The following is a 63,286-nucleotide window of genomic DNA, read 5'->3' on the forward strand; positions in this document are numbered from 1 at the left end:
GACGAAATTCTGGTTTTGGTGCGCTGGTGAAAGCCGATGCACCACACATCATTGTAACGCACTGTGTTCTGCACAGGCACGCGTTGGCAACAAAAACCTTGCCTTCAAAACTGGCAGAAGTATTAAAAATTGTAGTGGAATGTGTGAACTTTGTGCGAAATAGTTCCCTGAAGCACCGCATCTTCAAAGAGTTGTGTAATAAAATGGACCCTGAATTCGAGGCACTTCTGTACCATTCTAACGTTCGGTGGTTATCCCGGGGAAAGGTGCTGAATCGTGTTTTTGCCATGCGTTTGGAATTAGCCCTCTTTTTGCGAGAGCACCAACATTGTCATACAGATTGCTTAGAAAAATCTGAGTTTATTCTCAATTTGGCGTACATGGCCGATATATTCAATGCTCTCAATCAACAGATGCAGAGCAGTGGAGTCAACATCATTAAAGCGGAAGAAAACCTGAAGGCTTTTCAAAAAAAGCTACCGTTACGGAAACGACGAACAGAGAATGATAACTTTGCAAACTTTTCCCTGCTCGACGACTGTGTAAGTAAGATCGAAGATGTGTCTGAAATCGGAGACATTTCTGTACCCGGAGAACTGAAGCAAGCAATTGCCATGCACTTACATGAGCTCGGAAAGTCTCTCAACGGATACTTCCCCACCAATGAGTCATATCCAGCATGGGTGAGATGGCCGTTCACGTTTAGTGTTGTGACAGCAGATGTCAATGATGAATACCTCGACGAAATCATTGAACTTCAGCAGAGACAGGTTCAACAGCAATTTTTCAGAACAACAATGCTCTCAAAGTTTTGATGTCACCAAATCGCAGCGTACCCTCCTATTGCCAAGAAAGCCCTTGAGATACTCATACCATTTGTTACAACGTATCTTTGCGAGCAATCCTTTTCGTGGATGATAGACATAAAAACGAAGAAAAGGAACAGACTTTGTTGCGAAAATGATATGAGAGTGGCACTTGGCAAGGTGAAGCCGTGCATTTCTGAACTTGTCTCTGAAAGGCAACAGCAAAAGTCACATTGATTTGCAGTAAATATTCATTGAGTTATGTTTTTGTTTTTGTGTGAAATTCATGTTTTGTTGGTTCAGTGAATGCAAGTACGAAACATCCGGGGTTCAGTACCTCCAAGAAGGTTAAGAACTACTGGGCTGGTCATCATCATCCATCTCTTTGGCTACTCTTTTATTAACAAGCAGTGGGATTGACCATCTCATTATAAAGCTACCACGGCTAAAAGGGTGAGTATGCTGGCGTGACGGTGATTCGACCCTCAGATTACGAATCGAGCGTCATGCTGGGCCTAAATTATGTTGTATGACAATCAGTAACCAGCGCAAAAAACAACAATGAAACAAATACACTTACCTCAGCTATAAACAGAAAATGTGGATTTGATGGTATATAGTTTGCAAATTGTAGACAACAAATGACTGAAAACACGTGGATGGTTTGATGAGTTTTTGTCTGATTGGAGAGCAAAAGTACAGACAAGGCATAATGACCTCATACTGCTTGTTTTATTCATTTTTGTGCAATAAAAGGAATAGGGTGTAACAATGTGGGGAACATTTTCTTACAAAGAACGAACTGTTTTGACTTCTTTTGGCTCGTTTGTTTATTAAGTATTGTACAAAGCTACAAAATGAATCTGCCTACACATGCATCGAAGCCCAATTCGTAGGCCTACGAACTTGCTGCTTAGCCACTAGAAGGCAATTTCTTTTGTAAAGCAAACAATATCGGAGTGAATTTGGACGTTATTATCGAACATGTTTATCCCATAACGCTGTATTCTTTCAGATGACAAGGGCTCTTTTAAAACTGCAATGTCAACAATCCACTCTTTTTCTATTACCCTATTGTCCAGACTTGATTTTAAAACATTGGCAGTAACTTCTATCATCTTACGTGGCAAATATTTCGTAAAATGCCAGGTGTCTTGTTCGATCGTATCATTGCACCTTAACGTATATGATTAATTCATAGTATGTTGTCACCACGATGGTGAATGCAATGTTCCAGTTCATCCAAAATGCCTAATCGAATCATTAAGCAGATAGTGCTTAATTTGTTTGAATAGGCCAGGATTATAATAGCCAACGTATATTATATATTACTCGTTATAACCTCAAATCTCTCTTATAAGAATCTAAAATATATTTATAAACAGCTAGGTTTTCAAAAGCTGTTAAGACCTTTAGCCAAAACAAAAAACACAACAAAACATTTCTAAAGTAAAGAAACCACAAGTAACGTAACAGTCAATTGTTCAGCAAATTATTTCGCGCAAAGCTACTCGAGGGCTATCTGCGCTAGCCGTCCATAATCTAACAGTGTAAGACTAGATGGAAGGCAGCTAGTCATCACCACCCATCGCCAACTCTTGGACTTCTCTTTTACCAATGAATAGTAGGATTGACCATGATATTATAACGCCCCCACGGTTGAAAGGACAAGCATGTTTGGTGTGACGGGAATTCGAACCCGTGACCCGAAGATTATGAGTCGATCGTCTTAACCACCTGGCTGTGCCGGGCCTGTGATTTTCGATACCCTTCGTGGGCAGAGCCCAGATATCCTGCTGTGTAGTTTTATGATTAACTTAAAACAAACAGTTTACACAAAGTTGAATTAATATTAATATTTTGAAGTTATCACCTGTTAATTAGTGAAGAATACAAACTGATTTTTATTAACTTTTTATTTTTATGTTATCATAAAATATCAACTGATGAATATTTCAGTGAATTGTTATTAGTATTTTATTCACAGAGGAAAATATTGCGTGTCTTAATCTCGAAATTATTTACGAAGTTGTTTAATTTTTTCATTATCTGTTCCCATCCTACCACTTTTATTTAGTAGTGTTTTTCAAGTAAATAATGTTTCTAAATATTGTGTTTTACAAGGTGTATCCACATTTCATCTACCCGAATGCAATCATGTATCAAAATAAATGTTTTTTATCTTTTTCTGCAAACTTGGTATGCCACTTTATTGTAAATAAAAAAGCTTTAAAACAGTATTACAAATTACTGAAAACAAGCTAGTTTTTATATATGAATATTTTAAAAGTCTATTGCATCTTATTGTAAACAATATAAGTGCAAAAAAGTTGTTTGTTTCTAAAACTACGGCAAAGTGATTTTTGTATAAATTCTATTTTATATTTGACAACTAATGATTATATTATTCTTTTAGGTTTATTTCATTTCGGCTACTTTCATTTATTCTATTGCCAATGGCAGTAGATAACACTGATTGATGCCTTTTGCAAACGGAAGTGAAAGTTTCAAGTTAATTGATTATGTCATTATCAACTTGCAGAAGTGAAACCAATAACTAATACGACTGCTTTTTTTGAAAATAAGTACATATTGATATGTATTCCTTTCCATTTTATGTTCTTAATAGTTTATTTCATGAATTAAAGTATTTCATGTACTTATCAACTCTTTTTTTTATAATAGAGAATTTCCTACCCGAACCTTATGTAAGACAAACATGTATATTTCACCACATAACTAGGTCAATCCAGTAGTACAAGTACAATCTTATATGATAATTCTTGATGACGAGAAACCCACTTGAAATAAAAATGTATCTCAGAACAGCTGGTATAGGTATTAACACTTTTGCTGATAAGGAGAGAACAACGTTTCGACCTTTCTAGGTCATCTTCAGGTTAAAGGCCAGTTTTGATGTAATCTCCCTCTTCACAGAAGTCCCAACAACCGAAGCCTGCAAGCTAGCTTTAGAACTTTACATTCAAGACCCCAACCAATTGATACACATCCCCAACAACCAATTAGCAACCCTTATAGAATTAATTATCATCTAAACTAACTTTATGTTCAAAAACCAAAGCTACTTTCAAATAAATGGCCTAAGTATGGGTAATCCTGTGTCACCAGTTTAGGCAACATTTTTATGACACAGATTGAATCACAAGCTATCAATTCAGCCTTACACCCACCACTATACTGGTACAGGTATGTTGATGATACAATTGTTGGATTCACATCTACAGAACACACACTCAGTTTTTTCATTCACTTTAACTCGATACACCCCAACATTAAGTTCACCTGTGAACAGGAAAAAACTAACCAAATAGCATTTTTTAACCTCAAAACCACAGAATAATCATCTATACTGGATTATACATTCCCTGGGACTCAGCACACGAAACAAAACAAAAACTCAATTTATTTAGAAACCAAATAAACACAACCACAAAACTATGCTCACCCGAAAAATTAACGATGAAATCGTTTTGTTTGTTTGTTTGTTTTGGAATTTCGCGCAAAGCTACACGAGGGCTATCTGCTCTAGCCGTTCATAATTTAGCAGTGTAAGACTAGAGGGAAGGCAGCTAGTCATCACCACCCACCGCCAACTCTTGGGCTACTCTTTTACCAACGAATAGTGGGATTGACCTTCACATTATAACGCCCCCACGGCTAGGAGGGCGAGCATGTTTGGCGCGACGCGGATGCGAACCCGCGACCCTCAGATTACGAGTCGCACGCCTTAACGCGCTTGGCCATGCCGGGCCACATGAAATCAACAAAATAAAACAAATTTCATCAAAATCAAAAAATTTCCTAAAAAAAAAAAACGTAGAAAAAATTATACGCACACACCTAGACCAAACAAACAAACAATAATAAATCCCAAGATACAACAAACTACAAACCTTTATATTGTTGCATACCATATGTTTCCGACATCAGCAAAGAAATTACCAAGATTTGGAAAAACCTTATAACAAACCACAACATTCCAGTGAACAATACATATGTAAAAACGGCTCGTTTTTACATATATATATTTCTATACCAGTGTGTTTTCTCGACATCACTGATTATTCCAGTGAACATCAAATTCATTCAAAAACCAGGTACAAAACTAAGTCCATATTACGTAAAAACTACACTGAGAAACACAACACCAACGTAATTTCTAAAATACAATGTGACGACTGCCACGACTTCTATATTGGAGAAACAAGCAGAAAAATTGAAACGAGATACAGATAACACAGAAAAAACACCTTCACACGTTTTGAACATTACAAATCAAATAAACAAACATAACCATAAAAAAACACTGAGATACTGAGTGGGGAAACAAATATAAACAAAGTCAAAGAAGCTTTATTAATACACTAACTAACACCAAAATTAAACCAATATAAAGGAAAACTTTTATACCTATACTAATTAATAACCTGACATCCACTTACAGCGCTCCCTACAATCCCGTACCTGTACACTCATTCCTAAGACAAGTGTCTATCAACGGTTACATTCAAACTCTTGTTTTTTTGTAACTTTAAAATAAATTAAGAAGGTTGATACGTTGTTCTCTCCTTTTCAGTAATAGTGTTAATAACCTTACATCCGTTCTGAGATATAATCTTTTTTGATAAGTCCACTGTTAAAGTTTAAGTTACATATTAATAGCGACAGAACACGACCATATTACATCGTAACATATATGAAAACTAAGTAGTATGAAAGAAAAGTTAAACTTCCATCAAAGCTTTTTAATAGAACTTGCGAAACTCGTTACTAATTATTTTTCAGGTAACTTTATGTTATATTTATATTTTATATGGGGTTTATTTCAGTAAATATAAAAAATACAGATCTTGCCTATTATGTTCAGCTATGAGCCTATTATACCATTTTTGTACACATGTGAGTGCCTGAGTGCACGTGGTTTGACCGCGTGGCGTATTGCTGTCGCCATTTTGGTTATAAAGAGTGTTGGGGTTAGAGGGAACATTATTATATCCCTCTGGAAAGATAAAATGAGCGATGAAGAGAAGGACGTTGATGTTGAAAGTGATGTGAGTTCATTCTGTTGTTAATAACAACTATTTTGAAATATTTGTTACTCCCTTCTCACGAGAACTCTTTGTTTGGATGTAATTTTGATTGGCTATCGTTTAAACTCTTGTACCACTCTACCAATTTTCATGCTGTGTTGTTCACAGTAGAACAGAAACATCATACATTCTGCTGATGGTCCTAAAAATTAATGTTCTATTCGGTGGTTGCGTTCTTACAACTTGCAGAGCCTTCAAGACTCGTTGTGAATTTGAACAATGTCACACAACCAAATATTCATGTGTACCTGTTTAGTAGTATTACTACAGCTACTGGGTTAGAGTGCGTGATTGAATTTCGAAGGCAATTTAGAATTTAGCCTGAGCCGCCTGTTGGGCGTGTTATCTGCAGGTTGCAATGCTGTTCAAAACATAAATTTATTTCAATTTAATATTATTAATAATGTGAACTTTATAAAAAATTTGAATTACAGCATGCATTTGTTTCTATATATTGTATATTAATTTTCCATACAAATGTTCAAAAAGTAAATTATTGAAGACATTAATGGATTTGAATTTTTCTTTTAGATTTAATTTTTAACTTAAATTTTAAACTGTTACTATGCTTAGTGTTATTTTCATGTGAGCTGATTGTTTTTGAAAAATTGTAAAATAGCTCTGTTTATTGTTGAAGTAAAACACCTTACAATATGTGGTTTCTTAAATTTTATATCAGGAAGGTTTCAAATTCAATTTGTATTCTTTCACTGATACTACTAATGATAATACTATAATTACAGTATTATTATTAGTGTTCATTTACTACAGACAAAATCACCCACTTAACTATTATGCAGGTTCAATTTAGCTAGTCAACTTGTCTACCATTTGTTCTTTTGTAGTTTTTAAATTTGTGTTCTGGATTTTAATGGTATTTGATATTAGATTTTTGTCTTGATATGCAGATTTCTGTACCAGGACATAAACTTGTCAAAGTTCTTTCTCTCTCAAAAATAATTTAAGGTTTGTGATAGATGTATATATGAAGAAGAAATTGTTATATTCATTTGCCACAGGTGATTTAAATGTTTTTGTATGGACAAGACTAAAAGTTGGCATTTGTCTATATAAAGTATTTGCATTTTCTTTGATAGCAAGAGAGAGAACAAGATTGATCAGGAAAGATGCTGTTGCTGCTATAAATATTGTTCTTGGAAGCAGAGAAGATAAGCTATAAATGTTTAAAAGGAGCATTTATGTACTAATGGATGTGATACAATTAATTAGGATAAAATGACTGTGGGTAGAATGAGTAAATTGCTAAATTAGAAGAAATATATTTATGCAATTTTATGCTTGGTGAAAATACTGGTAGCTCTATTAACATGGATGTAAAGGAGTGTATTTGTATTAAATTTTTACATTCCATTGAAATGGAAGTTCTCAATTTGTGGTCCATGGACTGTCTATAGATAGAACTTGAAAATTAGTGGTGTCTTTTGGTGGATTATTTGCTGAAGTTATTAATCAGTTACACTCAACTAATTTATTAGTCCAGTGCTTCTCAAACTATAGTACTTGCAGTAACAAAAACAAACAAACAAACAAACATCTCTTGTTTAGGCAGAAGTTCAGCAAGAAAAAAAAAAAAAAAAAGACAGTTACCTTCCAACACAGTTCAACAATTCAAAATTTCTGACAGTTGCAAATAATTTCAGTAGCTTTTCCATAACAAAGACAGGGTGAGTGAGATTTGTTACAATATTTAGATAATGTTGGTGTTGATGACATAAACTTGATGAAACATTGTACATTTGTGATAAGTTCGTTCACTACCTGTTCATATTATCTCCAAATAAATTCTAATTGTAATTTGTTTTTCCTTCTCATTCCAAAGAACTCAGCATACTTGATGAATGAGTTCCCCTCTATGTAAATCTCTATCTTATTTCTCATTGTAAGTAGCCAAAAGTTCACCTGTGTGAGACTAGCAATTTAATACAAATCTTAGGAACTTGGGATAGTAAATAAGAATTTTTAACAGTATATCAGCTACACATACCCAATTAAGTTAGCGTATGACACAGCAATGGTTGAAATTGTTAGTGTGAATTAAATAACTTGGTGATGTGTATGTGTAAATTTTTATCAATGTTATTAGTCAACTACAAATCAGATTTAGGGTAATAATTACCAGCACTATTTATTTTGACACTTTTTCTAAAATTTTTACCTGCATTCACTGAACTTTCAGAGAATGGTCAAGTGACAATGGGAGAGCACTATTAGTACTTCCAAGAACTTATCAATGAAAGTAATGAATTTATAACAATGTATCAACCACACTGATTGCTACATCGAACCCCTCGGTGTGGATTCCTGTATGTGGTGAGGGGACCTCCCAGGAAAGGTTCTGTTCTATCTGGTTACCTTCTCTGGGATCTAAACATCCACCCACGTGTTTGCCGTGCGTGGCAACCCGTGAAGGGGAGGAGAGGATCCTGGTAGTTGAGGGGTCCAACCCTAACACACCACTTTGGCCTCGAATTCCTGTAGACGGACGGCCTTTGGGTGGCCCCTCTTGGGTCAGTCGGCTGGTCCACTTGGGCTAGAGTCAACCAAGTACCAGTGTTTGGAAGTTCTCAACGGGTGTTGTGGACATTGTGCCTGATGCTGGTGTTTGGGTATAGTGCTCATGAAACCCTGGCGTTGCTGCATTGTCCTTGCGTGACTTTGTAGTGCGTCCCCTTGTAGGGCTCCATGGTGGGTGGGGTCAGTGGGAACCAAAATTTTTTCTTTTTCCTATGGTTCCTCTAAAAAATTTAAATAAAATTGTAAAAAAACAGTCAAAGGTAAGCGACCACGTCTTGAATACTCAGAACAGCAATCTTCAATATCAGTAACACACGTACCTCATTTTCTTATATTACATTCTCTTCCGGAAAAACCTTTAGGGCAAATGTCCCCTTTTTTTATTCAAAAGGGACTAGAGGGACTTGCTGGCTCTCCAAAGTCAGTAAAGAAGCTTCGATTTGGTGACATATTGGTTGAAACATCCACATTCCAACACAGTGAACTCCTCTTGAATTCAAAGGCAATTGGGGATATACCTATTGAGGTTACACTCCATGCTACCTTGAATTCTTCACAAGGAGTTATTGCTGAAAGGGATTTGAAGAACGCTCCCGTCAGAGATTCTCGCTGGTCTCTCCACTGGTTTCTGCAGTGAGGCGATCTCCACTCGCAAAGATGGAGTTACACTGCCAACAAATACCCTCGTTTTAACATTTACTTCACCGCGTGCACCTGCCACCATCAAGGCAGGTTATCTCATTTGCAGGGTTCGGCCATACATACCAAACCCTCTTCGATGTTTCCAATGTCAGAGATTCGGCCACTCAAAGACATCTTGTCGTGGTTCCCTGACATGTGCTCGTTGTGGAGGCAAGGACCATGGTGCCTATGACTGTGACATGAACCCACATTGCGTAAACTGCAATGGTTCTCACCCCTCTTACTTTCATTCTTGCCCAAAATGGTTGGAGGAAAAAGAGGTGCAGCATTTGAAAACGACACATAACATTAGTTATCCTGAGGCTCGAAATTGCTGTCCACAACTCCATCTCGACATATGCTGCTGCACTTCATTCCACAACTACAGTGGGAGTGCAGACAGATCTCTCTGTGCCTCTAAGAGAATCATTTTCAAAACAAATGAAAAGCCTTTTGACCTCCATGGTTAAAAAGGTTGATGAATTGACTTCCACACCCATCTCTGTTTATCCCATACCTTCCAACAAACCTCAAGATCCACGTCCTTCAGTTTCAAATACAGGCATTTCTTCTGATACATCTTTTTCTCCCACCACAAGAGACAAAACAATTATTCGTTCGCATCCTCAGTCACTGGATTCCCCTTCCAATAACAAAAACCTGCCCACCCGACCCAGAGCAGGATCCATGGATGTTGATAGACCTACACCGACTAAAGACAGTAAAGAAAAAAGACGTGGTTGTAAACCGAAGGGTTCTCCAGCCACTTCACCTACCCGTTTTAAAAATGGCCACCTTGATACAATTGAACTGTCAAGGTTTACGTTCTAATCTGGATGATATCAAAACGCTGATTGCTTCCTACCATCCTGTTTGTCTTTCTTTACAAGAAACATTTCTCAAAACTGCTGATACTGTCTCCATTCGGCAGTTTTCTCTGTACAGAAATGACAGGTTGTGTGATGGTCGAGTACATGGAGGGTGGCACTGTTGGTTGATCAACACGCGCCCACCCTGTCTTTGTCACTCAACACACCCTTGGAGGCTGTAGCCATCCGTGTTTCCTTGGGTCATACCATCACTGTTTGTTCTCTGTACCTGTCTCCTGGAGAGACATATGATCAATCAGATCTTGATGCTCTCGTTGAACAATTGCCATCTCCATTTCTAATCCTAGGGGATTTTAATGGACATCATCCCCTCTGGGGAAGTGCTATTATTGGTGGGAGGGGCCGATCTATAGAGCGGATGCTCTCTGATCACAATCTTTCTCTTTTCAATACTGGTTCTTCCACTTACTTTCATGCACCTAGTCAGTCCTTTACTGCTATTGATCTCTCAGTTTGCTCCCCTTCATTATTCTCCCATTTTTCATGTAGGGTTGACAGTAATCCACCAGGCAGTGATCATTTTCCGATCCTTTGAGAGAGACTGGCCGTGGTCGATGCCACCCTACCCACGTGCCCCGGTGGAAGCTGGATCAGGCAGACTGGTCCACTTTCACTGCTCTCGCAGAACTTGATCCTGCCATCAATAGACGACTGTGTAGCAGCGGTAACTGACTGTATTACACATGCAGCTGCTCAGTGTATTCCTAAAACCTCGACACGTTTTCCACGATATCCTCGTTCGTGGTGGAATCCTGCTTGCTACTTAGCACGGAAGGCTCAAAAGCAGGCCTGGGATACTTTTCGTAGATATCCCACACTTTCAAACCGGGTTGCTTTCCAACGGGCCCGTGCACATGCTAGGTGGGTAAGACGTCAAAGCCAGAAGGAATCTTGGATTAAGTTCACAACCAGCATATCTTCTACCACCAGTTCCAAGATCATATGGGACAGGATTTGAAAGGTTAATGGGCACGACAATTCTGTCCCCCTCTCGATCTTACTCTCTGATAGTCAGGAGGTGACTGATGTTCGGAACATCGCTAACACTCTAGGTGAAAGCTTTTGCCGGGTATCTAGCACTTCTGCTTGTTCCTCCACCTTCCTGGCCATCAAGACTCGGGCAGAGCGATCACCTCTTTCCTTTCGAACTGACTGTTTCTTTGACTATAATTGTCCGTTTACCCTGGTGGAACTAAAAATGGCCCTTCATCGGTCTGCCAGTATGTCTGTTGGACCTGATGATATTCATTATGACATGCTGCACCATCTATCTCCTGCTTCTCTTGATGTCCTTTGGTTTGTTTTCAACCGGATCTGGCAGGAGAATGTTTTTCCTGATGCCTGGTGCCAGGCTATTATTTTACCTTTTTCTAAGCCAGGGATAGATCCCAAGATACCTTCAAACTACCGTCCAATTGCTGTAAGACCTTAGAAAGGATAGTTAATGCTCGTCTTGTTTGGTTTCTCGATTCAAACAACCTCCTCTCGCCCACCCAGTGTGGGTTCCGTTGACAGCACTCCACCACAGACCACCTAATTCATCTTGAAACATCTATCAGAGAAGCCTTTCTCAACCGCCAACATCTTGTATCAATATTCTTTGACATAGAGAAGGCTTACGACACAACATGGAGGTATGGCGTTTTGCGAGACCTCCATACATATGGGTTACGTGGCCATCTACCCATGTTTATTAAAAATTCTTTAATGGACAGGAGATTCCAAGTTCGTGTGGGTTCGACACTTTCCCGTTCTTTTGTACAGGAACTTGGAGTCCCTCAAGGCTGTGTATTGAGTGTTACACTCTTCAGTATAAAGATAAATGCCATCACTGAACAACTCCCTCTCACTGTTGCGAATGGGCTGTATGTCGACGACTTTCACATCTCATGTCAGTCGTCAAACATGAGATATATTGAGCGGCAACTACAAACTGCTCTCAATTGTGTACGGAAGTGGACTCTGGCGAACGGCTTTAATTTCTCTCTCTCCAAAACTGTATGCATGCACTTTTGCCGTCGACGGGGTATTCACCCTGATCCTGAACTTCATATCAGTGAAGTTTTGCTGCCAGTGGTCCCGGAGACCAAGTTCTTGGGGCTTATCTTTGATCGTAAACTGACCTTTATACCACACTTAAAGCAGCTTCGGGTCAAATGCACAAGAGCACTGAACATCCTCCGTGTTCTCTCTTCTACCAGTTGGGGAGCAGATCGCTGTTCAATGTTAAAGATATATCGTGCTCTTATTAGACCGAAACTCCATTATGGATCAATGGTCCATGGTTCTGCCAGACCCTCGGCCTTAAAGATGCTGGACCCCATTCATCACCAAGGACTTCGACTCTACACTAGGGCTTTCCGTACCTCTCCAGTTCAAAGTATATACATTGAATCTCATGAACCTTCTCTACACCTTCGCTGTTTGCAACTATCTTTACAATATACTTCGAAACTTCATTCCTTACCAAAGCATCCCACCTGGAAATGTGTTTTCCTTTCTCAGTGGGCAGTACTTTTTCAGAACAGACGATCTGTCATTGCTCCGTTTGGCCTTCGCATCCAGGCGCAATTGGATGAATTGGGTCTGTCCTTGGATAACATTGCAGATTCCACAGGTCGGCCCATCCCACCATGGCTTATTACAGCCCCCAGATGTGACCTTTCTTTCAGTCACCTAAAAAAGGCAGATACTCCAGATTGGAAGTACTGTCTTTTATTCAATGAATATCTTTCAAACAATCATTCAGTTCCCATTTATACAGATGGTTCCAAATCAGGTAATTCAGTGGGCTCTGCTATGGTTTGCTATGGGTCAGTAGTTGCACGCAGAATCCCTTCTACAGCTGCTGAACTGTATGCCATATCTCTTGCCCTGGATCATATTGCAGCTGAGCAGTACTCCAACTGCACTATTTATACTGATTCGCTTAGTTCTATACTTGCCTTGGAATCGCTACACGTTAGCTCACATCCTATTCGCTGATATTCAAACCAACTGGCCCATTTCTCATTAGCAGCTACTTGAATCCAGTTTTTCTGGATACCAGGCCATGTTGGTATTAGCGGGAACAAGCTTGCAGACATGGCAGCTAAATATGTCTGCTTCAGCACCATCACTCCTATGCCTATTCCATACATGGACTATGGTGTTGTCTTCAAGGCTTGGCTCCGTGCCAGCTGGCAGTCCACTTGGAGTGAGCAACGCGACAACAAACTTTTTCAAATCAAACCCAAAATTGAACTTTGGCCATCTAGCTTCCGTAAAGTTCGGAAGGAGGAAGTTGTTCTCACTAGGCTACGATTGGTCACAGTTTTTAACTCATCATTTTCTTTTATCTGGAACTGATGCACCAATGTGTAGTTTGTGTAACACTCAAATCACTATCAGCCACGTTTTACTTTCTTGCCATCGTTACAATTCTCAAAGACGGCAATATTTTAAACATATTTTTTCCCAGGGTCAGTCTGTAACATTGGACAGAGTTATTGGTGATGGTGACTCTGTCCATTGATAATGTTTTTAATTTTTTAATGGCCATTAATCTTTTAATCTCATTTAAGTGTTGCATATTTATTCATTACACCTTTTAATTGTGGTTCCTTTTACAGTTTTAATCTCTCTCCTTCAATTTGACATTGGACAATGGCCAGAACATTAAATAACTCGACACCAGGACTGGAAAGGCCAACTTCAGGTGACTAACGCTACTGTTTGAACTATCCGCTTGAACTACTGTTAGTCATCCTGGCGAAGTTGTTATTATACTTTTGCTGCATATCATTTCACACTTTCACTACTTAACTTTTTAGTACTGGCCATATTGACTGATAACCCAGAACCAGGACTGGAAAGACCAACTTCAGGTGATTGACGGTGGTTCTTGAACTTATCTGTTAGTCTTCCTGGCAGGTTATGATCATTACCATTTTGCTAGAGTAAATATTTTACAACTTTGAAGACTGGATGTCACCATTGGTTTTTACATCATTTTCTGTTTTAATTGCTGTTTTGTTTTTACCTTCATTTACTTTTACAAATTTTACTCCATTTACTTGACTTTATCTTTTTACTGGACATTTGGCTACTCATTGTTACAATTTTGCTATGTATCTTTTAAAACTTCTATTCTTTTACATTTTGATACTGGTTGCTATGACACATAACCCGGATCCAGGACTGGAAAGACCAACTTCAGGTGACTGACGGTAGTTCTTGAACTTACCTGTTAGTCTTCCTGGCGGGTTATGATCATTACCTTTTTGCTAGAGTAAATACCTTACAACTTCTTATACTCTGCCTTCTATCTTAACATTGTAGACTAGGTGTCAACATTGGTTTTATACTTTTTTGTTTTACCTTCATTTCCATTTATGTCTATTACTACATTTATTTATTTATTTATTTTTACATTTTTACAGAATGTCTGGCGTAGATAGCCTCGCTGCTTTGTGCCATAAAACACTAAATCAATCAATGAATCAATGCTACAACTAGAGCTAATGAGATTTTTCATTTTGTAACAGGGCTCAACTGGCTAGCTAGGATATGAGAGACAAAGTTGTAGTTGGTCCTATTTGTAAATTAACTGTATGTAATTTCAGTAGAAGAATTGTTAAGTGAATGGGGAGTCAGACTGACTTTGTTCCCCCTTTTGCTACAGACATGTGGATTATTTGAGTATTATCTGAGTGACTTGTCAACCATTTTTTTACCTTTCTTTGTAATTTTAGATATTTCTTTTTTACCCATTACTACCAGTTTATGTTTGTCTGAGGTGCTACAAGATCTTTACTCCCAACAGGCCATCAAAGCTGTTAATCATCTTTTTCCATATTTGTTTTCTAATTTGTGTGTGGTACCCAAGGACACTGGGAAATTGTGGTCTGTGATCAATTTGTCTAACCTCAATTAATTTTTGGTTCTACCCTGATTTTCAGTGTTTAATGGTAAGTCTTTCTCTCTGAGTATATAGATGACTAAAGCTGTGAATGGTTACCTGCATATCCCAATATCTCATTAGTTAAGACACTATCTTTGGTATGTTTGACATGGTAGAGCAGGATGCAAGATTAATAAACTTTTTTTTTTTTTGTAGGATTGTCAAGACTTTTGCCTGGCATTTGCATGCTTGAGCATTGTACTTCTATCATGAACTGGACAGTTGGCTTCTGTTAGCTTTTTCCAAACAGAAGTTCACCCATCACACTCATCTGCTGCTTCTAGAAGTAGTTTATGAGGGTTGGCTAATGAAATTGGAAAACTCATACTTTTTCTACCCAATATTTTGTCCATTTGGGTGTTTTTTTCAATACTCGTTTCAGTTGGGTCCAACATTCTCCTCTTTGACTTTTTTGATGGAGCTTTCAATTCTCGATGCTCTTACTGCTCCTCTCTTACAGTTTCCAAGATTCTGTTGCTTTTTAGGATGTGGTCTTCTATGAAAGCCCTTATCCCCTTGGTTAGAGAATACATATGAGGTCTCTTCAGTGGACTATGCATGACCAAAGTAATTTTGCACAGGATCCATTGGAGGCTCCTATTTCATTTCCTTCTTATCCTGTAGTTGACCTGCAGCAGTTGATGGAAAAGGGTTGCACATCAGAGGGTTTTATGCTTTGCCCTCCTCCCCATGGTCCAGTTTTGCATACATTCGTGGAACCTTTTTCTTTCAGAGCTACAAGGACATTGGTCAGTCAGGAAGCTTGAGATTGGTGGTTGCTAGCTGAAAGACCATACCATATCAACATCCTGGAGCTTTTGGCCATATGTCAGGTCTTGGTTTTTTTTTTTTCTAAGAATTGTTTGGTCATGATTCATTCTACAGTGATAGTCCTTGTTGTTTTTATGATATGACCTGGATTTCCATTTCTGAACCAGCACGCTTGGCTTTCATATTATGTTCTGGGTGCATTAAAAATTTTTACAGGTTGTCTCTCCTGTCTCCACAAAGCTTTTTATAATGAGCTGTTCTCTTGATACTTCACCTACATGCCTGGTTAATTCCAGTCACTGGTGAAGAGATTCAGTTTGTCCAGACAGATTGCTTCTTCTTTTTTTTTTAGCTTGTTTTATTCACCCTTCTTTTATGGATATTTAATAATGTCAGTGGAATGTTTTTTTGCTATTGGTATTTGCTTCAGGAGTTTTCCCCCACTCAAACAACTGTTCTTCATCCTAGATATTTCCTCTGATCAGCTGGACTTGAGGCTAAGATAGTGTGATTTTCATTGTACCCCTGCATGCATGTTGATTCTCAGCAGTCTGGGATTTGGATGCAGTTGACTTTCCATGTACTGTGTATCTTATCCTGACCAGCTAGGGTGCATTTTTTTTTTTTACTTTAATGTACATTCCAGTACTCTATGGGATTGAGAATTGTTACATGGTGGTTTGAATTCCTATCTATTATTATTCTCTCCTGTAGGGACGTGCTCCTTCCATTTTTTTCACCCATGTCAGTGACACCTGATTCTACATTGGGATCGGAGTATACCCAGTGTGCATGTGTATACATATTACACACACGTTGTGTTGTCTTTCTACATGTTTGATTCTCTACCGTGAGGATATGTTTTTATAGCAAGTTTTTTTGAATGCTTTCAAGGATGTTGCACTGTTTTTTCCTTCATATAGGCTCCTCCACCTAATCAATGTGGATTCCTGTTTGTGGTGAGGGGACTCCCAGGGTAGGTTCTGTTCTTTCAGTTTACTTCCTTTGGGATCTAAACATCTACCCACATGTTTGCCATGCATGATGACCAGTGAAGGGAAAAGAGGTTCTTGGTGGTTCAGGGGTCCAACCCTAACAAACCACTTTAGCCTTGAATTCCTGTAGATGGGCAGTCTTGGGGTAGTTCCCCTTGTCAGTTGGTTGGTCCACTTGGGCTAGGCTCAACCAAGTACCAGTATTGGATGTTCTGAATAGGTGTTGTGGGCATTGTATCTGATGTTGGTGTTTGAGTATAGTGCTCATGAAACCCTGGCATTGCTGCAGTATCCTTGTTTGACATTGTAGTGCATCCCTGCATAAGGCTGCATGGTGGGTGGGGTCAGTGGGCACCAAAATATTCTTTTTTTCATCATGGATCCTCCAAATAAAAACTTAAATGATATAGTAAAAAATATGGGTAAACTATTATGTCTTGAAGATTCTGAGCAGCAGTCTTCAACGTCTGTAACACCTGTTGTACTTAATTTTCTTATATTACATTCTCTTTCAGACAAACCTTTAGGGCAAATGTCTCCCTTTTTCATTCAGAAGGGACTAGAGGGACTTGCTGGATCTTCAAAGTCAGTCAAAAATCTTTGCTCTGGTGAAATTGGTGGAAAATCTACATCTCAACACAGTGAACTCTTGTATTCAAAGGCAATTGGGGTTTTACCTATTGAGATTACACATCATGCTACTTTGAATTAATCACGAGGAGTTATTATTGAGAGGGATTTGAAGAACATTCCTGAGTCATAAATTCTTGCTGGTTTTTCAACTCAAGGAGTTTCTGCAGTGAGGTGTATTTCCACTTACAAAGATGGAATTACGATGCTGACAAACATCCTTGTTCTGACATTTACATCAACATTCACCTGCCACCATACAAAGAAACCAAATAAACACAGCCATAAAACTATGCTCACCAGATAAAATTAATGATGAATTAGACAAAATAAAACAATACTCCATCAACATCAATAAGTTTCCTCCACAAACTGTAGAAAACATTATACGCACACACCTAGACAGAAAGCAAAATCAACTAACAAAAGTAAATTTTTCTCACGAATCAAAAAATCACGAAACCATATACTGCTGCATACCATATATTCCTGACATCAGCAGACAAATAACCAACATTTGGCAAAAACTAGTAACGATATATGACATTCCAGTTAACACCAAGTTTATTCAAAAACCAGGCACAAAACTGAGGTCTATACTATGTAAAAACTACACTGACAAACACCACACCAACATGATTTATAAAATACAATGTGATAACTGCCACGACTTCTATATTGGAGAAACAAGTAGAAAAATGGAAACCAGATTCAAAGAACATAAAAAGTCACCTTCACACATTTTCGAACACTGCAAGTCAAATAAACACAACATAACCATAGAAAACACTCAAATACTAAATAAAGAAACAAACATAAACAAATGCAAAATTAAAGAAGCCTTTCTTATACAACAACTTAAGCCCAAAATAAACCAATATAAAGGAACGCCTTTATACCTATATTAATATAATAAAATAAATAAAATTATATATTCAAACATCTAACACTGCCCTCTACATTCCGACACTCAGTTACACAACCCCTTTCAAACATGTGATCAGCTTCCGGTCAGTTACCTCTTCCTTTGTGAACCTGACGATGACCGAAGAAGGTCGAAACGTTGTTTGTTCTTCTGTGTAATATATTTTCTATATATAAGACTTTGGCTGTCTTCTGTAAGGATTGGAAAGAGGAAGTTGTTTTAACCAGACAACGCATTAGTCACAATTCTTTAACTCATCATTTTCTTTTATCTGGAACTGATGCACAAATGTTTGGTCTGTGTAACACTCATGTCACAACAAGCCACATTTTACTTTTTTGCTGTTCATTATGACTGAAAGATGGCACCATTTTAAACATGTTCTGTCTAGATGTTTGTCCATAACGTTAGACAATGTTATTGATGATGGAGATGGTGTCTGCTATGAAAATGTTTTTAGTTTTTTAATGGTCATTAATCTTTTTAATACTATAAGTTTTTTTTATTTATACATTAAACCTTTTTTAATGGCTCCCTTTTAAGAATCACAATCCATCTTGTTCAATTTGAAATTAGAAAATGGCCATAACGTCAAATGACTCGACCAGGAGTGGAAAGGCCAACTTTAGGTGACTAATGCTGGTGTTTTAACTACACGTTAGTTGTCCTGGCATTATTATTCCACTTTTGCTACAAGTCTTTTAAATCTTTTATTACTTTTTGAAAATGGCCATAACATCAAATAACTTGGAACCAGTAGTGGAAATACCAACTTTAGGTGACTGATGATAGTTTTTGTACTTACCTGTTAGACTTCCTGGCGAGTTATGATTATTACAGTTATGCTACATAAAGCCCTTTACAACTTGTATTACTGTAGTTTTTCTCTTAACATTGTAGACTAGATGTAAAAATTGGTTTTTATGCTATTTGTTTTTTTTAAACTTTGTTTTGTTGTACTTTAATTTCCTTTTATGAATTTTACTAAATTTCCTTTAATTTTAACTTTTTACTGGATGTTTGGTGCAAATAGCTTAGCTGCTTTGTGTCATAAAACTCCAAGTCAACCAACCAACTTTCACACTGAGAACTGATACTTTCATTTTCTGGTAAAATTTGAAGTGATAGTGTGGTAGAACCAAGTAGAGGAATTCACATGCATCACGAGTGTGTTATACTTATTTGTGGAAGGTTGTCACATGATGATTCAACATGCAAGATACATTTGAACTAGTTGAGTGTAGATATGTGGGAGTTCAAAGCTTGTGGTATGTAATATTTTTTTTTTAATTGCTGAATAGAGAGAAATAAACTTAACTGACAGCATCTGCTGTCAACCTTCTTGTTTATACTTTGAATTGAGGAACATTTTACTTGGCAGTTAGTAAAATGTAGTTGATTAATCAGTTGGCAAATACCATAAGTAGTTTTGCTCAATCTCTTGCTAGTAATAAAACTAATAGAATTTTAGGATATATGTAGACAGTCATTACAAGTTAAGAGATGGTAACTACTCTGTATGTCACTAGTTAGGTTATAGTTGAACACATTGTAGTTTTATATTAGTGGTATGAAGTGTGTGCATTTATGGTTAAGTAAAAATATGTTACTGAAATGGAAGTTCATTTTATTTATCATATAGTTATATTTGGTAAACAGAGATCTGTTATGAACTAAGCAGATACAATCTACTGTGTTCGTTACCCTTTTTGCAGTAGATTTCATTTTGCCAAATCACAGTTGCCATTGACTATGGTTGCTATAAAGGCATGGTGAGTTTTTGTAAGCAGTACAGTGCATACAACATTTGCATTTTCATTTAATTGCTGGTAGCAGACTGCATCCTGTAGGGTGAATCAGCAGGTAATGTGTTAAGTACCACTTTTGGGAGCAAAACAAAGAAATACAGTAGGCCTTCATGCAGTGGTGGAATATAAACAGTTTGTTGGATTTGATATGAAGGTCTTGCAGCAAATCCTACAAGTAAGTGTACAACTTGTTAGCTTACATTGAAAGTGACTTCACATGTTTTCTGTTTGATTTATTTTAATTCAAGGTTACATTTTTTAGATACTGTCACTGGAAATAAGCTGCGAGTTAGGGTGTTGAATTTTTACAAGGTTTTGGTGAATGATATATATAGTTAGAAATCATAAGAAACAGCAGAACTCAAAATGTTTAAAAAAAACTTTACTTGCTGAAATTTATTTTCCACATCTGACAAAAGTTTATGAAGATTCACTTGATTTTATATAGGATATCTTACCTTTACTCACACAATAGTTTTTACAGGCTTGTAATACCCTCTATATGTGGAAGTTTTTGCTTGCCACTAACCTTGATACTCTGACCTTCCCTAATATGTGGTGATAGCATGTAAATGAGCATGCAACAACCCGCACCAGAGGACTATAACTCTATGCAGTTTTGCTCAGATCACTTCTTGATTAGTTACTTGTGGTTTTCAGACATGTTTTGTGCTTTTGCTTTCCTTCATGGAATTTTCAGTCAATTCCTTATTTTTTATGGGAACTTTGTTTTTCTTTACATTTAATACATTTGGGTTCTGAATTTTTAGTTCGTTCACATTAGCATTACTTGTTTTTTATTAAAATACATGATTTTTTGGAGCTTTATGTTTGGACTTTTCTACTTTTCCTCTTTGTTGAAATGAATTTTGGTAAGAGCTGTTATAGCCTTCATTTGCTAGGAGTTGGCTATCTTCATGCAGGCTCCTGATTTGTCTGCTAATTCTTTTTGTACCTTGTTCAAAAGTACCTGAACATAAGGATGTGTATTTTGACTTCCTGTTTCCTGCCCTTACCTGTGCCACATAGTCGTGTTTAGTTCCACTGGAACAGCACTTGGCCTCCTCTTTTTCTGGAGTAAATTAACCAGATATGTTACATTTGATCTTTATTCTCACCTTTCAAGTTGGAAACCTTTTGGCCAATATCTTCTTCCTCACTTCATTGATTAAAGGGGTTTATGCTATTTGATTGGTAGACCAATTGGACTCCCAGCAGTTGGATTCACTTCCACCTTTGTGGGATTCTGATCCAACTACTTCAGTCATGTTTCCACAACCTCACTTTTCCTGCATCAACCTCCCATTCTTCTACCTTTATTTGTTCCCTTTCTTTGAATCATGTTTTGTTGCAGGCTCTTCGTCGTTCTTCAGGGGGGTTTTTGGTGGTGACTCATTTGCCTTTATCCATGTTTACATGATTATTTTTCTCTTTCACCTGCCCATATGGCTGCTTTGTTAAGGCAAAATGTCTTTGGAGGTTTTCCTGACTCATTGGAGACCAGAGATGAGCCTGCATATTTCTACACCTCCCTTTCCTTGTTCATTTCCTTTCTCTCCTTTAACTATTGGTTACTCCATGGGCCTCAGTAGGCTCATCACTGATTCATTTGTCAATGGCTTGAGTGTCCCCAGTGATTACAAGGGGTTAGAGGTCTGGTGGGGTCAGTTATGTTGAAACAAAAGAGGGCCTTCCCTAAAATGTTGTCTCAAAGTTGGAAGTGCACAATTCTCTCGAATGTCATTTTATGCTGTAGCATTAAGATTTCCCTTTACTGGAAGTAACGATCCAAGCCCAAACCATGAAAAACAGCCCCAAAGCATTATTCCTCCTCCACAAAACTTTACTGTTGGCACTATGCATTTAGGCAGGTAGCGTTCTCCTGGCATCCGCCAAACCTGGATTTGTCCGTCAGACTGCCAGATAGTGAAGCATGATTCATCTTTTCAGAGAGTGTTTCCACTGCTCCATAGTCCATTGGTGGCGTATCTTACACCACTTCAGCCAACACTTGGCATTGCACATGGTGATCTTAGTTTTGTGTGCAGCTGCTCGGCCATGGAGACCCATTTCATGAAGCTCGTGACAAAAAGTTATTGTGCTGACATTGCTTTCAGAGGCAGTTTGGAACTTGGTAGTGAATGTTGCAGCTGTGAACAGATGATTTCTATGTGCTTCAGCACTCAGTGGTCCTGTTCTTTAACTTGTGTGGTTTACCACTTCATGGCTGAACTGTTTTTGCTCCTAGATGTTTCTGTTTCACAATAACAGCACTTACAGTTGACATGGGGCAGCTCTAGCAGGGCAGAAATTTGAAAAGGTAGCATCCTATGACAGTGCCACGTTGAAAGTCACTGAGCTCTTCAGTACGACCCATTCTACTGCCAATGCTTGTTTATGGAGATTGCATGGCTGTATGCTTGATTTTATGCACCTGTTAGCAACAGGTATGGCTGAAAAAGCTGAACCCACTAATTAGAAGGGATGTCCTCAACCCTTTGGTCATAGAGTGTATCTATATATTTTTATTGTCTTTTGACTTGCATCTAACTAATAATGTTGTTACACAAGTTGTTTTTGATGAATACGTATCTTAAGCTACCATACAGAATTATGTAATGCATGAGCTGGTTGCAAACATATGCAATAATGAAAAAAAAATCTTTATTATATCTAACCAAATAAGTTTCTAATTTCTATGCCTTAGTTAGTTTTATGATAACAAAGAATACATATGACAAACAAGAAATATAGTAACTACCTTATTTGTTTTCTCTTTCAGCTGTCAAACTTAACCATGCTTTTTTATACTAATAGTATTACCCTGTTAAATAATTCTTTTTACTCAATTATAATGCAGAATAGTAACATAAGAAAAACGTTCTATAACTAAGTTTTGTCTGTGGTAAGAACCATTAAATATTTGGCTGAGCTCATTAATGTGTTTCCCTTGGGAATAAGTTATGAAAGGGAAGCAAAGTACAGTTTTTCTTGTACAGAAAATAATGTGTATCATATGATTGATTAAAACTTTTAACTTTCTATTAGGTACAAATAATAGTGTAAAACAGAGTGAACTATTGACAGTTTGTGGAAGAGAGGTGACTGTGGCAAATGGGTCTGATCTTCTAGTTTATGGCTTATAAAACAAATAATTGAGAGCAATAAAATTTATGCTTTGTCTGTGTAACAACAATATAAGTAATTTATGTTAGGCTGTACTTTTCATAGGGGTGGTAACTAAATAAGAGGGAAGGCCTGGAGAGCAAATGTCATATTTCTCATACTATAGGGGGTTCTTTGAGGACTTTTTTCTTGAAATACTGTATAAAATTAAGAATATAAAACTTGTATAACATTAAAAGTTTGTTTTTATTAACTACATTTTGATACCAAGGTTATTTGTATATCATGGTAATAAAGTGGCTTGATTAAATTTTGAATGCAACTCTCTTAGTCATGACCTTTTGCTTACTTACAGTGATATGGTTATTGGGTAGTTATATTATGTATGATAGTTTAGATAAGTTTGTTTTTGAAGTTAAGTTGATTTTAATAAAGGCTTAAAAATTGAATTAATCTGACTTAATTGTTGAGTAAAATGGAATTTCTGGCATATTTCTTCCTCTTCATAAGGTATTATTTTAATTATTTCTGAGATATTTAGATAATATTAACAAATTTTAATTTAATTTACTGTGCAGCTTAATTCACATGTATATAAATTTTATTTTACACTTGGACACCAGCTTTTTCAATTTTTCTTATTGTATTTGGAGATTAGCTTTAAACATTTATTTTGAGATTCTTTATTGAAAGCAAAGGCCATTCCTCATCTTTTAATAAAAAAATATAATGCTGTATATGTGTGTGTGTTTAATAGCATATTTTTTAAGTAATAAAGTAGATCATTAAATGTTTTAATCATTATGTGTGAAAATTGGTGAAGTATGCTGTTTTGTAACTTATGCACTTCTAGAAAAAGGGAATTTTTCATGACTGACTAATAAAGTGGTAGGCAGTTGTTTATATGAGAACTTTTTTTTGCAAATAATAGTGTGTGTGTTTGTATATATTCCATAAGTATAATATTTTCATAAATTCTGCTTGCTTCTTGGTATTACTTGTGATTGTAATTATGTCTAGTTGTGCCTATTTCATGAATTAAAAGATGTGATTTTATGAGCAATTTTTGTTTACTGTTTTTTTTTAAATTTAATGACTGTAATGTATTTAATTATCGATATTGTTTTATCCTACTATTTTAACACATTAATGTTTTCCCATTCTTGTTGCATTGCTATTTTCTCTGGCAGTACATCAGTGAGTTTGATAAATACTTTGCAGTTTTCTTCTTAGTAAAGACAAAATGTTCATTGTAGATTAAGAAAATATTTGTTAATGACATATTCAACAATACACTTATAAATTTAATGTAAAAAAAGTAAGATATATTTTGGATATATAATGTTGTAAAATGTTTTTAAAAAAAGTTTGAAGGAATTTCATTGTGTCTATAAGGTTTGGTGGGATTTATTAACCTGAGAAAGTTGCCTGCTGCTAACTATATGAAGTTGGTGATAGATGTATAACTACATCAAGTTGTCTTTATACAAAAGCAAGGCTTAGATTCCAAATATTACTACCAAACAAAAAACTTTTTTGAGTGCTCTAAAGAAAGACTGCCATACCAGTCTTCTTCCTGATAAAGGGAATTTTATTATGTTTTATCTCATTGCTAAGAAAAAGTAAAAATCTGGCTTTTTGATAATTTCTCCAGAAAAAATTATTCTGTAGAAGAAAAGAGATTTGCAGAGCTCTTAACAGGTTGCTAAACCTTCCTCTGTTCAATTCGTGTATTAGCTTGGGTTATAATATGAATTCCAGACTAGCTATGTTTAACCCTGCCACAGTCTAGCTTCTCACTGTGGTTACATTTTTAGTTTTATAAGTTGCATGATGGTGATCAAGTGCTAGTTTCTTTGAAAAGTTAAAACAAGTATAGTAGCCACTCTGTAGATCATCTTATCCATCTTATCAATACAAGCCAATTTAGTACTGTTATTTTGTCTAACAATTTGAATTGGAAAACCAACCTTTTTCCAAACATCATCTTCCTTTAACTTATCACATTGTTTATTACTCTAACATTTTTGTAGTTGGAAATTACTTCAAAACAAAGTGGACATGGAAATATCACATTACTACTTGTATGTTTTGATACAACTGTAAATTATTTGAATAGAAAAATGTGATGTTTAATAAGTGATATCACATTTTTAATTGCTTGGATACACAACTTTAACCAGCTGTCCTATATGCCTGCATGTCATTTTAAAATTGTATATAGTGTAGAAGATGCATCTTAGCAATTAGAAATGTATAGAAGAGCTCTCACCTAAATTCTCCAGAGTAAGCTCACTTGCTTGTAACAGATACAACTACAGGACCAAATTTATCAAATAATGTGTAAAATATACCTGCTTTGGATCACTTGGTTTATGTTTCCAATATCATTTACTGTCTATGTAATATATTTTCCATGTTCAATTGTTATATCTTCTTTGATTCAAGTTCAAAGTTAAGTCAGTCCTGACAGTTTCATATCATTTGGGAATCATTGTAAGAGGATGTGTGTGTGTGTGTGTGTGTAAAAAAAACATCTGTATCAGTGAAAATACACTGAATAAAGTAATATTTACTGATGAATACAAAAATTATCCTTTTCTTAGAAAATGTATCAGCAAAATGCAGCAGAACATTGGTGTCAATAACTAATAATACAAGAATTGGCAAACTAAAAAAAATTCATTTATTTTTTTAATTACTGTATTTACCAGTATGTAAGACAATAAATTTTAGTTGTAAAACAATGTTTTGATTTTATCCATCATTTTGTACACAAGTTCAAAGAAAAAGTTCCAGTAAGAACTCTTGTTAACAGCATATTCAACCAAAACTTGTTGATCTTTCTCTTTTTTCTTTTCTTTTTTTGAGTAAGTGCATTGACATCATACCACTTGCAACATTACAATAATGTATTTACGACTGTATCATTTTTTTCAATTCTTTATAACTAAAAGTTATTTATCTTGCATGCTAGTGATAATCTATCCAGACATTTTTTTATTTTAAATGTATTGATTCATTTATTATAGTAAAATATTGCTAATATTATATAGACAAAGTTGGCTTTTCTAACATGCACTAGTGTTGTAAATGTGTTTTTATAGTAGATCACTATAAGGTTTAGTTTTTTTGTAATAGATAATGTCAACTGTGATAAACTTTGTAAAGTTATTTATTACATATTTGTGACTTAGCTTATGCTGCAGTGAACTGTATTATCAAGACAGCTGGTATGGGTATTAAAACTTTAATTAGAATAAAGTACAGAACAATGGTTACTTTTTTTAGTGAGTTTGAAAACTCTCTTTGTTAACCTGGAGATGTCCAAAGAAAATCAACATTGTTCTGTACTTTATTGTAATTAAAGTTTTAATACCCCTACCAGCCATCTTGAGAATACATTTTTATTTTGAGTGGGTTTTTCGTCATCATTAATTGCTGCAATGAATACGCTACAGCACTTGAAGAGCATTAAAAAAAAATTGTGGTTATATTGATTACCCCAAAGTACAAGTTAGGACAGTTTAAAAATAACTGATAAAAATTGTTTTATCTTAGACTTTCTTGACAATAAGTCATCCTAAGCACTAAATTTTAAAAAAATGCGCTAAATTTACTAAAAAAAATAAATCTAGGGTTGTTTTATACACCAGCAAATATGGTAATAAAACTGTTTTTTTCGTAACTAGAAAAACCTTGTGAGTAATAAATGAAGTATATATATATATATATATATATATGGAAAAAGTTTGAATGTCACAAATTTTAGATTTCAATTTTAAGGTGTTTTTTTAGAATTCCTCCCTCCCCCTGGAATTTTTGTTCTAGGATGAAGACATAGAGGGAGGATATCCATTCTCTAATGAGAGTGATAGAGGACCTCTGAAGAATGGAAGCAAGCAGTTTCCTAGCCAGGTTGGGTTTTTGTTGTGAAACCTGCTCTGGAAATGTGCTGACTCTTGCTTAATTTTTGACTCATTCTAAAAAAAAAGTGTGTGTGTGTGTACATTGTCCTCTTTTGAAAGCGTGCTGATAGTTTATGGTTGAATAATTTCTAATACATGTAGTTATAATAGTTTTGTAAGAATTGTTGATGCCTGTTCTTGATGACAGCTCTTCTGAGATACATGTTGATGCCTGTGTTTGAAAGTCATTCTAACAAAAAAAATGCATTTAAATAAATAAATAATTATATATATTCTTGGTTTGGAAGTTTTCTTACATTTATATTTAATATTTGTAGTTAATATAATATACTTTGAAATTTTGTAGTAGTTTAAATATATTCTGAAAAAAATATATTTCTCAAAATATTATGGAATTTATTGTAATAAATCTCACTCTGTCTGCATTGATCAAGTTTGATATGAGTCTTAACAAACATGTTGTGCATATGTATTGCTTATTAGGAAAGAATGTTAACACTTTCTTGACTTACAATAGCTTCCAAAAAATTCATGTAGCCACATATTCTGCTCTGGAAGTTTGTGAACATTTGAGGAGGTGTGAACTTGATTGAAAACTGTGTTTATATGTGCATTCCTTTGGGCTTGAACTAGTTAAAATGGATATGCACAATTCTGTAGGATTATGGACATCATTTATAGGATCATTGCATGCAAATATCCTTCCCCCCCCAAACAAAAAAAAATTAAACACTCCAACTAGTGCTGCAATAAATACCAAACTCATATAGAGGTTGTGCAGTTTAACCAAGTGGCTAATTTGTAGTTATGTAATTTCATACATTAATTTGTATATTTTTAACAAAAGTTAAATATATTTGTATACCTTTTTGCTGTGAAATTGGTATTCTTACCAATTGTTTAAGCATGTTTTGCAATTTCTTAACATGTAGTTTCTTTATGATTGAAAAAAAAAATGAAAAAGGTGAATGTATGTGGGATCACTGAAGAATGGTTCCAGGATTCTTGGCTTAATCTAAGCAAATGCTTTAAAATGATCTAGAAAGGCTTCAAGCTCCTGTCAGTCAATTCTTCCTCCAGATAATTACATGTTAAATACATGTTTAGCAATTATTCTTAGCTTGGTGTTTATGCATGAAGAATTTAGTGGTGGACATTTAGTAATGAAGATTTGTTTTTATAATAAACTAGTAACACATTTAACTTGAAAGAAAACATTTCCATTGAACATTTTCTACAAATTTTTCTGTTGAAAAAAACAGATATACAGAACAGTGTGAGAAGTGGCACTGATGATATAAATGTTTGTTACTTTTTAAATGGTTCTTTATTAATGAAACTTTGTAGAATGGATGGCAACTACCTGTTGTGGAGACACAAGTGTGTAGAGAATGACATTTTGAAAGTCTTCTGCCTTTTAGCCTTCGTTAACCTGAAGACGAAAGGTGGAAGATTTTTGAAACATTCTCTAAAGTTGTTTCCACAACAGGCAGTTGCCGTGCATTCTACAAAGTTTCATCATGAATACTCTACCTATACAATCTATCAAAGAATGTTTTTTATTATTGGAAATAATAAATTTGTTAGTTAAATCACTTGCATAAAAATTAGTGTTATTTATTCTTGGAAGTGTTTAAGCTTATAAGCTTTAATTACTATTTTATAAGAAGTTTATTTCACTGAAATTGTACAACAGAACAGAGAATTTCTGTTAAGCAGAGATATTGCAACTTTTGAAATGAGCATTAAGTAAAATTAAAATATTTAGTGGAATTGCTAGTTAAAATACAAAATAAAAAGCATTGTTTTGGAGATTGCCACTTTTTCCATTTAAAATATCGACAGATTGAGTTGTATTTCTATTATTCTTTATCTCCAGCATGACAAAGGAATTATGAAACCTTATCAGTTTTACATGATACAGAAATATCAATGACATCATGTATAAGCACTGAAAATTACTTGAGATAAATTAGTAATCACTAGCTTATTTTGATAGTTAGGAGAGATTTCTTCAAAAAAAGTTAGTTACCTATTGTCTTGCTATTATAATATATCAAAGTATAATCAAATGTAAACATAAAGTGTAGCAAACTTGTTTGCCTATGATAAGTATGAGTAATTTTTTTTTTTTTAAGCATATAATGGGTTTGGATGCTGCTGTGTTAGATTTATTCTGTATGAAAGTAAATTTTTGACTGAGATTCATTAAAGAATTTGATTATTTAATGTGTTAAGCTGAAACATTAATAAAAGTAATTTAAAATATAAATTAAACATTTAATTTTTATATTGTAGTCAAGATTAATTTTGAAAATGAGAGAACTAGCAAGGGAAATACAAAAACAATTCATAAAGCTGTCACATGCAGACCACAAACTGAGGAAGATTGAATACTAACTGTTTTGTTGCTGATTCAAAAATGCCTTAACACATAAGAGTGGGAGTAATATTTGTGTGAATTATGCTTTTAAAAATAATTTAAAAAACAAGTCCTGCATAAATATTAGCATTGGCAACCATGATTTCATAATTTGTGGTTTTCAAGTCTAATTTTATTATACATATTGATCTTTATTCTAATCTTGTTTTTACTACAAACTTATTAATAAAAAATTAAACAATACAAATAAACACTTCATAATTTAACTTTAATTAGATCAACTGTATCCTTTTTTTGTTGTTGTCATGAATTAGTATGGAAATTTTAAACCTGTACTGCTACAAAATGTACATATTATTTTGGTAATTATTAATAATAATACCAACCCATTGCTTTACTCAGATTTCCTTGAATGTTTTTATATAGAAGTACCTGTTGTACTTTCACATCTTTCAATCTTATATCTGTGTATAGTGATTAAATGTGTAAAGCAACAGTCACCTTGTTTTAATACTTCACACTGTGTTTTAAGATTTTATTATTTATTTAAAATTTATGCTTAACAATTTTGTAGAAATATAGAAAATAAATCCTGTCTTTCAGATAACCGTGTGTGTGAAGTTTAAGATTTTTTTTACTACTACTACTACTTAATAGTTTATTGGTAAAGTGAGTTGTGTATATATTCCATCCTATGTTTTTAAATATTAACCCAATTTAAAAGTAAAATATTTTGATGTATATGTTATTTTCAGTTTTCATTTTATTTTATTTTATTATTTTTCCACAAATTGAGAGCATTTTATTCCAAAACAAAATCCCCTTTTCCCTATTTGCTAAAATACTAATATATTCTGAAAGGTAAATAAAAACAACTATTAGTCAAAAGTGTTAGTTTATTAACTCGTTATTTAATAACTGTTTCATGTACTTTAATTCTTTAGGCACACCTTTTGTCATTTGGTGACCACATAATATGATGGAAATCTTCCAACAAAGATACAAATCAAGCATACAAAATTAGTAGACAAAGCCTAATCTGGATAAATGAAGATCTTGGCTACCAATTTGTATCAAGCATGGTGTACAGTGCTATTAAAAAAGTTGTAATATTTGCAATTGAAATTTGTTTAATTTTATGAGAAAATTAACCCAAAATGGTATCAAATTACTGCAGTTTTTCATACTTGATTCTGGCCTTGAACCTGAAGTATCTTGTAATTTTGATAGTGATGTTATTGGTACTGATGTGAAACAACATAGTTGTAATGTCAAAGCTGAGTCTGTTGGAGCAAGTGACAGTGATCTTGTTAACAAGATTGTCATGTTTGAAAAGGCCAAATTTTAAAGTAGAATTCAAGGGAGACGTCATGGATATGGTGCAAGACAACAATATACCTGTTGTGCAGGTGGGGTACAACTAAACATACACCTCCTCCTGGGAGGGTACAACAACCTGCAGATGGTCCTGATCAACTTATTTGTGGTGTAGAAGCTGGACATGAACTTTAAGATGCAAATAATGATTGTTGTTGGTTGGTGGTAGGTTATGAACATATTTAATCACATTTTTTTTTTAATGATATAAATAGAGAGTACTTGTATACCTCAGAGAGATGAAAGTATTTTTTATTTATATCTTGGCTTAGTCAGTAAACTTGATAGAGGACTATTTGGACAAGTATGTTTTGGTTGACTGACATTCCAGGTTTCTGTCATGCCTTTACTATGGACAGATATGAATTAATATTGAGCTTCCTGGACTTTGCAAACAATAATGATCCAGTTGCCTGAGGTACTTCTTATCATGACAGGATTTTCAAGATGCATTCACTGATTTACATGATAATTCCCAAATTTACACTTTTTACTTTATTTGAAAAAAAGAAAGAAAAAGGTGTTGGATGAAATGAAAATCACATTTAAAGGATAAAGTGTTTTGATATTGTAAAATCCTAATAAACTAGATATAAGGGTATTCAAGGCTTTTGTATTATGTAAATCTGAAATTAGGTATCTTTAATGGGTGATCACTGTGCTGATACTGAGGATGGTGATGTATCTGTTTCCCATAGTCTTGTTTGAAATATGATGGCACAATACATTAGTAAAAGGCATGAACTGTATGTAGATAGTTATTACACTAGTGTGCCTTTAGCTATGGAACTCTAACCAAGTTACAGGTCTATGGCATAGTAAAAGTGAACTGCTGTGGCATGCTGGGATCTTTGAAATTTGTTATCTCTCAGGAAAGGTGATAGACCTCTGTTCATGAAGATAGAGAAACTTATCGCGTGTAATTATTTTAACTGTATTCACAAATCACCTCCATAAACTGGCCTAATTGTGTCAAATTATCTCTTCACAAGGGGTTCTGAGCAATAAATACAACACAGCAAATATTATAAATAGTAACTCACAACTGTTATGTATAATAAAGTGATTGTGGCAAATCAGAAAAGGTAATTTTTCTTTACAATTACAATGGCTATACTGTGAGATCAGATATGCAAGTTAGGTCAAATCATTTGCATAATTTCAATCTTCAGGATGCAATGAATTATTATCATATGTGTATCTTGGGTTATTTAAAATTGTTTTAAGGGGTACACTTGGATGTAACAAGAGATCTCTAAACATGAATATGCAAAAAATGTGCCTAAAGGGTTAATGTGTAAATAACAAATGTAAGAAGTTTGATTTAAAGTTTACTAATGAATAAAAACATAATTTAACCAATTTGATTAAAGTAAGATAATGTAATGAAATTAAATTGTAATTGCATTTTTATTTTTATATAATATTGGTAAGTTTATTTGAAGGAGTGTTATAAATGGGAATCTTGATGGTCATTTGTCAGTGCTAAAGTGGGTTAACAGTGAGGAATTAGTGTAAGGCACATCTTGTAGTTTTGAAAACGTAGGATGTGAATTGATGCTTTTTTTTGCACAAGTTTTTTTTATTTGTATCTATAAATCCAGTGAATTTATTAAAGCTTTTTAAATTTAATATTTGACAGTGGCTATTCTCTTATCTTTTCCTTCAAGAAAAACTGATTTTTATTTTATGGAAATATTATATCAGGCAGAAAAGAGAGCTCATCACAATGCACTTGAAAGAAAAAGACGAGATCATATAAAAGATAGTTTCAGCAGTTTGAGAGATGCAGTGCCATCTTTACGAGGAGAAAAGGTATCTATAAAGTGAAATTTTTTTACACTTTAATTTTATCTTTCTTCTCTGCCATACTTTATTAAAATTGTATTACTTTAAACTTTGGAATAAAACTTGTTGCAAAATTAATTTTTTTTGTTTGTAAAGTTAAAATGACATACTGTATGTAGATGGTAGTTCAAGTTAATTACAAAATATATTTGTAGAATTTTTATCAAGGGCTAAAATAAGGAGCTAAATTATTAAAAGAAAATTAACCAAAGCTTCAATAACTTTTTATCTACGTTTCTTCAACTTTAAGAAACCCTGTACAATTACTACTGGTGAAATATGCATCTTTGTTTGATTGTTTTATTATATGATTATGAAATCATGACAAGTGAATGAATGCACCTATATGGTTTTGAAACTAGTACAAAGTTTTCACACATTTAAAACGTCTTGCTGGAAACTAAACGAAAATTTCAAACTTTTTAGTAAAAATGAATATAACTGACTTCGCCTTTTGATTATTTTTGCTAAAATTTAAGCATTTAACTTTTTTGAGCTTCCTGTCAAGTTCTTATTGGAGTAAATTATTTGTTATACTTGAAAGATTGTTTTAGAACTACTTTTAGCATATCGTCTTTCATATTGCTTTGTTTTCAGAGGTTTAACAAGTATTTCTCTGAACAAATTTAATAAATAATTTGTTCTCAATTTTAATGTTACATAGGTCAGGAGCACTTTATTTCACTTGTGTAAACATATCACATTTTCTCTCCTTTGGTGAGATTTTCTGTCAGAATTAAAAAATTACTTTCCAAAAACAGACTTAAAAGTACATCTTTTATCATGCATTTTAGGAATTATGCACTGTATCTTTTAATAGTACTAAAATACTGTTTGTTATCATGTCTTAGTTGCTGTATTGTTTAAATTTCTTAAGAATTAACGTAGATTGCATTCAGATTTGGTGTGTTGAATGGAAGCATCAGGTCGTTTTAAAATGAAATTGACTTAATTTGTTTTGGTAATTTGACTTTGAAATAGCATTTCATATGATAAATCTAAAGTTTACATTAACCTTGTGTGCATAGATGGGTATCAAAGTGAGAACATAATGTCTTTTTTACAGTGTTACATTCAAAATCTAAATTACATTATTATCAAAGTATGTTTATTAACTTGGCATTAAAATGCAGTTTATAAATCAAATTTTAATGGTATACATATTTTAATATCTTTTATGAAAAGCAAAGGTTAAAAATTCTCACTATTTGCTTCTTTGTATCACATGATACTTATTTGCTATGAACTATTCATTTATAATGTAGATGTTGCTAAGATATAATCAAACTTTATATTCTGTACAGAGATGTAAACCAGAAGTCAAATCTATTTGCTATGCCCTCCTATCACATCTTTCTTTCAAAAAATGTCAACATTCTTTAACATAACATTTAGTATTGGATTGTTTATAATCAATAAAAAGAGATTTAATTTACTACAAATTTTTGTGTAAGACTAATTTGTTCCTTTAACTGGTTTTCAGTTATTTAGCCTAAAGAGTCATTATCATCAACGTTACCTCAACAAGCTAAGGGAATTATTTAAGTCAATTGAATTATAACAGTCTTAGGATATTGTTTTATATGCAATATTTTGCTTTTGGTTGCATATTTGAAATTTCATGTACTAATAGTATTAATAGCACTGTAAAAAAAAAAAAGTAAGGTTTTGTCAGATTCCAAAAATAAAATAAACAAGGCCAGATGTTAGTAGTGAATTTCATATTTTTATGTGTATTTTCTGCTTATTGTAATAAAGATAGTTTATAATTTTTAGATTTTATTTTATTTGGTTAGACAAGAAGAGAAAAATCAAAACAAATGTTCTCAGGGAAGTATGTATGTGCAAGATCTTTGTTTGCTGTAACTTAAGCTGTGTTTACTAAAAACTGACCTGATTTTGTAAAAATACACTAAGTAAATTTAGAACTATGGTGAGCATTAATTTCAATACAGCATTACCTCTACTTGCACAGTTCTCTATTATCTTTCTGCCCTCTAAGCATATCACTGGAAAGATTTTCACACTCAAAGCACTAGTCTTTTTATCTTGCCAATTTCATGACATTATTGAACATTACACAGAATGAGATTATTCTCCACCAGTAGTATTGTCACTGCTATTTCCACTTAATCTTCACTTTCTCAGTTAGCATAGCATTGCTTAGACATGTTTTTCACATGTGGCTCCTGTTTATGGTTGTGCTTCTTTGTCATTTCAATTTGTTTTCTTAGTGGTTTAGTTTACTGTGTTTGAATTCAGTTGTTTCACCAACTTTTTTTCTGCTTTTATTCTTTTCTGTCAAGTTATAAAAGATCTTTGTATGAATTTGCAATTCAGTGTATCAAATGTAGAAAGTCTTGTTGCAGTCTAATATGCTACTGGTACTTCTCGGGAAATTGATTTGACTTTATCTACAGATGATGTACAGGTCTTATTTTACAAGGAGCTAGATTCATACGTTTAGCCAGTGATTTCTGTTTTTTAACTAGATATATCTGAGGAAGAAGATTATTTGGACTTTTTTTCTTGTGCCTTCATATTTTGGTCTGTTGCAATATCACTTTCAGGATCTTTCTTCCATTCTCTTTTCTTTTTACATCTAGCTGACCAGTTCATTGGTCATTCCATATTTTGATGCACATTAAGACATGGTTATTTCACAATTTTATTCTTCCTGCTCCAGTTGCCTTGCTACAATGTTAATCACTTTGTGGAGGTTTATTTGTTTTGGTGTTAGTTTTCCCATTGGTTTTGTTTTAAGTTTTTCAGCTTGTTTACTTCACACATGGCATATGTGTGATAGGTGTTGCTCATGCCTTTTGTATGGCTTTGTCCTTCTTTACACACAAGATATTTGAGTATTTTGCTTCATTGGTGCTTAGACTTTGGTAAGTTAACTGTTTGTGTGTCCTTTGTCATCTAAGTTAATTAGATAAATTATAAGTTATATATTGATTTTTACTTTATTTTTCTTGGTAATTTTTGTGTATTTGCACATTTGATATCATGTACTTTTTGAACTAAGTGAATTTTTGGAGTTTTTCAGTTCTATATTAATGAGTATCTTAACTCTTTCTCAATGTGGGTGTAGTCAACTTTGATAGTCAATGTGGCCATTTTGTACTTGTTTAAAGTCTGTATTCATTGAATACTTCTAACTTTTAATGCAGTGGGCATACTTTCACAAAATGTAGCATCTTGCAGTTCACATTATAAATCTTTCATGTACAAAAAATTTTTAGTAAAGTATTTTTGAAGTAAAATAAGGTTGTTCATTAATATATTGAGTATTTGTATTGAATAATCAATTTGCAAAGTAATTTTTATGTTAATATTAAAAAGTTTTTCTTGCCTTAAAAACCTCAATTTTTTTTATTCAGGAGGTTTTAGGAATTACATCTCAAATGTTTAGTTTGTTTTTCAGTAAAATTTGATATTTTAAGTTATTTTCTGTACTCCTATTCAAAGTAGGATCAGTCAATTTGGCCAACCTTTAAAAAAAATCTAAATTACCTTTTTTTTTTCCTTCCATGAATGATTTCAGACTGTAACATGAAATTACATTTGGTATCCTAAATAGCTTTAAACATGTAACAGCATACATTTACTTGCAATTAAATTTTATTGCTCTTTTGATTGCCCTTTGAACTGTATTTTACTACTGTCTGTGCCATTATAAGTTGTAAATAACTGGGGGAATGTGCAGCTCACATAACATTATCGAATTACTTTACCCATGAGCTGCTTGCATATTTACCTTGTGCCTTGTAAAACATTTTCATTATGTTATCATTATTATTAATTTTACCTAATCTAATTCCAACTAACCTAAAAGAATCTGTTTTTACATCTTAGTTACTTTTATAATAACAAATAGCAAATTAACATGAAAAACAAATAAAGTACTTATCCAATATTCTTTTTCCTTACTGTCGATTGTTAAGGACACAAGCCAAATTTTTATACTAATGTTAGTAATTCACTAATTAATTTATATTTAATTATATAAGAATATTGGTTAGTAACATGAAAATGTAGACAATTTCTACTTCTCAATTTTACTGGCTTTTTAACTGTAACAAGAGCCCTTACAAATTTATCAAAGCTAGTCATTAAATTACTCACTGAGGTGTTTGTTGTACACTGAGTGAGACTGATTATCTGTTCAGAACATGATATAATACAATACATTATTTGACAGATGAAAAACTTGAATTTCTATCAGTTATATGTAATATATAAAATGTAAGAGAGAACTATTAACATATCCTGAAAGAGAGGATGTGATAGGTATGGTTTGATTTCTTCATTGGTAACTCTGACTAATCAATATTGAAGGCTGTTAGAGTTCATGATTTTTCTGAGCAATGAGATTCTGAAGTAGTGGGTAAAATAGATAATATACCTATAGAAGATGTCACACTAGGGAAATTAAGGAATTTTGTTTTTTAAAACAAATATCCTTATAGAATTAAAAATCCAAACCTTTCAAGATTGTGGATTATTAACTATGATTTTGTATAAATTGGTACATCTTAAACATAAAGTAGTTTAATAAAGTTTTGAAGCTTGCACTATGTGCAGTAAAAGATACCCATAGTGATAGTTAACTAAATATTTTTAGATAGTTTTAAAGTTATTATTACTACTAGTTGCATCTAATTTATCATTCTATTTTACTATTTTTTTTTCTTGCAGTTGTTAAATAAGCACTTTATAATTCTAATTATCATTAGTGTTAGCTTTGCATGTCCTGCATCATCTAAGTTAATTTAGATGAATTGTGAGTTAGAGATTATTACTTTGTTTTCTTGGGAATTTGTTTATTATTATTACAAACTTAGTGGACTAGGTAATGTTTCTCAGCTCAGTATTCATTAGTACTTTGTTAATGGTATGGTTAGCTAGTTTGTATGTTACATACTAACCTAACAAACCTGTAAAATCTAATTCATTGTTCTATTTGGATACATTTTTACATCAACGTTAGCTATCTATTTAATAACCCTATTTTTCAGCAGTAAATATTTTTGTGTTGCTACATTGAGAAATGTTTGTATCTTTCCCATTCATAGTGCTGAGCCCTAGTTTGGTTCCTTTTCCTGTGTTCTTGATAATAGAAACCAAATTTTCTCCTTGTAATATATAGTTTGAGGTTTGTTCCCATGGTGCTCACATTGCTGATAGTTTTATTGCTTGAAATTGTGTTCCAGTTCTGAACTCTACCGTTTGGACTGACTTTCTCTCTTTAGATGTTTTAGTTGGAGGTGCAAGCCCTTGTCTGACATCTTTACTCAATGGATCTTTACTTTACTTGTGTGGAATTTCTTGGAAACTTTCATTCCCGTGCATTCACCTCAGTGAATACTCTTAGATCAGTGGGACTTTACTTGGATCCATTTGGATCAACATTTTATTATTTATTGCCTGGTCAGAACTGACCTGACTTAGTAGTTAAAATACAGATCATGGCATATGAGCAGCTTCCTCTGCCTTGTCTGTATTTATGTCTGTTTAAAGACCCATGTTCAGAGGGTTGGGATGCTTGCTTCAACTCTCAGGAGATTTTCAATCTTTTGTCTTTGCTATCTCTTTTTTGTTGGATGGTCTTTATATCACCATCTTCTCTCCTCATCACCCTTCTAAAGCTTATGGCAGTTCATTGACCTGTGTCCCACTTACTTCTTCTCTGACAGAAATAGTGGTTATAATAACACACTGAAAACTTGACAAGGGTGTACCATTTTCATGTCTTTATGATTTCAGATTCATGATCTTTTTTTTTTGGGCCCACAGTCATTATATTGTGGTCTTAGGTTGCCATGACTTCAATAGCAAATCAATTGTATCATTCCAGCAACATTCTGTCCATAGGTCTGATACGTAGGTCTTTCACTGGTTGTGTTACAAGCTGGGAATGCTTCATGCATGCCTTTGTCACTCAATGGTACACCAAATTTCCTTTCCTTCAGTCTCTCATTCCACATCCATTATCTCTGGGGGAGAATGTGTTCAGTTAAGGTTGGACTGGTCTTCACCTTTATATTTACCCTTCTATTGAACCAATCTCCAGTTTTCAGCTGCTTACTGTATTCTTAAGACCTCGACACTTTTTCCACAATATCCCTGTCCATGCTGGAACCTTGCTTGCCACATGTCGTGGAAGCCTCACAGTCTCGAACCACATTACTTTTCAGTGAGCACATGCACATGCTCAGCAGGTAAGGTGTCAAAGCCAGAAGGAATCTTGAATTAAATTCACAACCAGTATCTCTTCTACCACCAGTTTCAAAGTCATATGGGACAAGATTCAAAAGGTCAATGGGCAGTATAATTATGTTCCCCCTTTCGATGTTGCAGAGCATCGCTGGTACTTTTGGTGAAAGCTTTTGCTGGGTATCTAGCATTTGTGCTTCATCCTATACCTTCTTAGCCATCAAGACTTGGACACAGTGATCACTGCTTTCCTTTTAGGATGATCATCTCTGTGACTGTAATCTCCCTTTTACACAAGTGTAACCCAAACTGGCCCTTCATTGGTCTGCCAGTACATCGATCAGACCTGATGATGTACGCTAGGAGATGCTGCACCATCCATCTCCTGCTTCTGTTGCAATTCTTCTGTTTGTTTTTAACCAGATTTGGCAGGAGAATGTTTTTTCTGATGCATGGTACCAGTCTATTGTCTTACCTTCCTCTAAGCCTGGGAAGGATCCCAAGATTACTTCAAATTACCCTCCAATTGCTTTGATGAGCTGTCTCTGTAAGCTCGTAGAGAAGATTGTTAATGCTCATCTTGTTTGGTTCCTTGATTCAAACAACCTCCTCTTGCTTATCAAGTGTGGGTTCTGGCAATAGCGCTCCACTATGGACTGATTCGACTTGAATTGTCAAAGAGAGAAACCTTTCACAAATGACAGCATCTTGTATCAATATTTTTTTACCTTGAGAAGACTTATGATGTAATGTGGAGGTATGACATTTTGCGAGACCACTTATGGGTTACGTGGCCATTTGCCGATGTTATTGACATTTATGTAATGGGCAGGCAATTCAAAGTTTGTGTGGGTTCACTACTTTCCTGTTCTTTCCTACAGGAACTTGGGTTCCCTCAGGGCAGTGATTTGAGTGTTACACTTTTCAGTATAAAGATTAATGCCATCACAGAAGAACTCCCTCTTGCTGTTGCAAACAGATTCTATGTCAATGACTTCCACATATTGTGTTGGTCATTGAGCATGAGGTTTATTGAGTGGCAGCTGCAGACTGCACTCAATTGTTTACTGAAGTGGTCCACAGAAAACAGTTTTAACTTTTCTCTCTTTAAAACTGTTTGCATGCACATTTGCTTCCAATGGAGTATTCACTCTGATCCTGAACTCCATGTCGGTGAAGTTATGCTTCCCGTGGTCCCCAAGACACAGTTCTTGGGGTTGAACTTTATACCACACATCAAGCAGCTTTGAGTCAAAAGTATAAGAGCACTGAACATCCTCTATGTCCTCTCACTCAGGACTGGTCTCATCTTTTCCTGTATGCTTATCTTTCTCTGAATTTTACCATAAGTCCTTGCTTTATTCACAACATTCTTTGTCATGCTAAAGATATATCGTGCTCTTATTTGATCAAAACTGGACTATGGGTCTCTGGTCTATCATTCTACCAGGACATCAGCCTTGAAGATGTTGGACTCCATTTACTGTCAGGGACTTTGGCTCTGCACTTCCCCAGTTCAGGGCTTTTACAGTATCATGAACCTCCTCTACACCTCTGCTGTTTGCAACTGTCTTTATTGTATGCTTTGAAACTTCTATCCTTACCACAACATTTCATCTGGGGATGTTTTCCTTCCTCAGTGGGTCATCTTTTTTCAGAACAGATGATCTGCCTTTGTACCTTTTTGGCTTTTGTATCCAGGCACATTTGGATGAATTGGGTCTGTTCTTGGATAACCTTGCTGTATCCACTGGTCAGCACAACCTTTAAGTTCCTTTAAGTCATCTGAGAAAAGCGGATACTTCCAATTGGAAGTACCGGCTTTTATTTGCTGAACATCTTTTGAACCATCTATCCATTTCAGTTCATACGGATGGTTTGAAATCATGTGATGCTGTGGGCTCTGCTATATTTTATTGTGGTTTGGTGGTTGTGCACAGAATACTTTCTTCAGTTTCTGTGTTCACTTCCAAACTGTACGCCATTTCATTTGCCCTGGATCACACATAAGCTAAGCAGTACTTGAATTGTACTATTTATATACACTTACTTAGCTTTGTACTGGCCCTGGAATCACTTCATGTTAGCTCTCACCCTGTTCTTGCTGATATTCAAAACAGATTGGCCTATTTCTATTTAACATATACTTCTATCCAGTTTTCCTGGATAACAGGCAACGTTGGTATTTGCAGGAATGTGCTAGCTGACACAGCAGCTAAGTCTATCTGCTCTGGCGATATCACGGCTGTGCCTGTTCCATATATGAACTATGGTCCTGTATTCAATGCTTGGGTTCATGCCAATTGGTAGTCGACTTGGAGTGAGCAACATGAAAACAAGCCTTTCCAGATAAAACCCTGTATTGGACTTTTGTCCTTACTGATCACAGTTTTTTAACTCATCATTTTCGTTTTTCTGGGACTGATACACTCAGGTCACGATAGCTCAATTTTGCTGTCATGACTCTCAACAACAGCACTATTTTAGACATGTTTTGTCCCAAGGTTTTTCCATGATGTTGATAGTGTTACACTGTACATCTTACATAGGGTTTTAGTTTTTTAAAGGCCATTGGCCTTTTTAATGCTATTTAACTTTTTAATTTACAAATTAGACTTTGGTTTCTTTTTTATGAATTAAAGTAAAATTAGTTCAGTATGAAATTAGAAAATGGCTGTGATGTCAGATAACTCAAACCAGGATTGGAAAGGCCAACTTTCCAAGGCCAAGGTGTGAGGTGACTAATGCAGATGTTTGAACTTACCCATTTGACATCCTGGCAATTTATAATAATTAAAATTATGGATAGAAAGTCTTTTAAAACTTGTATTACTTTTCTTTCTCTTTTACTGCTGTAAATTAGATTTTTAAAATTGGATTTAATTCTATTTAAGTTCTTTATTCAAAAATTAGCTCTTCTTTTAACATGATTCATTTTTACGAATTTTAATAATTTTACTCTTAATTTCTTTTCTGGTTGTTTGGTGCAGATAACTTGCTTTGCTTGATAAAATGTCAACCAACCAAGTCTTTTCCCTCCATTGATCCTTTTAACCTGGACCATGAATGACCAATGTCGATGTCTTAGTTGTTTTCCTTCAAATTCTTGTTAAAGAGTTTTCAATATGATTCTTTCAATTTGTTCATCAGGATTATATTTTCCAGTTCTTGTTTTTCTGTTTGATATTGCATTGACCTTTTCTCTCTTCAACATTATGGTCAGGGCCTTTCATCACCACCTGCATAGACTGGGTTTCCAATTACATGTACATGGGTGATTAACTTCTCCTGTCTAACCCACAAGAAAAGTCTTCTCTTCATACTTTTACTGCAAGAAACTGCTTATTTTGGATGGCTTGTCAGTCTTCAACTCCTTGCTAACACTTATTCAATACGCTATTCATTTGGGAGTTTTATTCAACTCCTTTCTAAGTTGGGTCCCACCTTCTTGCAAGCTCTGGAATTTTTCATTGCCAGGATGTAAGCATCTTCTTCTCATACTTTACGGTTGGTTGTTTCACTTTTGGGAACTATGACTTCAGTGAAACTGTATATCCCTCTGAGTTGTACTTGTATGCATTTCCTCTAATGGTCTTTGTCTGACCAGTAGAACCACTGATGCCAACCTTTTGATTCGGTGGTTCTCCTGTTTCCTCCTTTATTTGAGTGGTTAGACTGATTCAATACTACTATCATTGTTTCTCTACCTCCACCCAAACCTGATGCACATCTCTTCACTGATGCTCCTATCTTGGTATGGAAAAATCTTTGGCATTTTTACATCAGGGACTTGGACCAAGGACATATTCTCTTTCCAAATCAACTTGCTTGAACTTTTGACAGTCTGTTAGGCATGTTCCCATTTCCTATCCCTTATGGATATGATTTACTTTGACTTCTCCACAGTTGTTTCCAACATCAATCCTCAAGGGGATACTCCATTCAGGATCTTTTGGTTAAAACCCTCAACTTTCTTTGTTGACCCAATTCTCAACAGGTATGCTTTATTGCCTATGAGCTATGAAGCTAATTGCAGACCAGATATTTTGGCCATACCATTTTCTGCTTTTGGTATGGTCCTTTTACCCTCAGGTTATACATTGGGTGTGCTCTTTACTAGGAATTCCATTAATTGATGTCTTTGTCACAATTCTCAATTCCAAAATTCCTCTCATTTGGTCTCTGACTCTCCATCATTCAGCTGTCTGCCCTTTCAATCAGGACTGGTCTTATCTTTTTCTGTGTGCTTATCTTTCTCTGTATTTTACCATGAGTCCTTGCTTTATTCACAATATTCCTTGTCATGCCCTGTTGGTAGTTCCTCTTTGACCAGCTCAACTCTGGTTCCTTTTGTGGTCTATCCATCTGTTCCTCTCTTTCCTTAAGCCCTTACCCTCTTTTTTATCTTGAACTTCACATATCACTATTGCATCAAGGGATTCTGTCCTTCCACCTTCACATTTGAGATTTGTTTAATTTATTGCCTCTAGAGTTGGATGTTCCAAGCAGGTAACCTTTTCCATTAATCATTCTTGTCACCCTTTTACCTTATCCATTTACCAGTGCAAGTGGTGTGTGTTTTGACATTGATCCATCTGCTGCTACCATCTTCCTGACTACTTCTCTATTTCTTTTTCTGGATGTTCAATGGAGGAATAGCTGTCTCTATGATTTCCAGTTACCAGACTGCCTTGTCTACCAACTTTTGCAGTACAGCGTGGTGTTTTCCTTCCCAGTTCTCTCCACCTTGTTCCAGTTTTTCTTTTTCCATAAACCTTCTTGACCTGTTCCTATATTTGATTGAGACTTCATTGCCATGTGCATTTCATGAGCTGTTGACAACCTACATATTATACCTCCTTTCCAGTAAGACAGTAGTTCCCTTTCTCCCTTCGGTGTGGATTCATGTATATGGTCAGGAAACCTCCCAGGGAAAGTTCTGTTCTTTCAATTTACCTCCTCTGGGATATAAACATCTACCCATGTGTTTGCTGTGCATGGTGACCTGTGAAGGGGAAGAGAGGATCCTGGTGGTTGAGGGGTCCAACCCTAACACCACTTTGGTCTTGAATTACTGTAAACGGACAGCCTTGTGGTGACCCTCCTTGGGTCAGTTGGCTGGTCTACTTGGGCTAGGGTCAACCAAGTAACAGTGTTGGATGTTCTGAATAGGTGTTGTGGACATTGTATCTGATGTTGGTGTTTGAATATAGTGCTCATGAAACCCTGGCATTGCTGCAGTATCCTTGTTTGACATTGTAGTGCATCCGTGCATAGGGCTGCATGGTGGGTGGGGTCAGTGGGCACCAAAATATTTTTTTTTTCATTATGGATCCTCCAAATAAAAACTTAAATGATATACTGAAAAACATGGGTAAACTATTACATCTTTAAGATTCTGAGCAGCAATCTTCAACATCTGTAAAACTTGTTGTACCTTATTTTCTTATATTACGTTCTCTTTCAGACAAACCTTTAGGGCAAATGTCTCCCTTTTTTATTCAGAAGGGACTAGAGGAACTTGCTGGATCTCCAAAGTCAGTCAAAAATCTTTGCTCTGGTGAAATTGGTGGAAAATCTACATCTCAACACAGTGAACTCTTGTATTCAAAGGCGATTGGGGTTTTACCTATTGAGATTACACATCATGCTACTTTGAATTAATCACGAGGAGTTATTATTGAGAGGGATTTGAAGAACATTCCTGAGTCAGAGATTCTTGCTGGTTTCTCCACTCAAGGAGTTTCTGCAGTGAGGCGTATCTCCACTCGCAAAGATGGAATTACAATGCCGACCAATGCCCTCATTCTGACATTTACATCACCATGTCTACCTGCCACCTTCAAGGCAGGTTATCTTAATTACAGGGTACTGCCTTATGTTCCAAACACTCTCAGATATTTCCAGTGTCAAAGGTTCAGTCACTCGAAGACGTCATGTTGTGGTTCCTTGACGTGTGCTCGTTGTGGTGGCAAGGACCATGATGCCTATGAGTGTGAAATGGCCCATCATTGCATTAATTGCAATGGCTCTTACCCATCCTACTTTCATTCTTTTCCTCAATGGTTGGAAGAAAAAGATGCGGTGGTTGAAAATGATTCAAAACATTACTTACCTTGCGGCTCGAAAGTTGCTGTCCACTACTTCATCTCAGACATATGCTGCTGCACTACATTCCACTATTACTGTGGGAGTGCAGATGGATCTCTCTGTGCCTCCAAAAGAATAATTCTCAAACCAAATGAAAAGTATTTGACTTCCATGGTTAAGAAAGTTAATGAATAAATTTCAACAACCATCTCTTTCCCTAACATGCATTCCAGCATATACACTTCCTTTGATTCAGGGTATGGGCATTTCCTTGGGTACATCGTTTCCCACCTGAAGATGGAAAATGATCATTTGTTCATGTCCTCAGTTGCTGGAATCCTCTTCCAACAGCAAAGACCTTTCCAAATGATCCAGGGCAGGATCCATGGAGGTAGATAGACCTCCTCGAATAAAGACAGTAAAGTAAAAGGATGTGGTCATAAAGAAAAGGGTTCTTCACACAATTTGCTTACACATAAACAAAAATGGCTTCCTTGATACAATGGAAATGCCAAAGTTTACGTTCTAATCTAGATGACATCAAAACACTGATTGCTTCCTACCATCCTGTATGTCTTTCCTTACAGGAAACATTTCTGAAACCTACCTAGACAATCACCTTTCGGTGTTTTTTTTTGTACAGAAATGACAGGCTGTGTGATGGACGAGTGCATGGAGAGGTCACACTTTTGGTTGATCACCATATGCCCACCCTTTCTTTGCCATTTAACACACCACACCCTTGGAGGCTGTAGCCATACGAATTTTATTAGGTCATACCATCACTGTTTGTTCTCTTTACCTGTCACCTGGAGAGATCTATGATCAATCAGACCTTGATGCTCTCATTGAATAGTTGCTGTCTCCCTTTTATATTCTGTGAGATTTTAATGGACAAAATCCCCTCTGGGGAAGTGCTGTTATTAATAGGAGAGGTTGCTCTGTAGAGCGTATGCTCTCTGATCACAACCTCTCTCTTTTCAGTATGGTTCTTTTACTTATTTCCATGCACCTAGTCAGTCCTTTACAACTATTAATATCTCAGTTTGCTCCCATTCACTATTTTCTCATTTTTCATGGAGGGTTGATAATAATCCATGAGGCAGAGATCATTTTCCTATAATATTGAAAGCGACTAGTCATTGTTGATGCCACCCGACCCGAGTGCCCAGGTGGAAGCTGGATCACACAAACTGGCCCTCTTTCTTTGCTCTTGCAGAACTTGATCCTACCATTGCTTGTAAGCCATCAATAGACGACTGTGTGGCAGCAGTAACTGACTGTATTATACAAACAGCTGCTCAGCATATTCCTAAAATCTTGACACGTTTTCCACGATATCCTTGTCTGTGGTGGAATCCTGCCTGCCACGTGGCATGGAAGGCTCAAAAAACAGGCCTGGGATATTTTTCATAGGTATCCTACATTTTTGCACCTCATCGCTTTCCAGCAGGATCGTGCACGTGCTTGGTGGGTAAGACGTCGAAGCCAGGAGGAATCTTGGATTAAGTTCACAAACAGCATATCTTCTACCATCAGTTCCAAAGTCATATGGGACAAGATTTGAAAGGTCAGTTGGTAATATAATTCTGTCCCCCTCTCGATCTTGTTCTCTGATGGCCAGGAAGTAGCTGATATCTGGACCATCACCAATACTCTAGGTGAAAGCTTTTGCTGGGTATCTAGCACTTCTTCCTCTTCCTTCTTATTCATGAAGACTCGGGCAAAACAATCACCTCTTTCCTTTCAAACTGATTGTCTCTATGATAATAATCATCTCTTTACACTGGTAGAACTCGAACTGGCTCTTCATCAGTCTGGCAGTACATCAGTTGGACCTGATGATGTACGCTATGAAGTGCTGTGCCATCTATCTCCTGCTTCTCTTGCTATCCTTCTGATTGTTTTTAACTGGATCTGGCAGGAGAATATTTTTCCTGATGCCTGGTGCTAGGCTATTGTCCTACCTTTCTCTATGTTTGTGATGGATCCCAAGATTCCTTCAAACTACTGTACAATTGCTTTGACAAGGTGTCTTTGTAAGACCTTAGAAAGGATGGTTAATGCTTGTCTCGTGTGGTTCCGACTACGTCCTTCCACCGTAGACCACCTGATTCGACTTCAAACATCAATCAGAGAAGCCTTTCCAGAAAACATCTTGTATCAATGTTCTTTAACATTGAGAAAGCTTATGGTACAACATGGAGGTATGGCATTTTGCAAGACCTCAATATGTATGGTTTATGAGGACATTTGCCCATTTTTAATGGACAGGAGATTCCAAGTTAATGTGGGTTTGACACTCATGTTCTCTTCTACAGGAACTTGGAGTCCCTCAAGGCTATGTTTTGAGTGTCACACTTTTCAGTATAAATATTAATGCCATCACTCAACTTCTTACTGTTGCAAACTGTCTCTATGTCAACAACTTTCACATCTCGTGTGAGTCATCAAACATGAGGTATATTGAGCGGCAGCTACAGATTACCCTCAATCATTTACTGAAGTGGACCACAGTAAATGGCTTTAACTTCTCTCTTTCTAAAATTGTTTGCATGCACTTTTGCTGCAAACGGGGTATTCACCCTGATCCTGAACTTTGTATCCGTGAAGTTGTGCTGCCTGAAACAAAGTTCTTGGGGCTTGTCTTTGACCATAAGCTGACCTTTATACCACACATCAAGCAGCTACAGGTCAAATGTACAAGAGCACTGAACATCCTCCATGATCTCTCTTGTATCACTTGGGTAACAGATCAATGTTCTGTACTAAAGGTACATTTTGCTCCTATTCGATTGAAACCTAACTATGGATCACTGTTCTGTGGCTCTGCCAGGACCCCAGCCTTAAAGATGCTGGATTACATTCATCATTAAGGACTTTGACTCTGCACTGGGACTTTCCACACTTCTACAGTTCAGAACTTATACACAGGGTCTCGTGAATCACCTCTGCCCTTTGCAACTTTCTTTACTATATGTTTCGAAATTTCGTTCCTTACCAAAGCATCCCACCTTGGGATGTTTTGTGTTTTCCTTTCTCGGTGGGCCACACTATTTCAGAACAGACGATTTGCCATTGTTTAAACTTAAAAGTAAAGTACTGTCTGTTTATATTACAATTTTGCTGAAAGCATTAGTTTAAATGTATTTGAAACTATTAATGAAATTTAAGTTGTTCGTTAAAATACTCTAAAAACGTTTTTGTTGAGCACTTATAATTGCTTGCTGTATAATTGCTTAATTTTTTGTATAAAACTGTTGGAATCTTTTCAAAACTTCCAAAATTTTGACACTTCCTTGTTGTATAAGTGCTGATTAAAACTATTGTATAATTTGGATCTTGTAGTTCATCATGTACTTAATTCCTATTTATTTTTTGTATCATAAACTGGGTGATTGCATATTGCTTTTATTTACTTCACAGGCATCAAGAGCACAAATACTGAAGAAAGCTGCAGATTATATTCAGTTTATGAGAAGAAAAAATTCATCCCATCACCAAGACATTGACGACTTGAAAAGACAAAACCGATTGTTAGAAGATCAGAGTAAGTTAAAGTAGTCAACTTACAGGGATTGAATATTGATATAAATAGGTTTAGTTTTTAATTTTAGTTGTTTTTATTCATAAATGAAATAAGAAAAATAAACTTTCCAATAAAATAACTTTTTGCTAACATTTATTTAACTTCAATTTAAGATTTTTAGATTTTAATGTTCTTGGTTTTGCAAAGGCTTTTGTGGTAAGGAGAGAAAAGTTAAAATGCTGGTGTATAACAAAAATTTTTTTGTTCCTTTGCAATATTTGTATTTGAAATTTTTATAAAAGACTTCAATAAAAATCTCACTTGTATTGATGAAGGGTTGTTTTCCGTGAGACGTGAATAAATTCTTAAATAGTTTTTTTAATTGTCGTATAGCTAGTTGTATCTGAAGATTTTGTTCTTTATTCAAAACTTGTGTTGTACCTATGTTATTACACCTTCAAGAATTTAATCACACTATAATCACACCAACAAAAAGGAAATGTTTGTTACATTTAAAACAGCATTTTTCACCAGTCAACAAAGTTGGTTTCATACTGGTACGACCTTGTGTCTCTAAACTTTCAAACTAATATTTTTGTGAATACCATTTAAATTGTAGGTCTTTTATAAAATTTTTTGTTTTAAATGCTTTATACTGGAGCCAGTGGAAATGGTTAGAGAAAAGTACCAAGTGATATCAAGTCTAGTATTTTGAATTTTTTTGTTGTAATATACCCAGAAGTATATTTTCCCAAATGTTTTTTGTATGATACTTTTAAATGTGTCCTGTTATTTGAAAAATGTTTACACTGGACACTGTGTGTTCTTGAAACTACCTTGTCTTCAGGTAATCCCAATCAACTCTGATCATCAGTGGAGTCTCTTAGGTTAGTAGTTTTAATTCTTCCATTATTAGTGACTATGATTTTAAACTAGAGTTTTAGTAGATTTAATTCTTCCCTTATTAGTGACTTTTATTTTAAACTAGAGTTTAGTAGATTTAATTCTTACATTATTAGTGACTTTGATTTTAAACTAGAGTTGGATTTTCATCCATGATGTTAATAAACTCAATCTGAGAATGTTTCTAAAACAAACCAACTGGAAATAAACTCACAAAAAGAAAATTGATAAACCAAGCTAAAATGTGGAATGTTGCATCAAAGTTAATGTTTATGGTACTGATGTTTTTGTGCAAACTTAGAATTGATGAATTTTGTTTTTCTGTTTTGACAGTCCGATCTTTGGAGAAAGCCAAGGCCACAGGGAATTTTACTGCTTCGACAATGCTAGACACAAATCACTTCAACAGCAAGGGAGATGCAATATCAGCTTTTGATGGAGGTTCAGGTTCAGAAAGCTCAGATACAGAGAACTCAGGACAGAGTCATCGTAAAAAAATGAAGATTAGTCCTTCTTCTACTCCTGCCTAGAAGTGTGTGTCATCTTTAAACAGTGTATTGTGTGGTGTGTTGATGGTACCAGTGGCCTCTCTGACTGCCTTCATCTACCTACATTGTTTTGTTTGCTATGTACTATATATAGATATATATATCTCCTTGGGAAAAAAGCTGTGAATATTTAATTTACTAGTTTGGCAGTCCATGGGGGCCAACTCATGACTAAAGAAATGATGAAGGGAACAAGCTTTCAACCAATAAGTTATATTTATTGTATTACTTGAGGAAAATCATGGATCATAGATTTTGTATAATTTGCATGACTTCTAGGTTCCACCCAGTAAGTCATGTTTAAGTTGTTTTAGGAAATATAGAAACATTGAATTTTAAGATTAACTTTTGAATGTTACTCCCTTCATAAATGATAAAACCAAATAACCACTGGTACCATTCAGAAAGTGATTGTTTCTGGAATCATAGATTTTTCCAGTGAGACAGACACATTCAAAACCTTAAAGCACAAAATGATGATTTAATCTGTAGAATAAAAACTGTCATGTTCAAAATTTATATAATATAATTGTAAACATTGTCATGTGATTAGCGACTTTCTTCTTTTGTATATTTTATTCAAAATAAATCTGTTGTCTGTGATAAGAGAGACTAATGCATACTTGTGTAACAAAAGTTAAAGGCCCAGCATGGCTAATCGTGTTAAGGCGTGCGACTCGTAATCTGAGGGTCGCGGGTTCGCATCCCTGTCACTCCAAACACACTTACCCTTTCAGCTGTGTGGGGGTGTTATAATGTGACAGTCAATCCCACTATTCGTTGGTAAAAGAGTAGCCCAAGAGTTGGCGGTGGGTGGTGATGACTAGCTGCCTTCCCTCTAGTCTTACACTGCTAAATTAGGGACGGCTAGCACAGATAGCCCTTGAGTAGCTTTGTGCGAAATTCAAAAAGCAAACAAACAAAAGTTAAATACTAGTAATTATGCAAACATAGACAGAACATAAAATTGGAATGCTGACTGGTGAGAATTTGAATCATGCAAAATGTGTTTATGAAGAGTTAAAATGTGTTTACATAAATAAATAAAACAGCTAATATATTGAATGTAGAGGGATAATTATATAAATACAGGCTGGTATCATAAGTTTCTAATAATCCTTGTTGAACATTTGCAGGGGGGAAATAGCAAAAGTCAGTGAGATCGAGTTGAATTAATATAATGGCAAACCATCATATTGATCAGTTACCATCTCATGATACCTTATTTAAAAAAATATATAGAGCTACCCCAAAAGAGGTAATAAAAATTGTCCCAGTATAGTTATAGGCCTATTAAGATTCATCATTTATAGGGAAAGGTTTGGAAAGTTTTATGAAAAGTGCTTTGACAGTCATTTAACATAAGTTAGAATTTTGATAGTCACCATGGTTTCACAAAGGGTAAATCTTGTCTTATAAAATTTTGACATTCTTTGGAAAGGTTGCTGCATATGTAGATGAAGGTAATGGTGTAGATTTGTATTTCTTGGTGGTTTTCAGAAAGCATTTAACAGGGTGTTGTGTAAAATGCTTTAAAAATTCTCAAGGTGTAGGTGATGTGATAACTAATTTTGGATAGAAGAGTGGCTGGACGGAAGAAAGCAAAGAGTTGTCAAAAATTTAGTTTACTCAAGCTGGAGTAAATACATTTAAGGTACCTCAAGGTTAAGTAAGGATTAAGAGGAGGGTTATAGAATAGTGCCTGAGATTGAGGGGTTTTCATATGGGGAGAGGTTAAGATCTTTGAAAAAAGAAAAGTTAGAGAATTGATAAATAAACATACTGTCAATTTTTAGAATTGTTGGGAATGTCAGCTATTTTATACTTTAACATGATCTGTTGGTCTGTCTCTGCTATCCCATCCTCTAATCTAAACTAAAACTATTAATAAACAAGTGTTCAAAAAAATTTCAAAAATAGCTTTTATTATTCATATGCTTATCAAGCTTTCTCTTAAACTCACCTAAATTAACTATCTCCACTATATCCAAAGGGCAAAGCACCCAGTTAGAAAAATAAAACTGTCTTAGCTGAAGATGACTCCCACCTAGCCAAAATTTGTTTCCCCTAGTCCAGGGGTTCCCAACCGGTGGGTCGCGACCCCCCAGGGGGTCGCGAAGCCTTGGCAGGGGAGTCAATTACATTTTCATGTCGCAAGTGCCAAAAGGTTGGGAACCCCTGCCAAGGATTCCACAAGAATTTTACTATTTATTCTCTGTTGAGTGTTAATTTTTTTTAAATGCATGAACACTTTCATTTACAATCTTAAATGCCTCTTTCAGATACCCTTTTTTTTTTCCAAGAAAAAATGAGATGTTTTTTCATAACACTACGTTATTCCCATCCAAATTATAATTCAATTTGTAATATCTTTGATTTGTTGTTTGCCATTTATTTGTTGAACTTATTAAATGAACTAAGTCCTTTTGTAAGTCAGCAGCATTCTTTTTTGCAGCTAGCAATACACAAGAACTTAATGTCATCAGCAAATTTAAATTTATGGACCTTTCATTAGCCAATGTCATTGATGTAAATCAAAAAGAGCAAATGTCTTAATCCATTGTGACTGAACTCTGTAACAACCCTTTGTTTTCTTCCATTCAACCTCTTTTCTACTCATTTTGCTAATTTATCTGCCAAATGTAGAGATAATTTTTTTTTTAAATGCCAGAAACACACATTCTATGCCATTACCATCTTCATAAGCACTAACCTTTTCAGAGAATGTCAAAATACAAGGCAAGATTTTACCTTAGTGAAACTATGTTGACTATCCAATAAAACTCTAAACTTTCTTAAATGACTGTGCAAAGCGTATTTTATAAGACTTTAAAAAATTATCTCATAAATTGTATAAAACTAATGGGCTTATAATTACTGGGACATTTTTATCTCTTGTGAAAGAAGTGGCATAAGCTAACATTATTCTAGGACTTGTATATCCAGTCCTTAATGCCCTTCAAAACCCTTTAAGAAATATAATGTCTAGGAGCCTTATCGTTCTTTTTTATACTTACCAATTTTTTCTTTCAAATGTCTGAATTAATGCGTCCAGTGGCAAGGCAATATTTCTGCAGACTTACAATGCTAGAATCCAGGTTTCGATACATGTGGTAAGCAGAGCACAGATGGCTTATTGTGTTGCTTGGTTGTTAACTTTAAGCAAACGAAATTAAGTCAGTCATTTTGTTTTCTTCTATTAACTGTTCAAGAAGAGGAATAGTGTTTAAATCTTATTCGCAACACTGTAAGTTTCTAGGCGAATGTGCTACTCCTATTACCATATCGAATTGCGGAACACTATGCTACTCTTAGATATACCTTCGTGAATTTTCTTACCTAATCTAAACTAACAAGTTTCAATTTTTTGGTTGGCCTTCTACTTAAACGTTTAATTTAAACCATGACCATTGGGAAGCATTCTGTATGTGGAATACAGTTTTCGTGCTGCCACTACAGTAGAAGAAAAAAAAAAAATTATTTATAAACTTTACATAAACACATTAGGCTCTCATTTTTCAAGTATAATAAATTCGCAAACCATACTTCTTCCTCTTTTGTTATTGGTTATATGTTTTACAATAATAAATAATATTGTTATAAACGTAACGTCAAAAAATAGTTATCGTTAAAAGTAAAATGAATAACCTCAGCTAATGTAAGAGACTTAATGATGGTTATCAAAGGCATTGTTAATTAATAAAGTACAGAAATTCAATTTTTGGTAGCTTCATTAATACCATCATGTTATAAAACACAGCCACGTGAGAGGAAATCCTTAATAGCCACAGTGGCATATTTAGGTTAGGGACTAGATGGGGCCCATTGATAATTTTATGTAAAATGACATGGAATGTATGGACCATAAAAATTATTAGCCCCTGGGCCTAACCTTAAATTCGCTACTAAATAATCATGCCCCCTATCCCCGTGGTACAGCGGCATGTCTAGGTACTCGCACAATTAACAACCGGGTTTCGATACCCGTGGTGGGCAGAACTCGGGTAGTCCATTGTGTAGCTTTGTGCTTAATTCTAAACAAAAATTGCCATGACACTTGAAATTGTTTAAAGCAGGATTAGAGCTAATTAAACTGTAAGACTGTTGGCGTGTCCAAATACATCAGTTGAAAGGGCTTGACCTGAGTCCAAAATTGTAATTAGATAGCAAATTGGTCAAGAGATGACAGAACTATAAGCTAAGGTTTGTACTTGGAAAAAAAAAAATCAGAGCATTTCTATGAACGGCTAAAAAAATGAAAGAGAATAATAGTGTGTTTAGAACCACCACTTAAATGATTTGTTGGATAGTTTGAACAGAATAACGCTCTTTTTCAGTTAGGAATTTTTAACATAGATTAAATCATTTCTATTTAGAAAAAAATTATTGCTTTCAACGTACCTTTTAGTAACTATTTAAAATTCTCATATAAGCATTTAAATATGTTGGTGTTATTTTTAAACTTAAACTAGTAAAATGTTTTGAAAAAGTACATCTTAATGTTGACCAAAATACTTTAAAAAATTAATAGCTCGGATTAAAATCGAATAATACTTTAAAATTTATGTATTGTTACTGTATAAAATGAAAAATTATACTTAATCATCTATTACATTTTATCCGATATTGTCTTTTAATGATCTATACAGTACTTTATCACTGGGTCTAGAATATTTTCAAACATTGTGTTAGGAATGTGAAAGAGACAGAAATATTAATAGTCAGAATGTAACTGTTACGTATTAACCGTCCGTAATTTAGCAGTGTAAGACTAGAGGAAAGGCAGTCATCTTTTACCCACGAACATTACAACGACCCCACGGCTGAAAGGGCGAGTATGGTTGGTGCGATGGGGATTCAAACCCGTGACTCTCTCATTACGAGTGGAGTGCCCTAACCAAATCTGTCCGCATTTGGGATAAAGATTTTTTTTTTTTGGTAGCCGTCCCTAATTTAGTCATCTTGGGCTACTCTTTTACCAACGAATAGTGGTATTGACCGTCACATTATAATGCATGATTGGTGCGACTGGGGTTCGAACCCGCGACCGTCAGATTACAAGTCGAACGCCTTTACCCACCTGGTAATGTCTGACCTATCACTATGATAAAGTAACTTTATATGAAGGAATATGATGAAAAGTAACGCCAAATGGGGTGATTGTTATAAAATATTAACTACAATATTGCTCGCTATTTACTTATTTTGCACTGAAAACAAGGTAAGTCAATTCAAAATATTGTTATGGGTAAGTTAAATTTATTTTAATAACTATTTGCACGCGAACCCTTTCCAACTCTCGCCTTTAGCTGTTGTTTCAACGGACGTTGTGAGACTATTTCATCTGTCATGAAATGACGTGTTGAAGCGAGAAATAAAAACTTGGAATTCTTTATCAGTTGTACATTAATTTTACCAATTATAATTATGTCGTTTTTTTTTTACAGCATCTTGTGTTATGTTTACCACCTGATAATATATTAAATTTTTCAGTTTCGTTAATATAAGGAGGAAAATTGGCAAACGAAACTGCTAATATTTAATCTGTTCGTTGTATGTTTATCATCCACGACCATGTTTGGTGATATGATGGAAACTTTCTTGGCACGATTTATTTATTAACCGAACTACGATATACTGTAATTATTTTAGTATGTTTGTGATCATTTATGTCGTTTGACAGACAAAAGAAAGTTACTTTACGTGAAGGAATATGTTAAAAATTAAAATTTAAAAGGATGATTGTAACACTAAAAATTTATTTAGTCAAATGGGTTAAACATACGAGTTGTGCTAAGTTAGTGAAAGTTTGTGTGTAACTTCGGTTTCGGTGTAGTTGTCGCTTACTTTGAATATCAATGAGGCATAAGTTTTCATGGATATCTTTTCCTCCACTTCCACTAGTTTTGGATAAGCTTTATGACATAACGTTATCAAACTGATGAAGATACGCGCTAATCAAAATTGTGTTAAAATATTATTTAATATGAAACAGGTAACATTAGAAGCATCATCTAAAATGTAAAGATTCAAAACTAAAAGCTACTATAATCTTGGTATATCTGTGACAATATTTAACTATACAATAAAACCTGTCTAGGGTGGAATCGCACGGGACCGAGTAAAATTATCAGCTTAAGCGGGTTTTCCGGCTGAGACATAGCGAACATGCACATCCTTAATTATATATAATTTTTGAGCTTGACTCAAGGGAAATAAGACGTTTGTGAATAAAGTTATTATACTGTTTATGCTATATTTATTAGAATAAGAACAAAAATAGATATTGAAAATATACACACGTACACAAAATCTTAATCAAATTTATTTGAAGAAAGTGTCCAATTTCAACTGTTTCGTTTTTTGATGAGCTTTCTCATGCGGTTAAAAGAGAACGCCAATTCTACGACCTTTTCAGGAAATTTATTTTTGCATACAATTTGATAGTGTTAATATAACTTAACACTTGCGATGAAGTAGGAATTTCTATTTCCTCACTATCTTTTCCATTTTGTTCACCTTCTGAATCTCTCACACTGCGATTCTATTATAAATTTTAAATCAATTTCTGTTAAAACATTCTTGTCAACGTCCACAAAATCATCTGTATCAGTCTTCTCAGAGTTTCGATTTCACAAGAATCGTCACAACAAACAACTTCTCCACAATCTTCGCCATTATCAACAATAAATCCACATTTGAGAGCATTTTCTTACGTATTCATCTTTTAACGCATTTCATTGAATGACTTAAAAATGCAATTGCATCTAACACGTCAATTTTTATGGTCATTTCAGATGCTCTCTTACAGTCTTCCATGCTTGCAATAATGTGCTGAAACATCAATTTTCCGTATTTAAATTGTATACATTGTATAATTCTCCTATCTAGTGGCTACAGAACTGATGTTGTACATGGATGTAGAAAAACTAAATGAACATTTGAAAGTTGAACTTTTGGGTTACAACTTGCATTATCTAAAAAAAGTAGAACATTCCTATTTTCTTGTTCCATTCTTTAGTTTCATTTGTTAAAAAAATCCTCCAATAAGCATTTGTTATTCACGCTTTATTATTTGCTTTCCATTTAACAGGAAGTTGGTATTTCCTTAAATTTCTGAAACGGCGCGGATTTTCACTTTTACCTATTACCCATGGTAAATTTTCCTTAAATTTTAAAATTAGAGAAGATAAGAATTTATTTTTTTCGTGAGAATTATTTAAAGAGTAGAATTTTGCACTTAAAAGAAATATATTTCTACAAATCATGAATCTAATTTAACTTGAAAAATAATGACGGCAGAAAAAAGAATACATTTAACCAATACTTACTGTAACAAGATGTCCGATAATTTATTAATATTTAATCAAAAACATTTTTCCGCATTACTCAGGTAGTTTTAGTTTTCTTTGCAGAAGGTTCCGCCCTAAGGTTGATAATAACCAAAGCACAATATTAATCAGTCAATAAGTTTCCTCCACAAACCGTAGAAAACATTATACGCACACACCTAGGCAGAAAGCAAAATCAACCAACAAAAGTAAATATATCTCACGAATCAAAAAATCACGAAACCATATACTACTGCATACCATATATTCCTGACATCAGCAGACAAATAACCAACATTTGGCAAAAACTAGTAACGATATATGACATTCCAGTTAACACCAAGTTTATTCAAAAACCAGGCACAAAACTGAGGTCTATACTATGTAAAAACTACACTGACAAACACCACACCAACATTATTTATAAAATACAATGTGATAACTGCCACGACTTCTATATCGGAGAAACAAGTAGAAAAATGGAAACCAGATTCAAAGAACATAAAAAGTCACCTTCACACGTTTTCGAACACCGCAAATCAAATAAACACAACATAACCATGGAAAACACTCAAATACTAAATAAAGAAACAAACATAAACAAACGCAAAATTAAAGAAGCCTTACTTATACAACAACTTAAACCCAAAATAAACCAATATAAAGGAACGCCTTTATACCTATATTAATATAATAAAATAAATAAAATTATATATTCAAACATCTAACACCGCCCTCTACATTCCGACACTCAGTTACACAACCCCTTTCAAACATGTGATCAGCTTCCAGTCAGTTACCTCTTTCTTTGTGAACCTGACGATGACCGAAGAAGGTCGAAACGTTGTTCGCTCTTCTATGTAAAATATTTTCTCAACCCAAACGAGCCGTTTTTGCATATATAAAGCACGATATTCTTTCATTTTTTAAATTCATGATCACTTAGAATACACAAGGAAAACGGTTTATCAGCGCCAGTTTGAAATCCATTTGCAACTTTATAGGTGTCTTGGTATGGGATATTATGAATACGCAATTCATTTTCTACCTGCTTGAGATATGTAACATTGATGAGATATGTTGTGGAAGCAAGTTGCATACAGATGACTTGTACCACCTTACCAGACAGATATTATTGTTACCTACTGTATCTCTGGACATGTGGACAAATTTTGTCATTAACATATGGATTTTCACCGATACATTTCTCACAATGGTTGTTGTAAGTCTCTTTGTGAAAAGTCCTGGTGCCGCAAGTTGTTTTACATTCCTTGTTTTTCAATGGCATTAAGTATAAAGGTTATCTACACATTGGAAATTATAAATCCCTAGTGTAAAAACATAGTTTTGATCTGAATGTAGGAATATTTTGTCCAGGAAAAGGCTATTACAGATCATTCCAAAAATAAATCAGTTTTTGGTGTCATCACACTACCCATGAAATGCCACTGTCAAGACGTTATTCTGGTACTTTCTGTTCTGCCGCTGTTTGTCCCATGACTTGTTGATTTACATATTCAAAATAATTGTAATACAATGTGCTCACAAATGTCTGTTGTTTAATATACTTTTATGCTATAAACTTTGGAAAACGATTTATTACTAGTTTTTTTCCAAATTGTTTCCCCTTAGTGTGGATTCCTGTACATGGTGAGGGGACTTTCTAGAGAAAGTTGTGTTCTTTCACTTTACCTCCTCTGGGATCTAAACACCTACCCACGTATCTGCCCTGCGTAGCGACCCGTGAAGTGGAGGATCCTGGTGGTTAAGGGGTCTAACTCTAACACCATTTTGGCTTTGAATTCCTGTAGACGGGAGGTTTTGTGGTGAGGGGTAATTCACTTGGGCTATGGTCAACTGAGTACCAGTGTTGAACGGTCTCAACGAATGTTGTAAACATTGTGTATAATGCTGGTGTTTGGGTATAATGCTCACGAAAACCTGGCGTTGCTGCAATATTCTTGTTTAGGATTGTAGTGCGTCTTCCCGTAAGTCTTAATGGTGGGCAACGAAATTTAATGCCTTTATTATGGATACCCCCATCTATGAAAATAATAACTTTGAATTATTTCAGAGGAGTCATAATTCAGAGGATTTTGGAGAACATTCCCGAGCCGGAGGTTCTCGCAGGTTTGTACAGCCAAGGCGTTTCTGCGCTACGCCGAATCTTCACTCACAAAGATGGAATATCTACAAACATAATTATTTTGACCTTTACATTGCCACGTCTACCTGAGAGTTAAATTGTAAGGTAAGGCCATATATTCCAAACCCTCTTCAATGTTTCCAGTGTCAGCAATTCAATCACTCAAATACCTCATGTCGAGGTTTTTTATTTAACATGTGCTTTTTGTGGTGGCAAAGACCATGATGTTTACGAGTGCGAACTAGAACCACTCTGTATCTCGGAACGGCTGGTATGGGCATTAACACTTTTATTAATCAGGAGAGAACAACGTTTCGACCTTCCTAAGTCATCATCAGGTTAAGAAAGAGTTTGTGACTTTTGACGTACACATCTTTTTTATTGTAGGGGGCGTTGCAGGTGGATGTTAGATTGTTAACTAGTATAGGTATAAAGGTGTTTCTTTACACTGGTTTAATTTTGGTTTGAGTTGCTGTATAAGTAGGGTTCTTTGATTTTGCGTTTGTTTATATTTGTTTCCCCACTTAATATCTTGGTATTTTCTACGGTTATGTTTGTTTATTTGATTTGCAGTGTTCAAAAACGTGTGAAGTTTGTTTTATCTGTTCTTTGACTCTAATTTCAATTTTTCTGCTTGTTTTTCCAATATAGAAGTCGTGGCAGTTGTTTCATTGTATTTTATAAATTGCGTTGGTGTTGTGTTTGTCAGTGTAGTTTTTACATGGAATGAACATTAGTTTTGTACATGGCTTTTGCATACATTTGGTGTTTACATAAATGTTGTGTTTTGTTATAAGTTGTTTTTTTTCCCATTTGTTTATTTCTTCGCTGATGTCAGGAACATATGGTGTGTAGCAGTACAAGGTGTTGTAGCTTGTTGTATCTTGGGATTTATTGTTGTTTGTTAGTTTAGGTGTGTGCGTATAATTTGTTTCCAGGCCTTTGTGAGGAAATTTGATTTTGAAGTGTTGTTTTAGTTTGTTGATTTTCATTGTTAATTTTATCGGGTGAGCATAGTTTTGTGACGGTATTTGGTTTCTAAATATGCTGAGTCCCAGAGAATTTATAATCCAGTATGGGTGATTTTTCTGTGGGTAAAACTAGAGGGAAGGCAGCTGGTCATCACCACCCACCCCCAACTCTTGGGTTACTCTTTTACCGAAAGATTGACCGTAACATTATAACGCGACCCTCAGATTGCCAGTCGAATGCCTTAACCACCTGGCCATGCCGGGCCTTGGATTTTAATATTATAAGTTAACAAATTTGCTGTTGAACCATGGTGTGGGGGTGAGGTATTTAAAATTTGATTGCGTACTTTAAGTAAATTAACGTTTTAGTCTATTTCGGTTTATATTACGCAATGTCAAAGCTAGTGAAACATTGGAATTGTCTTGGTATACGTTATATAATGTTAAAGTTAATAAAATAAAAAAAAAATTTTGCAAAAAAAATAGCTTTGTATATTATACGAAATATACTTGTAAATATAAAGACATTGTTAAGTACCACGAAAGATTATTACATGTGAGGTACAATTATGTCCTGTTTTGATTAAACATCATCAGTTGCATGATTACAGTAATTGCTTGTTGGTACTACCAACACTCGTTTTCACCATTGTTTGTCTGGGTCCCCTGCGCTAGAACCAGCAAGATGCTTCAGAAAGAAAACCTGAAAAACACAATTATACAGTAGTACCTCGGTTCTCGAACTTAATCCGTTCCAGAAGACTGTTCGAAAACCGAATCAATTTTTCCAACAAGAAATACTGTAAATTAATCCGTTACAGACATCCAAAGATTACGCATTATGAAGCATTTTAAGTAAAAATACTGCTCATTTATATACCTGTATAATAATACTTGCATGCATAAAGTCAACCACAAAAACTATAAATGAAAATTTAACTGCACTTTACCTGTGCTGAGGAGAGATGATGGCGTAAGTGAAAGGTGGTGAGGAACGTGGAGAGTAGGAGGGTTACTATTGTTTGGAAGGGGAGTCTCTTTTCTGTCTCTTTGCACCGCTAGAACCTGCTTGAGACTCACTGGACCTATTTGTCACTAAAAACTTGTCTAATGAGGTTTGTTTCTGTCTGCATTTTAAAAGGTTTCTGAAGTAAGACATGGCATTGTCATTGAAAAGGTTTATGCTGCAGTTTGCTACAGCTTTGTCAGGGTGAAAAATTTCCACAAAACTTTGAAACTCTCCCCATTTTCCACACAGTTCCTTGATTAGTGAACTAGGAACATCCTCCCTTCCCTCCTCCTCATCTAAAGACATTTCCTCAGTTGCCTTCTGTTGCTGCTCCTTCTGAAGGTTTTGGAGTTCTTTCATGGTAAGCTCGGTGTTGTGGTCTTCCACCAATTCCTCAACATCATCACCATTCACATTCAAGCCCATACACTTGCCTAGTGAGACAATATCCTCGATAACAGACTCAGCCTCAAAGTCTTTATCTGCTACTGAGTCTGGCCACAATTTCTTCCAGGCTGAGTTCATGGTCCTCAAAGACACTTCCCTTCAGGCTTTGTCTATGATCCTCACGCAATGGAGGATATTAAAGTGATTTTTCCAGAACTTTGAGGGTTAACTCTGTGTCAGAGGTCACTTCAAAGCACCTTTGTAACAGTGCTTTGGTGTAGAGTTTCTTAAAGTTCGATATGATCTGCTGGTCCATGGGCTCAATGAGAGGAGTCGTGTTAGGGGAAAAGAACTTCACCGTAATGAAACTGTACTCCTCCACCAACCCGTCCTCCAAGCCTGGCGGGTGAGCAGGTGCATTGTCCATCACAAGAAGGGCCTTGAGGGGCAACTGTTTTTCCGTGAGGTAATTCTTTACACTTGGGGCAAACACTTCATGGACCCACTCCATAAAAAATTGCCTGGTTACCTATGCTTTACTATTAGCCCTCCACATGACATTTAGTTTACTTTTCAGAACATTATTTTTCTTAAAAACCCTTGGGTTCTCAGAATAGTACACAAGCAAAGGCTTAAGTTTTAAGTCCCCACTTATATTACTACATTACAATAGAGTTAGCTTGTCCTTCATAGGCTTGTGTCCTAGCAGTGACTTCTCCTCCTTGGTGATGTAGGTCCTCTTTGGCATTTTCTTCCAAAAGACGCCTGTCTCATCATAGTTGAACACTTGTTGAGGAATAAAACCCTCAGCTTCTACATAGTCCTTAAATTCCCTAACAAATTTATCAGCAGCGTCTTTGTTAGAACTGGCACCCTCCCCATGTCTCACTACACTATGTATGCCACTTTTCTTCGTAAAGTTTTCAAACCACCCCATACTAGCTTTAAAAGGCATCACTTGTATCAGCATTCGTTCAAGGGGTGGTTTTCAGGAGGTCAGCATGCAACTGCTTCACTTTCTCACAAATGACGGTCTCAGAAATGCTATCACTAACTAACTGTTTTTCGTTTACCCAAATCAACAACAGTTTTTCTACCTCTTCCATTGTTTGTGATCTTTGTTTCGTAAGCACTGTCACTGCTTTTGCAACATCAGCTTCTTTAATGACCTCTTTAATTTTTCAGTATGGTGCAGACTGTAGACTTCGCCATACCAAACTGTGTAGCAAGGTTAGACACGCGAACACCACTCTCATACTTCGCTGTGAGGCCTTTTTTCACCTCTATTGTGGTTCTAACAAGTTTTATTTTGGTTTGCTGCTTTCATTATCCTTCTTTGACCTTATGGTGGCTTATTTAAATCAGAATATTTAGAAAAAAACAACAACAAAACAAA

General features: G+C 35.1%; 1 protein-coding gene across 2 annotated transcripts; it reads left to right on the forward strand.

Annotated features, from left to right (window-relative positions):
* Positions 1-5,671: 5,671 nt before the first annotated feature.
* LOC143255371 (protein max-like) lies at positions 5,672-50,652 on the forward strand. Of its 2 annotated transcripts, XM_076510922.1 has the most exons (5): positions 5,672-5,878; positions 27,052-27,138; positions 32,617-32,724; positions 48,493-48,616; positions 49,832-50,652. In XM_076510922.1, the coding sequence occupies exons 1-5, from the start codon at positions 5,687-5,689 to the stop codon at positions 50,026-50,028; spliced, it is 708 nt and encodes a 235-aa protein (XP_076367037.1). In that variant the 5' UTR covers positions 5,672-5,686; the 3' UTR covers positions 50,029-50,652. The 2 variants fall into 2 exon arrangements, with proteins under 2 accessions (XP_076367037.1, XP_076367046.1); XM_076510931.1 differs by lacking the exon at positions 27,052-27,138.
* Positions 50,653-63,286: the final 12,634 nt, after the last annotated feature.

The sequence above is a fragment of the Tachypleus tridentatus genome, chromosome 1 (genome assembly GCF_004210375.1).
Source record: "Tachypleus tridentatus isolate NWPU-2018 chromosome 1, ASM421037v1, whole genome shotgun sequence".
NCBI lineage: Eukaryota > Metazoa > Arthropoda > Merostomata > Xiphosura > Limulidae > Tachypleus > Tachypleus tridentatus.

Excerpts from the sequence above, each read along its gene's own strand:
- LOC143255371 (XM_076510922.1), top strand. The coding sequence starts at position 5,687 with ATGTTCAGCTATGAGCCTATTATACCATTTTTGTACACATGTGAGTGC. Across the intron at positions 5,879-27,051 it reads ACGTTGATGTTGAAAGTGAT|GATGAAGACATAGAGGGAGG; the intron begins GTGAGTTCATTC and ends TTTTTGTTCTAG. Across the intron at positions 27,139-32,616 it reads GCAAGCAGTTTCCTAGCCAG|GCAGAAAAGAGAGCTCATCA; the intron begins GTTGGGTTTTTG and ends ATATTATATCAG.